The following is a 72,089-nucleotide window of genomic DNA, read 5'->3' as shown; positions in this document are numbered from 1 at the left end:
GCAAAGAAGAATGGGAGAAACTGCCCAAAAATAGGTGTGCCAAGCTTGTAGCATCATACTCAAAAAGACTTGAGGCTGTAATTGGTGCCAAAGGTGCTTCAACAAAGTATTGAGCAAAGGCTGTGAATACTTATGTACATGTGATTTTTTTTTTTTTTTTTTTGTTCTTTTCTTTTTGATAAATTTGCAAAGATTTCAAACAAACTTCTTTCACGTTGTCATTATGGGGTATTGTTTGTAGAATTGAGGAACATAATGAATTTAATCAATTTTGGAATAAGGCTGTAACATAACAAAATGTGCAAAAAGTGAAGCACTGTGAATACTTTCCAGATGCACTGTAATGTTGGACTCAAGATTTTTATCATAATAGAGGAGTATTCAAGTAATTGTTTTTTGTGAATTGTGTAATGTATAACTTCATGTCAATAAGTGGTGTAATGGTCTGGAGATTAATCAAATAAATAAAAATCTTATTAAAAGCTGCATTTTTTTAAAAAGAAATGTTGTCATAATTAGTTTACAATAATCTTTCATAATTATTTTTTTAAAAAAATACGCAGTGAAACAATTTTGTTTTTTAAATATTTTTAATATTTGAAAAAAATAAAAAAATAAAAATGAAGCATAGGTCTCTGCAGAACAATAATGGGCTTTTTTTTCCCCCAATCAGTGGGGTTTTTCAAACCAGAATGGGTGTTTTTCAACTATCCAATGAATGTAGGGAATCTCAGTGTAGTAGGCAAAAATGGTTGAAAAACGCCCATCTCGGTTTGAAAACGCCCACTGATTGGGAAACGCTCATTTTTGTTATGTAGAGACATAAGTCTCCAAAAAACTTGTGTCCACCAAATCAGAGTGAGGTGGTGAAACCAACATGCTGGTAGCCTCACGGAAAACAGAGAAGACCCCTTTAGACCTCATGACAGTGTGTGCTGTTTTTTAAAAACTTTTATTTAATCTTTCAAATCAGATATTTTGTCATATTTATGAAAAGACACAAATGGAGTTACCTTGAGAAAACTTCTTGATATTCGGGACTCAAATATTCACGATACTCATAATAATAAAAACTTAATTGAACTTAATTAAGTTGTGTAGAAACTCATGTGTATTCAAGGAGCAAGGAAAATATATTAATACCTTTTATTTGATGGTTACAACACTTGACAAGTCATTAATTTTTATTTATTTTATTGTAGAAAATGCTATAAATGTTTTTCAAAACTGTATGAAACCAATCTGGATACAAATATTGCATTTCTACAAACTTGATATAAGTGTATTTAAATAGATCTTTCTCATTTTTATAATTTCAGACAACCTTGCCAGCAGCGCATTTTGTTATTGATTTTATATTTTGATCTTTTGTTAGAGCATTATACATTTGTTTGATGTATAACAGGCATATAAATATAGCAGATGGTTGTTTCTTTATTTTAGGATTTCATTTCAAGTGTTGTTCAAAAGAGTACTGACTACTGGATTGGTCTCAAGAGAGATAAAATGGGGATGTGGATCTGGGTGAATGGAGACTATTATCATTCAACTTCACAGTAAGAGAACACTGCCAGTCATGTATTTTAACCTTGCAGTTTACAGTCTATGATTGTCCTTGAAAATGATTCAGAAACTCTAACAGCAATCTTGTTGTTGATGATAGATTAATGACAGAATTGAATTTTTTAGGTGAACTGTCCCTTTAAATTAATACTGACTTTTGCCATGTCACATTTTAATTGCAAGAGAATGGTAGTAGATCAATATCAGATGTAGTTCTAACAAGATCAGTATTTAATCTTCTGAATTTAGTGTGCTATGAGATGTTCAGTAACAATCACTTTTATTGTTCTTCAGTTTCTGGGACAAAGATCAACCAGTTCATGGTGGTGTGGAGTCCTGCGTCCACCTAAGAGTAACTGAGACTGTGCGGCAAAATCTCTGGCATGATGCTGACTGTTACAGTGAAAGGTATCATATTTGTGAACGCAAACTAGAGAAAGGTGTATGGTAGGAAACTTTGCCCTATTGATTGAATTAGCATGCCCTCTAAGAATCCTGCTTTGTTCACATACCTTGTCATTCTTTAGATGTTTGTGAAAGCAGATGTTCACTTCCTCTTTTTGTTTGTACTGTACTTGCCTGCACATGAGTCATGCGACTAAATCCATAATAGTGCCCAGCATAAAATCCAGTGAACTGGACACATCCAATTATTCCAAAACTCTCACAACAAAAGAAATGATCAAATTCAGTTTGTGCCTCAATCTTTTAATTAAAATCAACATGTTAAAATTTATAATAATAAACTTTTTTTATATTGCATATTTTAAAACAGAACATATTAAACATAAGCAGGCCACTTAAGAATTTTCTGTAAATTGTATTAGTACAATGACAAAGTGTACTTCAAGTGACAAGATCACATTTTCACTGGGAAATATTATTATGATTTGTTCCTTTTTTGATTCTCTACTTTGGGAGCAACATTTTCAGCTTACTTTGTGTTTGTCTTTACTATGTTTGTATTATGTTTTTATCTCATTTTTATTCCTTAATATTGTTTATTTTTATTGTTACACAGAAAAGCATATATTAACATATCTATGTAAAGTATCTGACTAAGACAGAGGATTAAGCTTAATGTGTAGAGATTTAATAAGCAATTCCAAAGTTAAAAATGGTTAATAAACCAGGCAAGAGTAGAATGTATTCAAGATACAATATTACCAAATGTGAAAATAACAAGGGTGCAAAATTGAGCTGATGTTGACCTCTGGTGGTTAGCTGAATGAACTGAAGATGTGGATATAGTAGTGGAAATTAGTGTTACCACACCCTTCAAATTCAGTGAATCAATAAGCCTTTGTATACTCAAAAAGAGTAATTAAATTAAAGCAATGTTCTGGGTTACTTATTGTAAAGCTATATCGGGATAATATTGGGATTATCACAGGGTTTCGTAGTCATGACAATGAAGTTGTAATTATAGTTATGACTTTACACATATAGGTTAATGAGCGATTTTATTACACTAAATTTATGTTAACAATGTTAACATTCTGTGGCTATTATTTTGAAACAATATGTATTTTAGCATTTACAGATTGGCCCTATTCACTTCCACTGTAAGTACCTTACTGTAATCAACATTATGCCACAAATGCTGTTAATTGAGCATAACTTGAATTGAACCCGGATCATTTCTTAAAAGAGACTGGATTCACAAAAATATTTCACAGAGTTCTAAACTATGGATGGTTACACTTCTGAAAGAACGTATGGAGATGGAGGTTCTGTGCATATAGTGTTGTATTATAGACCTCTTTATGCATCTTAAATAGGTGTACTGTGCATACACATATGTGTGTTGCTTATTTCAAAGTATGCATCCCAAAAATGCTTAATTTAAATGGTAATAAACAAATAAAATACAAATGTACCTACTCAAATAACTCCAACATTATTTGCACCTGTATGTGATTTTGCGACACCACTTAAGCAATAACTATCTAGACTCATGCATGCTACATGATACTTATCAAGTGAATGCTTTACATGAATGTCATGGTTGAGCTGTTTGTCCCTCAAATGTGAGAGCAGTTCTGACTGGAATTACCACTGACATTTTATCTATAGGTTATGATATTCCAGACAAGTATGAATGGTCAAAGAAACCAAATCTTTGCCAATAAAATGTACAATTTATTGAAAATTGTAGTGATAAATTTGAGTAATAAACTTTGATTCATTTGATCGAATGTAACACTTGCCATATCACAAGTGATATGTTAAAGGAGTTGTACAGGAGAAATTAAAAATGTCATGCAGCAGTGATAGCTTTAGGAGGGTGGACCCAGTTTTACTTAAGGGAGATAAAGTGAGTTTGAACATCCCTACTGCTTCACTTTGAAGGTGCCAATCAAGGTTTCTACAACATATGAACTATTCCTTTAACCTCTTAAACTCTGGTCCATTTTTGGGCTGCCGTCTGTAATTTTTCACATTCAAATTTAAGTTTACCATTCACACATACTGTGGACTAATTGCCAAAAATTTGTTACATTTTTCAGAGAGAGAAATTGAGTGAATGTAAAAGCGGTCCACCACAATGCAAAAAGCACTTACCAATTTACTTGAAGTGAAAAATCAGTCCCCCTTTCCTGATTAATAAATTAAGCAATCACACGGTCATGCAGAACATCTCGTGTTTTTAAATCCATAAGGATCTCTTTCTCAATGGAGACAGCGGCAGTGATGACATCAAAAAGCGTGATTGCGTCACTCAAGGCCAGCTAGAAGGCCTCGACCGGGATATATCCTAAAGATCACATCCACCAAGAACAAATAAATCAATCTGATTGGCTGATGAATCTGACAATCTGACTTTAGTTGCCCATTCATTTGCACTGTTGAGGGATTCAACAGTAAGCGACTTAGTCAAATTTGAACAAAACCATCAAAAATATCTAAAAAAAACTAACAAAAAAAAAAAACTTCTTCATATTCAAATTGTACCCATCCACCATGTACCTGTTTTTGTCCATTTTATGATATGGTCTCAGCCTACTAATCATCATCATTAGTTTTTGAAACCCAGTCAACTTGAATATTAGGGATGCTCCAATCAGGATTTTTACATCTGATACCGATCTCCAATTTTCTTTTCATCTAATTGTCAAATGCTGATCATTTAACTTTTTATCAGCAGCTCTGTCAAAACTCAATGTCACTGTCACTTTAAAACATGCCACAGTCCAAATCACTGAGATCACATTTTTTCCCCCATTCTGATGGTTGACATGAACATTAACTGAAGCTCCTGACCTGTATCTGCATGATTTTATGCACTGCACTGCAGCCACACGATTGGCTGATTAGATAATCGCATGAATTATTGTTGGTTCCAGACGGCCTGGTTTGAGTATTTCTGTAACTGCTGATCTCCTGGAATTTTCCACACACAACAGTCTCTAGAATTTACTAAGAATGGTAACAAAAACAAAAAAAACATCCAGTGAGCCGCAGTTCAGTGGACGGAAATGCCTTGTTGATGAGAGAGGTCAACAGAGAATGGCCAGACTGGTTCAAACTGACAAAGTCTACGGTAACTCAGATAACTGCTCTGCATAATTGTGGCGAGAAGAATAGCATCTCAGAATCACAATACAAGTAACTATTTTTTGGAATATCATTAGATATTGCATTTACTAAAAAATATACCGTATCAAACCAATTGTACATACAGTGATAGTGGATTAGACATTTACTCATAGCACACGTGAAGTGCTTTTACCTTGGGCTGCATGCAAAAACGTAGGCAGCTGACTTGCTACCTTGCTGCATGATCAGTTAATGGCTTAACTGACATCTGTTTTGAATGAATGGAACTCTTAAGGAAACTGGTCTCCAAACAGTTAGAAAAGCACCTTATTTTCATCATACCTCCTCCGTATACAGCCTCCGGAGGCAGCATTTTCCTGGTTTTGGACGCAGCCTTGAAGTTGCACTCACGCGCACGTGCAGATCCAGTGCGAGCAGCAGCAATCTCCTGAAAGTTTAAATAGCCTGGAATACTTGCATGCAGACATATAAGTTGTAGTGTAGGCTACTATAGGTTCGGTTTGAATCATTTAGATTTGCTTTTGTGTCTTTTCTATAATCTCCTGATTATTTAGTGTTGTACTGCACCCAGAGCAGCTCAGCATGAGCCACACGGCAAAAATAGGCTCAATGTTGAAACTATTCGCTTGCTGCCGCATCTAGGACGTGTGACCTCGTGACTCACTCTTGCAGCATAAATGGTGTCATCTGTTAATAGGCCTTTATCACAGTCTGCGTGTCGTCACATCCGGCTCCGAATAGTAGTAACCAAACATCCGCCCGTCGATCTGTCTATGGACGATCGCAGTTTTTCTAAATAAATGTAGCCAACTTGGATGCACTTGGCAGTAAACATCAGACGTTTAATTGTTTCTTTGGATTAACAGAGCACTTCACCATATGTGTCATCTAATATTTCAATGTGTAATAGTATCTGAGCGAGGCGATTATCAGCGCAAAGCTTTCCCAGTTAATGAGGAGCTGCGTGCGCTGTTCAGCTTACTTCCAGTGGATTATTGTGCTCAAGTCCGATGAGACAACGTTTAAGTGTTTTAATGTCGTTGTTTTCACTATTGTAAATATAATACAGTTGTAGACACTGGGACAGTTTCATCTCTATGTTTCATTTACATTGCATTCGGTCGTGCCTCATGCTTGGAGGGCACTATGGTGTTGAATGCTGAGCTGTAGTCTACGGCATTCTCACATATCAGGTTACATCTGCTACAGAGACGGAGAGTGAACTAACCTCTTTAACCTCTCGAGAGCTCTCTCCACGAGGGCGGTGTTATTTCCCTCGAAACAAGCATAAAAAGTATTTAGCTCATCCGGGAGAGAGACAGCGGTGTTCACGGCGGAGTTTTTATACCCTTTGTAGTCCGTGATGATATTAATTCCCTGCCACATGCTTCTAGAGTTGGTGGTGTTAAACTGTCCTTCAATCTTGTCCCTGTACTGGCATTTGGCTGCTCTGATAGTTTTGCAGAGTGCATAACTGGCTTGTTTATGCTCCTCTGCGTTCCCGGAATTAAAAGCGGAGGTCTGCGCATCAAGTGCCGTGCGAACATCGCTATTTATCCATGGTTTCTGGTTGGGGTAGATCCGTATTGTTTTGGTCGGAACAACATCCTCAACGCACTTTCTGAAACACGTTATGTTATCAGCGTAAACCTCGATGTCGTCATCAGAGGCGGACCGGAACATCTCCCAGTCCGCGTGATCAAAACAGTCTTGTAGCGTAGAATCTGATTGGTCCGACCAGCACTGGATCGTTCTGAGGGTGGGTGCCTCCTGTTTCAGTTTCTGCCTGTAAACGGGCAGAAGCAGAATGGAAGAGTGGTCCGATTTGCCAAATGGTGGGCAGGGGAGGGATTTGTAGCCATCCTGGAAGGGAGAGTAGCAATGGTCCAAAACCCAGTCCCCTCGTGTGTTGAAACTGATGTGTTGGTGGTATTTTGGTGCGACTGATTTGAAATTGGCTTTGTTAAAGTCCCCGGTCACAATGAACACGGCCTCAGGGTGCGCGGTTTCCTGCTCACTTATACTCCCATCCAGTACCTTGAGTGCCTGGTCTGTGTCGGCTTGTGGGAGGATGTACACAGCTGTGATAATGATCGCTGTGAATTCCCTCGGTAGCCAGAATGGTCGACACAGAAGCATGAGAAATTCCAGCAGAAAGACTAGATAGAATGTACATTCCTCTGATCACACCAGGATTTGTTGTTCATAAAACAAACACCACCACCTCTGCTTTTACCTGATAGTTCTTTCACTCTGTCCGTTTGGTGCATGGCGAACCCCGCGGGTTCGATGTCTGAATCTGGAATCTCAGCAGACATCCAAGTTTCCGTTAAGGCAGATAATGCTGCAGTCCCTCGTCTCTCGTTGGAAAGAGATCCGCGCTCTTAGCTCGCAGAGCTTGTTGTCCAGAGACTGAAAATTTGCCAGTAGAATACTGGGTAGCGGGGGTCGATTTGTGCAATGTCTTACTCTGATGAGAACGCCGGCTGACCTCCCCTTTTCCTTCTATGTTTCCACTGCCGGGCTGCCCAGACAAAGGGCTCCGCTGCCGTGTTTGTAAACAGCGGGTTGGCATTGAGGAATTTGAAGTCCGGTTTACGGTGTGCAATTGCAGAACCAATGTCCAAAAGTGTTTGTCTGTCGTAGACAATAAGGCAGACAACATCCTAGACAAAAAACATAAGAATTTAAACAAAACAAACAACCTTAACCGCTGAGCCACCACTGCCCCTAGTGATATATGGGTGATAGTGATCATGATATAAAAGCTTGTTTAAGGAACGTTAGCAGAGTAGCAGGTGTTCAAAACATGGTAAATTATACTCTCTTTTAATAATCGTACACCTGTAGCACAAATGCTAGTGTTGCAAATTGTTTATGAATTGGGTTGCTAGGAGACATCTCTGGTGACAGTCAAACACCTGCTAAGCTAACGGGAGCATTGCAGTTTTGTTTCCTTAAACGTCATCTTCCGAGCATCTGGCAATGGAATGCGTTTATGGTTGGAGATCGGAGATATCAAGTAGTAATATCCCTGTTAAAAGGTTCTATATATGTGGACAAGGAGGAAGCAGAAGATGGGAACTTCAACTCAAACGGTAAGTTTTATTTACACATTCATAAGATAAATAGCTTTTCCGCTTAACATAAGCACACGCAGTCAGCTTTGTGTGTCTCTCTCTCTCTCCTCGCTTCTGGCATGATTCCTCCTAATATTGTTCTCCTATGTACTTCCTGCCATCAGAAACAAGTATTAGACATTATTGCGCTCAGTTGTGTGAACCCATACCGCTTTCTCTCTCTCCGGACGAACGCTCGACAACGCCCCCGCCCCCGCCGCCACATAACCCCACCACCCAACTCAGGGGAGTCATCCGGTCAACAGGTTGTACTGGAGAGTGAGGACGGCCCACTTGATGGCAAGACACTCTTTTTCAATGGTGCTGTACTTGGTCTCCCTCAGTGAGAGCTTGCGACTAATGTTCAGCACCAGCCGTTCCTCCACCTCCACCATTTGCGATAGCACTGCCCCAGCCCCCGTCTCATGAAAGGAAGAGAGAAATTGGGTGAATGTAAAAGCGGTCCACCACAAAGTGCAGCTTTCACCTGCGTAAACGCTTGTTGACACTGCTCTGTCCACTGGACCGGGTCTGGAGCTACCTTTCTAGTGAGATCAGTCAGCAGGTTGGTGACTTCCAAATAATTAGGCACAAACCTTCTATAATAGCCAGCCAGCCCCAGAAACTGTCTCACCTCCTTTTTGGTCTTGGGTCTTGGGCAGGTTGCAATCGCTGCAGTCTTATAAATTTGGTGTAAATAAATAAATAAATAAATAAAAAAGCCATACATTTTAGGGAATTGTGTGCTTTCAACTTTGTTTCAATAGTTTGGGCAGGGCCCTTTACTGTTCCAGCATGACAATGCCCCTGTGGACAAAGTTAGGTCCATAAAGAAATTATTTACAGTACTTTGCCTGGTTTGGAAGAACTTGACTGGCCTGTGTAACCGGTCTTGCTCAACGCACTTCGAGTGAGATTCGAACTGGCGTTAGCAGGCATGTGAGACAAAGCCTAGATCTGAACTTGAATGAACAGTACAACCATACATGTTTGTTCTAGGGTTTTTAAAGTTTTTTTGTTTCAATGAATTGTAAATAAATATTCGCTTCATTCAGCGTTGTTTTTGTTCTCTGTCTTCTAAAGCATTCCATTACTGTTTTACTGCATAACTCATTACTCATTACTGATAAAGAGCTTCAAATGATTCAGCCCACACATTAGACAAATTCATTGAGAAGAACCCACTCAAAAGAGTGATTAATTCACGCATTGGGCATCACTTCGATTCACGAGCCCCGCACTCGTGAGACTATGGCCATGTACACAATGGCATACTATCCATACTACTCTCACTGTTTTTGCCAAACACAGGTATAACAGAAAGAGTAAGATTAGTATAGTAGTAAAGCATTTAGTACACGGTCTATTTGTTCCGTGGGGGGTGCCACAACACGTCATCGGAACACACAGGGCGCATTTTGTTCGACACAGATTGAACACAATTGCTGCGTCCGAAACCGAGTACTGCCACAGTATGTACTCTATTTGATGAAGGACGCACTTATCTGCCGGCATAACAGTATGTTCTGTTAAGTATGCATGCGAGAAGTATGAATAGATTTCGGACATACTTCATCCGGGTATGTGGGCATTGTCTCGTGACCCGAATATATGACATAAGAACAACAACCGCGAAAACTATCCACTCAGGTTTTGTTAAACAAGCACCATTTAAACACAGGGAACAATTATCTTGGTATATATAGCACTTACATTTGAAAAGAGCCGTCCGACTCGTGATTCACCGCCATTCTTTTAAATCCAGCGTTTTGAACATGACGTCGCCTCAGCTCCTGAGGGATTATGGGAACGTAAAGTGTCCAGTCGATCTGCACTTCAGCATCTCACTGGAAATAGTAGGTCATCTGGGTACTTCTCGCTTACTGCTTCATGAATACTGTGGATTCGGACATACTACTCCATTGGCATACTGTTTTGGGCATACTGTATAGTAGGGAAGTATGGATATTCGGCTTGGTAGATTGGTGCCCTCGAAGTGATGCCGCCCTAGGTGCTCGCCTATGTCGCCTAATGGGTTGACCGGCTCTGCAAGGACCCCCAAAAATGATTATCCCCTTGCAAGGGACCCCCTTCCTGCAATACACCATAAAGGCATTTATTGTCATGTATAAAGATCCACTTACAGTGTGTGAGAAAAATAGTGTGATATTGTAAAGACAATGCGAGTAAGGAGAGATGGCACTAAGAAATACATGTAAAACATTTTAGTCAGAAACTACATGCAGATTTATTTTTATTTCTTACTGAAAACAATGACATTCAAAAGAATAAAATAATCTAACCAAATTGTTAAATTTCCAACCAGTCAAATGTCAAATTTGGTAAATGTCAATATTTTAGCCTTTTAAGATTTATGCATTTCAATTTCATACCAAAATTCCATTAAATTGATTTGTGTAATTTTTAGATAAATTTAATTAATAAAACATAAAATATTTAGTTTTTTAAAAAAAATTTATATTAATTTTGTTAATAATTACTCAATTAAATTTGATGGAATTTTGTTTTAAAAAATTTAAATACGTAAATCTTAAAGGTTCACTCAGTAATTTTTTGAATATGCCATCTTGGCCTTATAAGAAAGCAGCTTGGATGCAGCATTATTCAAATGCAGTAGTTTTCAGTTATCGATACCATTGTAGAAATACACAATTCAAAGCCAGTCATGATTAATTTAATCACTGAGTGATAGGATCTAATAACAGGGCGGTCACTTAGATTAAGCAAGTAGTATTTGGCTAGTCATGTGATTCTAACATGGCTGCCCCCATGAGGGGACCCTCTCCATGTAGAATAAAACAGCTTTTATAAGGTTACTGATATCACTGGAGTCTTCATCTCGTGTGAGTGCTTACGATTTTATGCATATGTTTCAAAATATCAATTAATTTCTTTAGAAGTAAAACTTTTTAAAGAGGAAAAAATTACTGAGTGCACCTTTAAAATTATTGTTTTGAGAGTACTGAAGCATCTCTCAGGACTTGTGAGTCACTAACATGTGAGTTACATTTGTTAAATTGAACTTCAATGCAATCGTATTTTATCTAAATGTGAGTTTGTTTGTTTTTTATCTGAGGATCATATTGGGAAATCCTATTGAAAAAAGCATAGATTCATCTATCCAATCAGATTCTACGCTACAAGACTATATATTATAGATCATATAATGAGTATCATGCACAATGAGCAAAAAGAATGATCATGTTTTGTTTTTCAATCATCTACAAGAATGCGGATTATAATTTCATTATGTATTTTGGCCAAGCTATATTTCATTTTCATGTTGTTCCCTTGGTTTCCCTAACACAAATAAAGCAAATTAATTTCGAAACACTTTTAGATATTGAATCCTAATTGTCAGTGTTCATTTAAATCTCTATTTGAAAATGCACCCATGTTTCTGAAACCACATACGTACTTCGCTATAATTGTGACAGTCTGTGCCACCCATGGTGGAGTGGTGCCACATGCCAATCTGAATATTACCATTCAGGTAATAACATAATATTAAAATGTTCTGATATCTTATTCTCATATTAACTCATACTACCTTTGATGAGCATCTGTCGAATGATGCATGTCAGGCTGCTGTATATGAGTAAGACTGAGTTGCAGTTCAATGCTTTGCAGCAAACTATCACACTTACAATTCAGACTACAAACACCTTGACCCTACGGTGCACTGTTGGCTGAGAGCATGGCCCTTGCATAAACTCTAAATGAAGGCTTCAGCAAATTTGGAAATGCTTAAAATAGTGTTTTAGTACATGAAATGTTGCTGCAAATCAACATTTCAGTCTTTTTTGTCATTTGTGTCTGAATGTGTGTTCAGTCTTTTAGCAGAAACATTTAGCAAGGACTGTCTCGTGTGAAATTCTTCACCCATGCACCAAGTGGTTTCTCTGCCCTGTGATTTGGCTTTGCTTAAGATAACTCAGCCTTGTGGTGAAAGACATCACAGCCACACTTATATAATTTAGCTCAGGAAGGCATTGTCACCTGCTGGTATCACATCACACCAACAATTTTTAATGACCACTGCTTTACCAGCTCTTATCCATAACTTTGTAATGATAATATAAACTTACTGATTTCAGAAACCTAGTGAATTTGCAGGTAAGGAGATTTTTTTTGTTGCTGTTGAATTTTTTACAGTGTGAATGTTTCATGTAGTTAAATTATACACAAATAAAAGACAGCTCTGTAAGTGATGTCTGTAAGTGCATTTTATTAGTAAAATTGGACCATTCATTAACAGTTATTTTCTCTCACCGTTTTATATGCAGGAATCTTCAATAATCGATTAAGAACAAGCAAAAGCAAAATCCAGCCAAGGCACAATTATGACCAAAAATGCAGCTGTAGTATATTTTAGAAAGCCTAAAAATTAAAGCTTCATAAGAAGAAATTATATACTGTGTATATCAAATCATATTGTTGTACAAACTTTGAAGATATCATGATTCCATTTTACATTCCATTTTTACAACCTGCCTGACATTTGGACACACACACACACACACGCACACGCACGCACACACACACACACACACACACGTGCACACACACGCGCGCGCGAGTTTCAACATGTATGGTCCCTTCCCTTGATGGGTAACATTTTGCAGTACAAGACTGTATCAGACAGAAACCGGAGAGAATCGTTTTGGAGTTCACACAGGCCGATTGTGATCATACAGGCTTGTACAGCAGTGTGGTCACATACTTCTTTTTGTAGCGATGTGTTGCACTGAGGACCATCACGCCATCCTGTGAGGAGAGCAAATAGATGCACAGTAATGCAATAAACTGAAATACACTGGTAATCTCTATAGAATTCACTTCTTAAAGTTAAAAAAGCTACTGAACCTTAATGGACAGAGCGTACAGGTGGTTGAGCATCACATGGTTTGGTTCAGGCAGCAGAGTGGGATCACACTGTTAAAAACACACACATACACAAACACATTAGTGAAAGTCATTGCTCTCAATAGCCGTTCACACTCTTGAGTGACTTTGTCACTACATGTCGTCAGTTAATGTGGCGGTTGGTCACTTGTAAGTGTTCTTAATTCTGGATGCCCTAGTAAAAGATATGAATGTCAATACCATGTTGACAGTGAATCAGTGTTAAAGCTGATAAAAATGAATATTCTGGAGAGGAAATGTTTGCTTGCAAATGAGGTCCGCCGTATCCCTATTATGTCACTCTGCATTTGCATAAAGTTAAACTTTTCTCAACGTTTTTGTGCTGCTGGACACGCCCACATCAAGTTGCCAATGGCAGATATCACTTATTTCGCCCAAAGTCTCCAGCTCTCGTTGAAAATGAATGACATCAGGTCATGATGCTAGTGTTGTTGCTGCGAGCTGTTGGCAGTGTGAATGTGGCTTAAAGCTGAAAACAATAAATCATTTTCAACCACAAGCTTTTCTTATCTCTTTAAAAGCAAAATGGAACATTTAAATCTTATGACAACTGGTAACTGCAACACTATATTTAGGCTGTGATGAAGAATCCACCTCCGCTCAAATCACTGTTACACCCGCCTTGAAATCACTGTCAAATTTACAAATTCAGCTGGTGGCAAGTGCAAGGAGTTGCATGTGAAAGCGTTATTAGTGTTATGTTTTTTGGCACAGTAATGTTATGGTGGAAAATTCGATAAATTGAATGGGAGAGGTTGGGAACCATATGGACACTGGGTATAATTCTGCGGTAGTACTCCAAAAGTGGAATGAATCTTGTGGGAACAGGATGGGAAAGTCCTGTGCAGACCTATACTCTGTGTAAGAATGCCACAACAGTTAATCATATGTTCAGGAAAATAACTTTCAGAGGAGTACTTACAGAGATTCCAGTATCTTTGTTGAGGAGCACCTGCAGCAGGTGTGGTGGAAGGATGGGTGGAGAGCGCAGTTTGTCCTCTGATTTGATAGTGTAGGAATCCTGGTGGTATGGTCCAGGAGGTGAGCTGGACAAGTCTGACAGCGCCAAGTGTATAGGATCACAACCAATAGCTTATTTTCATTGCTTCACAGTGAAGAGCTTTATATACATTGATTATATATATATATATATATATATATATATATACATACATATATATTGACATTGATTACCTGACATATCTGCACATTTTTCCGAGTCGGTCTTCAGTGCGTCGAATACCTCGAAGTCAGTTTTCCTCACTTTAATTACATTATTCACGACACCTGACTTGTTGGTCACAACAGGCTGGAAAAGAATACCATATTGAAACTTAAGTCAGATTAAAGCTTTCAAATATATTGTTGTATAATACAGTGTGACCTTGGTAAAGTACAGAATTTTTTTCCCCCACACCTCCTTGGGATCTAATGTCCAGTATCCGTCTACGTAGTACTTATACTGGTGCTCTCCCTCTGGCAGGTCAATTATTGCCACAAAATTATTATGACTGGAAAAAGATACAGAGAGCAAAAAGTGAGGGAAAGCAAGACAGAAAAAGAGATTCGACAATCATAAAATTGATTCATTGAGATGACAAAGTTGACTGAGAACAACCACAATTCTGTCCTGGACATTGGTTCATAAAGTGAATTCTTGTAAAACAAATCTCTATAAATGAAAACTCATTTAATGGCTTTCTGGTTCAAAATAAGTTGGCCCACATAAAAAGTGCATTAATTTCAGCACAGCTGCACAAGAGATGCCATTCTTAGACTGTATTTACATGGCTCTGTACAAGTACATACATGACATAGCTTTTCCTACTCATGATAATAGCAGTGACAGATGGTCACAGAAAGCTGCTCTTTTGCAGTTTCCATGTGTATTGTGTATGGTGTGATGTCACCAGGATATCTATTGCTTTCCCTTTCGTCTAGTCAGTCATTTCCAGTAAAAGCACATTTTGATCTTATTATGTACATTTAGGCCACTTTTTTTTTTAAATCCCATTTTCTCCCCAATTTGGCATGCCCAATTCCCACTACTTACTAGGTCCTCATGGTGGCACGGTAACTCACCTCAATCCAGGTGGCGGAGGACAAGTCTCAGTTTTCTCCACTTCTGAAATAGTCAATCCACGCATCTTATCATGTGGCTCGCTGTGCATGACACCACGGAGACTCGCAGCACGTGAAGGCTCATGCTATTCTCCGCCATCCACGCACAACTTACCACGCGCCCCATTGAGAGCAAGAACCACTAATCGCGACCACGAGATGGTTACCCCGTGTGACTCTACCCTCCCTTGCAACCAGGCCAATTTGGTTGCTTAGGAGACCAGGCTGGAGTCACTCAGCACACCCTGGATTCGAACTCGTGACTCCAGGGGTGGTAGTCAGCGTCAATACTCGCTGAGCTACCCAGGCCCCCACTTAAGACTTTTTAAGTGTTACATATGGCTATATTATTTGTTCACATTAAATTGCACACATAGTATTGGATATGTAAACACATGGGAAGTAGCCTACTATCTTTAAAGGTGCATTCAGTAGTTTGGAGCCAATTTAAAATGTTTTACACAATAACGAATGAACTGTGTTTTTGTGAAGTTTGATCAGAATGGTGTATGAATGAATGAATGAACATTACATTTATATAGTGCTTTTCTGACACTACACTCAAAGCGCTTTACACAGTTAACAGGGGACTCTCCTCAACCACCAACAGTGTGCAACATCCACTTGGATGATGCGACAGCAGCCATAGTGCGCCAGTATGCTCACCACACACCAGCTATTGGTGAAGAGGAGATAGTAGAGTGACAGAGCCAATTAATGGTCTCATGACTCACATGAGATGAAGATTCTACTCATAATAGTTTTCTATAAAAAGTGTTTTATTCTACATGGTACGGGTCACCCCCTTCAATGTGTTTCGCCATGTTGAAATCACATGACCTGCGGTGTTTCACTAAACAATGAAGAAGAGAAACCTTGCGCTCGCTGACTGTGTAGATACTCTTGGTTATGCTTAGAAGATTGTTGTTTGGTGACGTGAAGAGCGAAAAGAATCAGAATGAGCTTTATTGCCAAGTATGCTTACACACACAAGGAATTTTCCATGGTGACAGAACACAATCTAACATACTTATTTATCGTGCTTTAGCAGCGGAGACAATGGGAGATCCAGTAGCTGTACTGCCGAAGAAGCAAAAAAAGGTCTGAAGCAACTTGCTTCAAGCAAGAAGACAGACCAGCAAAGGCAAAAAACTAGAGTAAACATTGGTAACGGTAAGGCATCTACGTCTTCATTCATTTAGTGCAAAGTAGCTTGGTACAGCGATTGTTGTGGAATTTGTGTAAACCATGACGTTGGTTGCTTGGAAATAAAAAGAGTTCTTCAAATACAGTATTCATGGACATGCTAAATTTGATCATCAAAAACAATACTAATCTTTCCTTTACCATAACATTCTGCATCGCTAGATAATTGAGATTTATTTTACACTAAGCAGTTCTCTAATAAATGTAATAACTGTCTTTAGAAATAACGTGAAACGTTGACAGTCTCCAAAGATTATTGATATGAGGGACAATAATAATCTATCCTTAACAGTAGAAGCATTTTCACTTGATTTCTGATGTTTGTTTTTAGGCAAAGCAATTATATTATAGGAGTAATAAATAACTTTAGAAATGACCTCAAACTCAAACTTTTCCAGATGCAAATGATATTTCCAAAGCTGTTGGGGGCAGCAGAGATGATCATGCTGATCCACGTCCAAAGATGGCAGTATAGCGTCTAACACCACTGTAACATTGGTACTTAAAGTACACGAAGAACAGCAATGCTAATGCTAGCTAGAGAACTACTGAATGCCCCTTCAAAAGGAATATTCCAGGTTCAGTACAAGTTGAGCTCAATCAACAGCATTTGTGGCATGATTTTGATTACCACTAAAATTAGTTTTGACTCATCCCTCATTAATAAAAAAATACAAAATAAATTACAATGGAAGCGAATGGAGCCAGTCCATTAATATACACACTGTTTCAAAAGTATAGACACAAAATGTAAACATGATATGTGTTACATGCCTGTGTAAAGTTATATGCAATATTACATCTTCATGATAATGTACCGCCAGTCACAAACACCATAACGCAGGTTAATCTCTGATTATATCAAAATGAAATCATGTTAAAATGTATCATTTGAATGTCTAATGACTAACATTTTGAAAGAGTATTTATTTTAAAGTTTACAGACTGGCTCCATTCACTTACATAGTAATTGCTTAGAGTAAATTTTAATGTGTTTTTTTGTATGTTTTTTTAATTAATGAGGAAGAGTCAATAATTTGTTGTGGTAACCAAAATTATGCCACAAATGCTGTTGATTGAGCTTAATTTGTATTGAACCCAGAGCATTCCTTTAATGAATTTCCAAGTTTTTTGCGTCCAAGAGAGCAGTATCAGATCTGCAGAGACTGATAATTCAACACTCTTGGTGTCAAATCACTTAAGGGCTTTTAACAATATGCTGAACCCCGATTTAAGTAACATTTCACACTTGTAATTTTGAAAGAAGGTCAGGATTACATTTACTCAGGGTTAGAATTACCCTGGATTAACATTTCTAACTGTGGAAAGCACTTAAGTGACCTTCAGTCCAGTCTCCTGCTGTATTTCTTGTATTAACACCACCTTCCATGTTATCCTAATGATCTACTGTCTGTCAGGACTCACCTCTTATTCAAGGGGATTTTGGCCCAGTTATTAAATGAGCCAGACAAGTAGATCTCTTTCCCTGGACCGTTATAGCGGAACACAGTGGGCCTTTCCTCTAGCGAAGTTTTACAATCTGATTCCTGATCTTGTTGCCAGGCTAGAAACTCCTGAAAGAAGATGGAGGAGGTGTGTACAGCTGTCAGAGGTGCAAGACATCATACCAATAAACACATTGCACAGTATGCAAAAGACAGAACAGACATTAGCTAGCAATAATTAGCTTGTGACCTGCTGACCTAATGGGCTGCTGAAATAGTAATTGATATTAAAACCCGTAAATTACACATCCTTACACATTAAATCCTTAAAAATATATATATTATTCAGCAGTAAACATGTCAAGAACAACTCTTTTAAATAACAAGCATCCTAACTTATTACTTTACTATGATGGAACATATAATATGAGACGAAAGTTTGGACACACATGACTGTTGTTTCTTAACACAACTAAAAAACAAAATTGTTGTATTATTGTTTTTTTAAATGGATGACTTGGACTAAAGAAGTCATAAGGCTGGTTGAGAAGCCCAGAGTGTGCAGAGCTGTAATCTAGGCAAAGGGTGACAACTTCAAGGAAGCTTAAATATAAGATTATTTTGATTTGTTTACATACTGCTGGTAAAAAAAATAAAAATAAAAATAAAAAAATAAAATTAAAAAAAAAAATTAAAAAAAACAGCGGCCAGGCTGGTCAGTTGGCTGGATTTAGAGGGGTTTTAAAGACTTTTTAGCTGGCCAGGCTGGAAGAACAACTGAGACCAGCCTGACTAAATAAAAAAGTATTCAAAACCCCTCTAAAACTAGCCAAATGGCTTAGGCTGGTTGAAGCTGGTCTTATCAGCAGGTCTGGTCTCTACATAATTCCCACACTTCCATTTGTGTTATTTAAAGGAATGTTCCAGGTTCATTACATTTCAAATCAATCCACAGCATTTGTAGAATTATTTTGATAACCACAAAAAATCTCATCCCTCATTTAAAAAAAAAGAAAAAAGAAAAAGAAAAAAAAACTCACATTTACAGTAAAGCATTTACAATGGAAGTGAATGGGGCCAGTCTATAAACATTAAAATACACACTGTTTCAAAAGTATAGCCACAAGATGTAAATATTATACGTGTTAATGTGATTTTAGTGTGATAAATTCACTGACTAACCTTGTAAAGTTATACCCAATATTTCAACTTTGTTGTCATTATGACACAAAACTTGTAAACCCTGTAACCTGGTAAATGCAGATTACATCACACCGGTAATGCGCAACAACACTAAAATCATATTAACATGAATACGGTTTACATCTTTTGGCTACTGTTTTGAAACAATGTGTATTTTAACGTTTATGGACTAGCCCCATTCACTTCCATTGTAAGACAATGCATTTCATTTGGCTTAACTTGTATTGAACTAGGAACATTAATTTTCCAAAATATTAATATATTCCAAAAATGTGAAATGTTTAGTAAAGAATAATGAGCAGGTATGTCCAAACTTTTCCATCACTTCCAAAACTTGTTTTACTTTCGTGCTTGTAACCACACCACCTGTACTGTAGTTCACCACCTTTGCATCATCTGCTTGAAATATGTCCCCGTCCTCCGCGCTGTCCATCAGTATTTTGGGTCGAGCTCCATCTTTAGCGCCGCGGCTCTCTCGCCTCTGCGCCTTCTCCCCTTGAGCCGCTCCGCTCCTCTCACTGCTCGTGTTCCCCATGCTGCTCCTTATTTACATGCATTTCAATGAGACTTACGATTCTAAACAACAGCTTTCTTTCATTAATCCTCTTATTAGAGATTGTGTCTTCAGCCGTTACTTGTAACACAACAACAATACTTGCAAACACAGCAGTACATATATACACGATGGAAGAAATGACCTTTCACCGGTTTTGACGATCATGTTTTGGCAACAGTCACAGTCATGTTTGTTTACGTCACCTAAACGATCTAGTTTTGATTCAGATTTATCAATTGTAAATAATATAGTGAACTCATAAAGACACAGGAAGTAAAAGGCTGTTTTGGACATATTTTGACATCTTCATTTTTCCGTGCGTGTTTAAGTCTCGCCCACATAAACAACTGCAGTGTATCTCCGTTTCATGTCGGACAGAGGTAATTTCCCTTATGATTAAATATCTTACCTCTGAAAACTTTATTTGCCCGTTGCTCGTGGTTCTTTCCGTTCATAACGCCATTTTCACATTGTATGGCAAAAAAGGTTAAATGTTAAGCACACCTCCTCTTCCGCCTGCTGTTCAATACGAGGGAAAACACATCCATCCATGCACAAGTCGATGCATGCAGTTTAAACAATGATACTGTTATATAATAACTGTCTATACATTTGATCTAGTTATTACTGGAACATTAAAAACAAGCATTTTGACATTATATAATATAATATCATAAATATACAATATCTGAAAAATAATGTGCACTGAAATGAAATTAGTATGTAAGTAAAACATGGATTCATATAGACCTGGAGCCTATTCATATCTGGATGAACACAAACAATGAAGCAATATTTACTAATAATATATAGTATTTTTTGTAATCTTTATAATAAAATGTTTAATATAATAATAATTATTATTATTATTATGATTATGAGTGTTATTATATTAATAATTATTATTATACAAATTATTATAATAGAATTATATTATATGTATAATTATATTAAAATATAATATTCATATAATATAGTTATTTTATTTTTTATATATAATAATTATTATATGAATAATAATAATAATCCTCATAATTATTATTAATAATATTATCATTATTTTAAATTATTATTATATTAATAATTATTATTATATTAATAATTATTTTATAATACAATTATTTTATTTTTATTATATACTAATAATTATAATAATTAATTTAAATTATGATTATGATTATTATTATGATTACTATATTTTTTTAGACAGTCTGGGGACAGGGTGTGTTCTGTGATGGAGTCAGCCAGCTGTGCTGAGTATACACATATGTGTCACTCAGAATCTTGCAACATTCTCACGGCTATCCAGGTTCCATTGTCATGACATGGCTGGCGACAAGGTACACTTCAATAAACACAGACATGGGTGTTAACAGCAGAGAGGTGGACCACAAGTGTGGTTCCTCCTGAAAAAAAAACAGTAGTTAGTAATTAAAGTGAGACTGATGGTAGTGACACAATGATTACTGTAAATATGAACCCTTATACTGATGTACACTGATAACCCTTACAGTAAAATACTCCCACTAGCATATCATTGCATATGTTCAGCAGGAGCCAGTAGCTGCTTGCTCTGATTGCCAAGTCTGGAGAATTATTTAGCTATATTTAACCTTAGCTCGATATAACATTACATATCAGAATACTGGATACTCCAAACGCTGCAGATTACATTGGGTGTAAAGGACGAGATGACATGGGTAGGGGAAGAGATTAAAAGACTAAGGAAGAGAGTAATATCTTTGAGCACTGGTGCCTGCTATAATGCATTATAAAACTGAGACAGACTCTTGTGTATGTAGTGTATTGAGTCATTCCAGACATTTTTATTTTTCTCTTTAAAAAAAATGCAGTCAAACTTATTTTTACATTCATACATACAAAATAGTTTTTTTTTTTTTTTTTTTGTTGTTGTTGTTTTTTAAAGCATCAGCTGGGAGAAAGCATTCTTTTAGTATGCTTCAGGACAAACATAATTTACACCTCTATACACATTTACAAGATGTGAGGTGACATTATATTCAACATGCAGGCTTGCAATCGTGCTGCCTGCAAAGCTAAATGACATCACTGAAATATTTTCGCGATGGTATGAATATTAAATGAGTTTCTGTATTTCAGACTCCTTTTGGCCATGCTTTTAGCAAATCGGACCCTTTTATACATTCCATTTCAAAATGTTGATTACTTATAAATCCAGGAGGGTTCAAGCACATGGCGCAACCCCAGTGAAACCACGTTCTGGGTTTAGCTCACAGTGTCCTCTTGTGTTCACTGGAACTGATCGCCACCAATTTACAGTGTAATTTTCCAGCTGTCATCTCTTCACGATCAGATTGCATTCTGTTGAGTTAATATAACAAAGAAGGTGATTAAAGATCTTTATATTTACATTTGTGTTCTTAGCAGATATTTTCTTTTCAAAGCAACTTACAATACAGTGCATGAATCATGTTACTTAAAAATAATAGGACATGTGGGAATATCATTTACAACTGATAATTTGACAAATCAACTTATATATATACTTGAGTCATGCTTATGAAAGTGTGCCTGTAACTTTGTGTGAATGAGTACCGTGGTGACGTGTACAATACAGTAGACCATAATGATCAGGAGGCCAATGACGAATGAAGCGATTCCCATGTGAAGAGCTTTTCTTCCCAGCCGCTGAGCTCCTTCATAGTCATCTGCATCATAACTGCTCTGAGACTAAAAAGGAGTGAGAGGGAAGGAGAGAGAGACTGAGAAAATACAATGGTATAATGACTTCACACAATTTGACAAAAATAAATAAATAAATGTCAAGATGAACAAACTCAAAATGTAGGTGCTGTAGAAGATTTTGAATTACATTTTTTTTTTTTTTTTTTTGCATATTTAGTTACAGCAGTGACAGGTCTCTAAGTGAAAACCTGACACCATGGCCCATAAAGCAAGCAGCAATGAGGAACATAGTGATGATGCCAGTCTCATTTCTGCCCTTTTAATAAGCTCAGACAGCAAACCGAGACTTGGACATAGATCACTGGCACTAAATCACATTTACTGAGATGACAACCATGATCTGGCCTCAGATGAATCAGATGTATTTCAGGTCGGGACAACATTTGAGCAAAAAATCAGGTGGTCTAAATTAAAGTGTAAGGAGAACTACACAGCAACAAATAATTTTCTTGATTAATTTTTTTGTCTTGTTTCCAGTAAAACATCTAATCATCCTTATAACAATATATATTTACTAGTTTTTTAAATAGTTTATTTTTTTATTACCCAGATTTTTATTTTATTTTATATTTTTGGAACAAAAATCATGCAAAATGTTGTGAGGTTTATGCTTAAACCAAAAAAAAAAAAAAACATTTGCCATTGAGGTAGGAAAAATGCACTTAATTCAGGATATATTCTCTGAAAACAAGTCTTATTTTCTTGCACACTTTATTTTGTCAAGTAAATATTATCTTATTTAAAGGATGTTTAGATATTTTTACTGGAAAACGACCAAACTATTAAGGAAATGATTGCAGTGTTGTTAAAAGTGAGACAAAGATACTATATACTCTGCACCTGTAAAGATGAACACTTTTTTTTATTGCCTTATCTGCTGTTGACAGTGATACAGCTCAAACAAAAAAACCCTGTGGCTCAGAGGGCAGTAAGTTGGGTTGCGTGATTTGTGATGCTCGTCTAGTTTCTCATAGCTTTCGTGGTGGCGGCTGAAGCTGCTGTAGTCAGTGAGCCCTGAAGCATTACTGTGTGGGAGACACCAGCGCCGGAGTCAACCTGAAACTAGAAGTGTTGCTCTTGACTGCAAACCTCTACACTTTTACCCATTGAGACCCCCTATCTCTGAACTGGTACTATCATTTGAAAAGCGCAGATTGATTTCTGAATGAGGGGGAAAATTATGACGGGAATGGGCAACTGGTGGCAATGATTCATCTTCATGTCCTGATGTGGATGAATCACAGTCTATTCCATGAATCACTCTACATTCTACCTTGCAAACTTGATATAGAAATGGACAATCTGCACTATATACTATATATCCAAAAGTATGTAGACACCCTCTACCAATTAACAGTTCTGGCTATTTCAGCCTCACTCATTATTTCTAACAGTTGCGTAAAGTTAAAGGAATAGTTCACCCAAAAATAAATTCTCCCATCATTTACTCATCCCAGATGTGTATGACTTTCTTTCTTTTGCTAAACACAAAAAAAGATTTTTAGAAGAAGATCTTTCTATAGGTCGATAAATTGCAAGTCGACAGGGTCTAAACCTTTGAAGCTCCAAAAAGCACATAAAGGCAGCATAAAAGTAATCCATACAACTCCATTGGTTTAATCCATGTCTTCAGTAGCGATATGATAGGTGTGTGTGAAACAGATCAATATGTAAGTCCTTTTTTACGATAAATTCTCCTCCCTGCCCAGTAGGTTGCGATATGCACGAAGAATGTGAATCACCAAAAAAGAGCTCTTCATAGGAGGGCTGTCATCTTTCATCTCAGTTGAGCAGCACAGACAGTTATTAATTTATTCGCTTTGGCACCGCCCTCAGATATAAGCACTTTATGTTATGCTTTCTCTGATTCAAAGCATTGTTTACCGCCCTTTCATTCAACACTACATTCATTCAAAGTCTCGCCCGCTACTACAAATGGCCAAGGTAAGCATGCAAACCAAAATGTGTAAGCCAATCAGAAACTCCTTCCTTCAGTCACGCTATCTGATAGGCTAGATTTTAGTTTTGTATCAACACGTTCAAGTTCACGTTACTAATGCATTATTAAGTGCTAAAAAGGATATCTGCATTGTAAGCATTGACGACCTATGTGGATTTGGCAAAGTTAATTTAAATTAAAAATCGAGAAAGAGAGGCTAGTGAAACTTCAACAAGCGGGCGACATTTACAACAAAGTGACGGAGATGTTCATTCGCAAGGAGAGACGCATGGATTTTGTGTTCAAGTAAAGGTAAATTAATGTATTTATTAAAAATCTGTGTAATTAATACTAGGTCATAGATACTAGGTCATTGTTTCTGGTTAGTCTGAGGCCATGAAGTGGTGATCTGGCAATCATTTCCTTCTTGTGTTATGTCTGTTTTATAGTTCTAACGTTAGGGCGCAGAGTCTGTTTAAAAAAAATCCCTGTACATTCAGGTTTAGATTGTTGTCTTTGGTGGTCAGATTAGTTAATAACCGCTGTCCATTCCAGTGTTTCTGAACTGTGGAAAGAATGACGTGTGAGGCCTATTATGTTGAAACTATTAACTGGCAATCTTTTCTTTTTCTTTTTGTTGTATGTCAAAACAAGCTCTTCTGGCACTATGGTTCATTATATAATTTAATGGACATAAACATGCTCGGCTCAATATATGACAGTCTTTAATTTGTGTGATAGCAATATTACTGTCCTGAATTTAAAATAATTTGGTCATGAGGTTAGCCACTGTGATAGTTGTTTCCACTGACTGGTGGGTTCTAAGGCAACAATTTATGTCTATAACATTTCCGCGACATTACACTCACCCGTATAATGTGTTTTGGGCACAGCGTTTAATAATGTGTATTGATGCTTGTCCAGTCTCAAAGCCACGGCACATACCTGACACCTATCATATCACTTCTGAAGACATGGATTAAACCACTGGAGTCTTATGGATAACTTTTATGCTGCCTTTAAATGCTTTTTGAGCTTCAAAGTTTTAAACCCTGTTGACCCTATGGACGTACAGAGCTGAGATATTCTTCTAAAAATCTTCATTTGTGTTCAGCAGAAGAAAGAAAGTCATACACAACTGTGATGGCATGACGGTAAGTAAATTATGAGAGAATTTTAATTTTTGGGAGAACAATTCCTTAAGCATGCAGCCATGCAGTTTCCTTAGACAAACATTTTCAGTGGAATGGGGTGGACCAAAGATCTCAGTGACATTAAAAATGGCACTGTCATAGGAGTCCAGCTAAGCCCTATCACCCAACATCAGCGTCTGACCTCACTGACACTCTTATGTCTGAATTGTAGCAAAGCCATGCACTCATGTTCTAACATCTAGTACAAAACTTTCCAAAAAGAGCCAAAGTTGTCATAGCAGTAAAGAAAGGAACTCTCTAAAAATGCCCATGGTTTGTTTGAAATGTTAAATAAGCACATATGGGTGTGGTGTTCGTCTGTCCACATGCTTTAGGCCATGTGTATACCCATTCTGTCAGCCCTCCTACCCCACCCCCTCTAGTGCTCTATGCATATCATTTCAATTAAATTCACAACCAAGACAACATGTAGAGCACTGACATTAAGGTGAAAGTTAGATGCTGGGAATACATGTCTCACATTTTGAGGTTAAGGTGTGAAAATTCAGGTAGCAAACTACTGAAAAAACTTTCCCCTACTTCATCTACTGTAAAAACTGTTGTTAAAAGAAACAGCCTAATTTTAAGAGAATAGTTCTTGCAACATTAACTCTCATCATAATCTCCACCTTTCACATGCCCCGTGCAAGTAAGCACATCTGCACTGAGTCTGTGGGAAAGGGTGTGTGTGAGATGTGTGTGAGAGTGTATGCAGTCTTGCATGCATGTGTTGGAACGCCACAAAGTTAACTGCACAGATACTTAAGGCCTGTCTATTTCAAACACTTATATGCCTATCTTAACCATGAGTAATTAGGTTTAGTCAGATTTCAAAGCCACAGGTATCATACACTCCCTGTTACAGGACCGTAAACCAGCAAGAACATAACACTTAAGAAAAACACTCTTGCACTACTCAATATTTTAGCCCTTCAGTGTGTTTTGCTGGCCGAGCTATCACTATTTACTTGTAAGGAAACCAAAAAATGTGCTTCATGCAGTAACATCCAAAATAACATATTATTGAAAACTTTCAACACCAATGAAAGTAATTTAAATGGTCAGATCATGTAGAAAGAGATTCTTAAGGTAACAACTGCTTTTATCCATTTTTCACAGTGTGTTGTCTGCTCATTTGTCCAGTTAGATACATACTAGAATCCTGATTTTTTTTCAATATTGAACAATTGTTTAATAATGTTATTTACAAAATTGAAAATGCAATGTTATTCAGTTGTTAACTATTTGAGTTTTCTACTCACCATCAAAGAAAAAACCAATGCCACAATGTTAATAGGCCATGCAGGGCAAAAGCAGGTGAAAATAGTCAGAAAAATGTAATTCTTCAGTGGCGGTGGCCCCTGTCCCTCAACGCCCCTTCCCAAACTGTGATCAACACTCCCATCTAAAGAGCGCTTTGCCTTTCCGTCCGACCGTTGAATGCCAGGACTCATGATGCAAAACAAACCAGGAGTATCAAGCGGTGTAAGTTAAGAAGGAGCAGGCTATGGTGAGATAGGACATTTACATGAGATGTGAGAAGAAGCCTAGGAAACTGAATGGAAGGCAGGAGGATGTCTTTGAAGGCAGGACACTCTTTGGGGATGTCAGATGATTGGATAGTGTGAGGGGCAATGGATGAGAAAGCTGAGTGAGTCAAAGATGGCTTATGACCAAATAATCATTGGGGCTGAACACTATCCCACTTCAGAGAGGAAAAAGTAGAGAGAGAGAGAGCGAGAGAGAGAGAGCGAGAGAGAGAATGTGTGCAAGACTTCGAAACGATGTAAGATGTAACAGGAGAGGCAAGCAGAAAAAAAGTCTGTCTGCTTGCCCATATTACCATTATCTGTCAAAGGGAGAAGTGAGTGTTAATGTTACAATTTATAAAGCCATATGGATAATGGCCCCAAAATCACATTACAAGGCTGCCAAGAAATGCACACTGGCAATTTTCCCATGGTTTTCGCATAGCAGGCTACTGTAGTGAGAAGAACGCAAACAGCGGAGCCCTGAGGATGAAAGCTGTATCACATGTTACAGATGCATGGGGGAACCTGTCAAGGAAATGTCCTGGTCATATTTAAACCCAAATTATGAAGGCCCATTTGCGCCACATGGAGTATCATCATCATTTTGAGATACAAAGTCATGATTACAAGATAAAAACTAATAATTATTAGATACTAAGTAATCATTTTGGGATGAAAAGAGTCATCATTTTTTTATATTGTGATATTGTGTAGACATAGGGGCAATAGTTATGAAGCTAAATTTGCCAACTAATGCAAATAATGTTTTTTTTTTTTTTTGTTTAAATGCTTTTTTAGTAACAAATTAAGATTATGCTTACTGAAAATAACGACTTCAGAAAGGGTTAACCATTTTCTGGTCATTTCAATCACATTTGGCATTTTATAACAACTCAAGTGTTCTATAAACAAATTAATTTCCAGTGTGATTGGTTCAGTCAATTTGAGCACACTTTGAACATTTTTCAGAACAAATCTACCCCACCCCTTCACTTACTAGACAGTTATTCATTTTTTATTTTATTACCTTGAACAACACTGAAAATGATAAATAAGAATTTGTCTCAAAATAAATGTGTTATTTTCAGGGATTCTGATTAGACATATTTATTTTTTCTGTTCCCATTGTTTTTGATCATTCTCATTACTGTAACACAGTACAGACGTTATTAAAGTAAAGAAAGATGCTGCTGTACAATGCATTTTAAAAATTAAAACCAGCCAAAATATATTGGGGGCAGTGGTAGCTCAGCAGTTAAGGCTCTGGGTTACTGATCAGAAGGTCAGGGGTTCAAGCCCCAGCACTGCCAAGATGCCACTGTTGGGCCCTTGAGCAAGGCCCTTGACCCTATCTGCTCCAGGGGCGCCATATCATGGCTGACCCTGCACTCTGACCCCAGCCTAGCTGGGATATGTGAAAAAGAAGAATTTCACTGTATATGTGCAAATGTATAATGTGTGATAAATAAAGAAAATTATTATTAAAAAATAAAAATTGGTCAAATTTTTCAATGAACCCCCCCAAATAAAATAAAAAAAGAATTATTCATAAATAATATTGTATGTGTTTATAATCTTATGATAAACAGAAAGTTTTTTTGTGTTATGTGAATGACTTTTATTATCAAATAAATATTTCTACCCCATTACCTCTCGGGGGGCGCTAATTTTCAATGCGAATGTTTTGAGGCCTTATTTTGTTATTTTAAAGGTTACCTGTGTAATTTCTGCGCTCCTAGTGGCACCAAACAGAATTACAAAAATAAATTACATTTTCAAACAATCTTTACCAACACCCCTTAGACTCATCTGATTCGCTATGAACAAATAGGCCATACTAAATTAAAGGTGATATATGTTTAACATCTTAATGAACAAGATCACTATAACATGTACACACCGGACAGAAAGCGAAAACATTGCTAGATTGATCGGCAGCTGGGTGTGTGGTGCGGGATATCCAGCACATGAGATAGGATTGTTCTTGGCCTATGTCACAAAGCAGGATTAAGCAGCTAGCTAGATAAGTTTAAATTTAGTTTAAGCGAACTCTGAATTTGCAGTACCAGTAGAGTGGATAGGCTTTTTATCGGGGTTCCTCGCCATGGTAACATACGCTAATCGGCTAACCAGCTCCGGGGCAGGTTATGTTCCCGATCAGAGATCTCATCCAGATACTGGACAAATCAGCTGTGAGCAAAGTGACAGTCACTCCCTCCAGTATCTCTCACTCCAATTTAAAGTGCACTTCAATGAGACAATTTTATACATTGACAAAATAAGCAATTTATGATCATTATTTATTGCAAGAAATTTATTTTTGTCTTGCATTTGTTTAAAAGACACTTTAATTTTTTCCCAATAATTTTCCCACACTTTCCATAAAATATTTATGAATAAATAAACAAAAATAATTATATAATTTCAAGTAAGATATTAACACTGTATCAATAATGATCGAATGACTCCACAATATACTGTAGATATATCATAAAAGTGTGAATGCCACCCAAACCCCTTCTTATAAGGATTTGCTGGCAGAGATGTCATGAACATACAGTATTTCACCTGAAGTTCAATAAAAGCACACAAGCACACCAAATATGTCTTTACTGTGTCTTATGCTGCTAGAAAGAAAGAACAAATAAGACTTTATTAGTGCATACCATTAGTGCATTTTTTCCAGTTGCTCACATTTGTATTATTTGATAGTGTATTAATGTGTAATATTTTAAAATGATATTAAGTTTGTAATTTAAATTAATACTAAAGATTTAAATTTTAATTTTTAAAATTTCAAATCAAGATATTAAACTTTTAAAATTACAAGCCTGAATGTTCTTGTTGTGGACCTATATAAAGTTAATTACACATCAATATATTATCTGTTTTAATATTTTATTTCAGATTTTTTTTCATGCTCTAGCAGCAGTTGAAGCAATGTTTCTTCTTGCTGTGTAAATGCCTTTAAATTCTTTATCATTTATTAGTGATCTTCTGTGCTGTTTTCATAGTGATTATTCCTATTCTGTAAATGTGATTTGATTGATCATATGTTTTAACGTCCTCTTGTGCTGTGTTATAACTGTGTGTAAATACTTATAAGTTATCATAATTTTCATAAACATCTTCAGCGGAGAAGTAAATCTCGCTGACTCTCTCCCGAGATGTGACTCACGCTGTCTCGCACACTATTGGCTGTTCGCTTCACTCATGTGAATGTGCACGTGAACTAATCATAACCTCGGGATCAAACTCTGAATTGATAAAGAAAGTTGGTAACAAGCGTCTTGATACCACTTAACACTAATGAAGCCTGATTGGATTTGGTGAGTTTTGTCAAACTAAAACCAATCCTGGAATCCAGAATTTGTTCAGCTTTTTTTGTGATATGTGGCACTGGTAACTAGTAAGCATAACAATATCACCATTATTGAGCATTTTGGAGCCCTAGTCAAGATCGCTGTTGTATTGCAGCGGTGTTTTAGCAACTTGCGTGGCGATCTCGTTATTGATGCTCCCGTTTGTCAGAGCAATCTCAGCATTTTTGGTGGTGTGTGTGTGTCCTCAACCTTGTAAATGTGACGCCAATGCTCACTCTGGTTTTACTTCATTCTCTCTGTCTCTGCAGGCGATGCAGATAGGTTGAGCTAGAATGGGAAGTGTGGAGCTGAGCAGGCCGCTCAAAATATAAATATCAATGTTTTGATAGTGCCTGGCTGGGAGGCTCAGTGTTCACACTTTTGGTGAAGGTAAACACACTTTACCTTTAAGTAACATAAATGCAGAAGTGATGGTTGTCTATGAAAAGTTCAGATTCTAAGCTTTCAAATTATACACCCTTTGGGCCCGCCATATATATAAATAATATATTTTTTTTTTCTTTTTTTTTTTCATGTTGAGAGTTTCATAAGCATCATCTTTTTTGTATTGCGGTGATGAGAATTGGGGGGTAAAAATGTATAGCTGTCATGAAAATAATGTCAAAATGTAAAAAGTCTTAATAGCCAAAAATAGACTTCATTTTCTACATGCAAAATGTAGTTTCTTACAGTATTTGTTTCTTTTGATTTTACAGAAAAATAGGACAAGGACATTTTCTTGACTGGTTTCGTGAGAATGAAACCAATGCATCACAAAGCGGATCAAAGGTTTATGTATAGTCTAACCTTTCTGAAAATGCTCAACGGATCCTACTGTATGCTCAATTAACTAAAAAGCTAAATCAACACTTCTGTAACCGCAACAGGAAATGTTCTATCAGACACAGAAGGTTACAAAGGTTACAAAATCTTTATAATATTAAAAAGGCGGAAAAACAATAAAAACTATAAAAAACTCAACCCAGGTGGCGTGTCTGTGGGTTTCACCAGAGCATGTGTGTCTGTGCAGATGAGGTGATATTTGGTTTCAACTGGCAGGATACATCACACACACAGGAAAAATGAAAAACACCTGCCTCTGCTAATGTGAAACATTAACATGCTGTCTCTGCAGTTGAGATAAAATGATACGCACCACATGTCCCTCTGCTCTCATTCTAATCTGTCTCTCAGGTAATGTTTTGTCCTTTTTTTCTCCATAGCACACTTATGTTTGTATGGAACAGTGGATGAGGTGGAGTACTAGTGCAGTAGTTGAATTGCATTACTCTTTTTGCTAGGCATTTTCTCTGGATTAGGCATATCTGTGTGGCAAACACCTGGGATAGTAAGAACAAAGGAGGGCGCAAATGAGAACATCACCTGTCACATTAAACCGGAGTCAAAAGCAGAACGAATAATGGTTTTGTGGTTGAAAGATAATCAAACTGAAGCAATATATCATTCTAGCTATCTATTCCCTACGTATGGATCTGTGTGTATTAACGTGACACTACACCTGCAGTCAATACATCTGAATCATAGTGGCATATATTACTGCAAAGCATGGACAGATTTACCTATACTTGGACCTGATGAATATGGAAATGGGACATATGTTTATGTGGGTAAGACTTGTTTTATAAGCATCATTTTCATTCTGATTTCTCATTCATATACAAATCTACAGTGCTCACAGATTGTTTTATGCAACTAGCAAAAAAAGCAACAAAGTGTTATTCTTTTGCTCCTTATAATTGCAAAGTGTAATATATCCTGATATTCAAAAACAATCATATTTAACAGGTTCTTCTTACATCGTATTATTTGTAGTGTCTACTTCAACACTTGGGACTACCCCAGCTCCAACAAACCCTAATGTGGACACAGTGATGTGGTCACTGCTGTCAGGGTTGTGTATTCTTCTGCTGATTATCTGCATTGCCTGTGTCAGTCAAATATATAACAAAGGCAAGTAAAATTGTGAAATTTCTTTTACACTTGGATAGCTATAGGTTTATCACAGTCCACATTTTTTAGATTTTAAGTACCTTATCAATATTAATAAAAATAAATAAATAAAAAAATAAATAAAGTGACTTCAAGGCTTATTAGGAAACGGCGTTTAGTTTAAACATTGTCAAGTAAAGTTTATAACATAAATGCTTTTTACTTTTACTAGGACACCACAGAAGTGAACACATATTGGCAAAAGACCTAGTGAGTTGATATTTATTTATTTATGTAAAGCTGTAAAGCAGCTGAATTAATGCTCTTTGAAAAAGTAATGCGCTTCTTTTCGAAAGAAGTAAATTATTTTTACACTTCCAGGCTGATGCTGCCAGTGGATCTCAGTGCCCTGTCACTGCTGAAACTGTTGTTGTTTATACTGCACTGAACTTTCCAAAAACTCGAGACAGTGTGAAAACAAGAAATGAGGTAAATGGTCTCTGTTATGAGCCTTGGGTATTCTGTATTCTTTAAGTGATTTAAACAATGTAAATTTGAATGGGCAAAGCATATGAACTAGTTAATTGCTACTTGTTATTCATGTAAAAAAAAAAAATTGTCAGGTAACCTACAAAATGTGCTTTATGTGGTAACATCTACATTAACTCATATCTTTAAGTCAAAAATGTTATTTAATAAACCTGACAAATTGGGCTAAACCAACAAAATAAATAATTGAGGCAATTGTATGTTACCACTTTTTTCAGTGCAGTATACTATTGCCAGTTGTTGCACTTGTACATTTATGTATCCATATGTGTGTGTGTGTGTGTGTGTGTGTATATATGCCTGTTTTTTTTTCTCCAGAATTATCCAGCACCCACCACAGTGACCTGCACTGAAGATTCAGTGACATACTCTAAAGTTAACATAAAGAGAGGACCAAAGGATGAAGGTTGATTTTTCTAGATTATTATTTGACTTGGCCTGTATTTTGCTCACAGTGTAGATTTATTAACCTTATATCTCTTGACATTGCATATTTATTGTTAGACATTCAATTACATTTTGAGCTCAGAGAAAAGCTTTGTGATCATTCTGGTTATTAAACTAAAAGCTTGAAACATAGTTTTGTGAAGATATTCCTGTAAAAAAAAAGTTAGTTTTTCTTTTTTAAATATTGAATCTTTAATTTCAAAGTGCACAAATCTCTTTTAAGCACTATAGCCACACTTATGACGCAGCAAAATTTGAGTTCTTCTTTTCTCATCAGTGTAGGACTGTGTAATTCGCCCACTCAGTCAAGAAATTACAAAGTGAGGAAGATAAAATAAACACAACAGTTTATAATAATAAACCTATAAAACAATGTGTATAATTACCTACATACAAGCTATGCAGGGAAGTGTGGAATTTTCCTGTAAATGGAACATGTTGCCTAGGCCTTATTAGGTTTAAACAGATTTATTAATTTTCTTTAAATATTTTCTCAAAGAAGACCAAAATCTTCAGGTTTCAAGGCAAAAATGTATTTCTTCAGTCTTCTGTGTGATCAGATTATGTTTGGTCTTTAGTGATGCATATGGAAAAACTTTATTGAATGCTTTAAAAAATATAATTTGAGAAAAAGCAGTGGAAACCCTATGGAACAGCTATAATCGTGTGTTTTATGCTAAAAAGTGGCAACATGCAATTGTTACCTTAAGGAGCTATTTCTACCTGACCTAACCCTTAAAATGGTTTTGCTCATGTAGCCTAATATAGTCCGGTTATTTCTGACATGTTAAATAATATTTTTGACTTGAATCAAACTAGTTAATTTAGATGTTACCACTAAGCACTTTTATTTCAGTTAATTTATTTTTAGATCAGTTCTTTGTTAAGCACCCTCAAAGCAATCTGCTTTAGAATTGGACTTAGATAGGAAATCATTGGACATAAGGAAGAGAGAAAGAGTCACATTTGGTCACCACAATTTACTAAATATGAACAAAATGCTATGAGAAATGTATAAAATGAATAAACAATTTATTGACAGAACAGACAAAATGTGTGGTATCGAAAAAGACTAGCATGTGCTATTTCCTACGCAACACCATTTGGAGACTTAATGCACAAGTCATATGATGTGCTTCAACAAGTTAATGCTGGTTCACCCTGATAGAAATATTTTGTTTCATTGTATTTTCTTTTAAACTTCCAATGCATTAGGAATAGAGATTTATATGTGGGGATGGTCAGTGCATGCTTTCAGAAAAGGGAATCAATGAAAGAGTGTGGGTGGTTTTGAGTATAGTCTCTTATGCGGTGCAGCCACAGGTGAGGTAAATAAAAAAGGCATTGCGTCTGGTGTGCTGTGACTTACTGTATACAACTTTAAGTCAAGTAGAATTTCCTAAATGTCACTGATATTTGATATATTTTTTTCTTCACAATTTCCAAGTTTACATTGTCATTTTTTTCAGAGAGGGTCAGGCTTCAAACAAGAACCAATAATACTTTTGATTATTAACAGTCATCCTGTTTACTTCATGAACAGTGTTGTTATATTAGTGTTATATTTACCAGTTGTGAATCTTTAATTAAAGGAAATTTATTATCCAATTATTACAAGACTTTAAACCTCCAAAAGAGTTGAACGGAACTGTGTTATGAATATAAACTTGGTAAAAGTAATGTAAAAGTATGGACATGAGGGACAGGGGGGTTAAAATTCACATTTTAAATCATCTTACTAAAGATAATACATTCAATCATGACAGCATGCACTCACTCTCTTGCAACCAGTTTTTAACCTGCGTACTTAACACACACACACACACACACACACACACACACACACGTTGGTGCGGTTATCCTTATGAGGACTCTCCATAGACATAATGATTTTTATACTGTACAAACTATAGATTCTATCCCCTAACCCTAACCCTACCCCTAAACCTAACCCTCACAAAAAACGTTCTGCATTTTTACATTTTCAAAAAACATTGTTTAGTATTTATAGCATAATACCCTTGTAATTACCAGTTTGTAACCTAAAAATGTCCTCATAAACCACCCAAACCCGCCCACACACACACACACACACTCACTCATTCAATAGTTGCATCATTCACATTGCCTTCTTTCAACAAAAACACAACGAACAAAATAAAACAAGTTCAAGTTCATCAAATCATGAAAAATACATAACTTTTTAAACACAACGACTATCAGGTGTTGTTGTTCTTGAGTGTAAAAAAAACTCATTCATAATCACACTGACAGATGTATCCCACAATGAAATACAGATCTCACCAAGATCAAAAAGACAGTATGTACAATATTTTACACAAAAAAACCAAAACAAAAACCCCCAAAACAAAACAAGGTTGAATCTAAGTCTGAGAAATATGTTCTTGTTAAAATTACTACTATTTTCATTATCAATGTAATAAGACCAGTTGCAAAGCTAACAAAATATACAATTGGACATCACTATATTCTTCAGTAAAAAATGTACCAAATGCATCCGAAACTGATTTAGTCTTAGTTCAATACACTACAAAGATCCATAGTTCAGACACAGATTATTGCTCTTATAAGAGTGGAAAGATTTTTCTACATTTACAAACCTACAACATGCCTGCAGGAGCATGTATATAAAGTAATCACAAAAAAGACAAAACCTCAAACAACTAAGAGAAAAAAAATATTCAGAAAGACGCAAAAAGAGAGGAGGTTAGTTGATGTGAGAATGATAAGACAGTTATTCGTAAAACAGTAAATATGTCACATCACATTAACAGTGTTACAGCCACCATCACATCAGTATGAGTCTGGCGTAGGGCTGATCCATCTGATAAAAAAACATTTAAAGACAGCTTGAGAATATAACAATAAAACCCTGCAGGACATAGAGTGCATCCATTATATCTGATTGAGACCAATCAGAACACACTTTAAAAATCTTTCCTTAAGATTTAGGGAAGACGTAGGAACAAAAAACCTTATTGTACCTATTACTCATATTACATTTCAGTGGTAGCCATTAGTAAATGCCGTAGCAATCAGAGGGCCCTGTAAAAGAAAAATGAAAAGGGAAATATGTTTAACAAAATTGCTCACAAGGTATAAAAAAGTGACTGGATTGTCTCTGACTGAATATCAGAAGACAAAATATGCTAGGAATCAACAAGCTAAATTTGAGTAAATTAAAAGGATAGTTCACCAAAAAAATTAATCATTATTTACTCACTCTCATGTTTTTCCAAACCTGAATGTCTTTCTTTTTTCAGTGGAACACTTTCATTGCATCTTTTTTTCTGATGAAAGTGAAGGTTACTGAGGCTGTCATTCTGCCTATCTCCTTTTCTGTTCCACAGAAGAAAGAAAGTCATACTGGTTTGGAACAACATGAAGGCCCCAATATGCTTCATATGAAATTAAAGTACGAACGGGTGTGACAACATTTAGAACAAAATCCAGCCAAAAAGACTGTGTTTTTGCGTTCGTTTTCGGTTGTTTGTAACATCACACCTGGGCGGACTTTTAGGAAGAATTCTTACCGGCTTCTAAACACCTTACTGCCATTGGGTCACGTCATCGGTAGGTGTGACCTGTAGCTCCACCTAACCTGAGGCCTACAGCTCATTTTTTTTACATTGTTCAGTCAGTTAAGATCAGTCAACATGAACACACACTGCAAATTTACCTACACCTGTAAGATCATTCGTTTAAGAGACATTTCCATGAACACTCCTTCCAATTTTTTTGTTAAATTAATCTACAAAAGGAATCAAATCAACTTAAATACTCTCATGTGCCCGTTTACTAAGATGCTATCTGCAGCAAAAGCCATTCACACATCTGCCCAAAGATATGCCTCTCTTATCATCATCCTTTTGTCTTTATTCTGCACATTAACACTTTCATACGCTCATCTCTGCAGTAGTATCAGTGTCATCACAAATTACAATAACAGTGTAACCGCCGCACATTATGGCTGCATATAGCATGTTAGTGTCATGAATTCAGAATGTAAATATTTTCTACTGCATATATATTTCTTTAAATCATCAACAAGTGGTTCAAAAAAGCTTCTTTTACTGACATAGTTTGAATTCTACTCATAGAATGAGGCATAACGTCATTGATAACACATTGTAATGTCACATTAGTTAAGGTTTTACTTAGCGTCCTCATATTTAAATGTACTTCTAAAGCCTCCCACAGCGGTGTGATGGGTGTCTGAATGTTCGCAAATAGTATACCGTTACTCGGCTGTTTAGAACTTCTTTTTACCCCTGAATGAAGAATGAAGCAGAACGTCTCTGGAAGTATATCAGGGCCTTGAGGGTGAGTAAATGATAAATTATATAATAACAGAATTTTATTTTTGGTGTGCACTATCCCTTTAAAAGCATTCTGTCAGATGTGCCCATATTTTGACTCACCCCAAGGCTGTGGCTAAATCCAGTGCTAGGTGCAGGACTTGCAGCGCTGATATAGCTGCTGACTGCTGAGTCCTGATTGGCCGTTCCATACAGGTCTGCCATTGGCCCAGGACTGCTGGTACCTAAAAACCCAGCTGAGCGAGGAGTGGAGCCTACAGAAAAAAAAATTATATATATATATATATATATATATATATATATATATATATATATATATATATATATATATATATTTTAAATTAGACATGAAATTTTACAATATCTACAGCAGTTTTGAAATCACTTTACAATAACAGAAAATCTTAATACGGAACAGCCAGAGAGTGAAAATGCACATTTGGGTGTGAGCACATTTACTGAGAAGTCATGTGTGGGATGTAAAAACAACAAAATTCTCGCACCTCTGACCACAGCTGCTGCTGCTACGGCGGCTGCCATGGGGTTGTATGCCGTTAGAGGAATGGCTATGAAAATGTACACACAGAACAAACAAACATAAAAGATCATTCAATGAGAACATCATGGCCTGAAAAAGGCAGGAATTAAAAAAGTATTCATTTATGATGACCACAGTTTAACATCATACAAAGGAAGACTGGTCTGATAATGTGCGGTAACAGCCGACAATGATTTGTTATGCAGGATTTCCTGGGTGGCGTTACAACCTGCTATAACTCACTGCAATCTTATTCCTAAAGTGATGTTGTACCACTTTGTGTTGCACATTATACTGTGTATTGGAATATGGTGACCAAGTAACATGTAGCTGCTTGTTAAACTCATAGAGGAACTAACCTGTGAGCTCAGGGGGGTGAGGTGATGTCAGGAGAGGGGTCCTCTCTAAGTGGAATTCTAGAATAGAGATAAACACAGAAAGCTGATTAAAAATACACACAAGAGCGCTGTTCAAACTACACACATGCCAAGCACTACAGGGTCTTTAATGCAACAAACATGAAAGGCACTAGCTACTGACAAGACAGTGCCTCAAGTGCACATAGAAAGACAGAGTTAGAACACCCCCCCACCCCCCCGAGATTTACAAGCAGCCTTGAAAATTGTGTTTGGGTGTGTACATATTTAAGAGTGATGACTTAAAATGACTTAAACATAGTTGTAATACTAAAAATACCTATGTAAAATACCTATATATATGTGTGTGTGTGTTTTATATATATATATATATATATATATATATATATATATATATATATATATATACAGTACTGTGCAAAAGTTTATGCACTTAAGTTGTTTCACAAAAGCATTTGTCTTAAGATGGTTATTTATATCTTCAGCTTTAGTGTCAATAGGAAAAATACATTTTAGACTCCCAAACATTACTTTTACAAATAGAAAAGATTAGAATAGGAGAACAGGGCGCTCTGCGGGAGATGGCATGGCCCCCACAAAGCCCCCCACTAAACATTGAGTCAGTCTGGGAAGCAACTGAGACAGCCTAAATAGATAGAAGAACTGTGGTGAATTCTCCAAGAAGCTTGGAACATCCTATCTGCCAACAACCAAGAAAAACTGTGCCCGGGTGTACCTAGGAGAATTGGTGCTATTTTAAAGGCAAAAGTGGCCACAACAAACATTGATTTAGCTTTTTTTGTTTACTGGACTTTGTATGATGTTAATTGATAATGAAAACTATTTATGGCATTATTTTTGAAGACATCCTCACTATGCAACATTTTTCACAAGTGCCTTTTGCACAGTACTGTATATATACACTACCATTCAAAAGTTTAGGGTCACTTACTCATTCTTTATTTTTAATTTTTTTCACATTTTAGAATAATAGTAAAGTCATCAAAACTATGGAATAACATAAATGGAACTATGGGAATTATGTTGTGACTAAACAAAATCCAAAATAAATCAAAACTATGTTATATTTTAGCATCTTCAAAGTAGTCACCCTTTGCCTAGAATTCGCAAACATGTACTCTTGACATTTTCTCAACCAGCTTCTTGAGGTATCACCCTGGGATGCTTTTTAAACAGTATTGAAGGAGTTCCCATCTATGTTGGGCACTTATTGGCTGCTTTTCTTTATTATTTGGTCCAAGTCATCCATTTCAAAAACAAATACAATTTTAGTTTTGTAATTAAATAAATTAATATGGTGGCACAATTATATTTTTGTCTACAAAACTAATTTCAAACATTTAAGCATACACCTTCAGATCAAAAGATTTTTAAGATCATGAGAAACTTTTCAGGCAAGTGACCCCAAACTTTTGAACGGTAGTGTGTATATAATATACAGTATAAAATATATTTTAGAAAATACTATTGGGCTTTTTTCACTCATTTTTTTCTGACCAGGAAATGTTCTGGAAATCATTTCATTTTAGAGACTGAACAATTACAAAGACTCTACTTTACCAATCCCAAGAATGAATTTGAATATCATGAAAAAAAAAGTCCAAGTGCATGTGCATGTGGGATGACAGCATATGTTTTACCAAGTCTTCTAGATAATATTCAGGAGCATATATAGTAACTATTTACTTATGTTGCCAAATGTTGGACCTTTTTGTTTGTCAACAAGCCATTGCATAATATGTACTATAAACTGTATGCTGTATATACTGAAACAAATATACTGAATCATTATATATTACACTATAAATAATCAGCTACAATTACTCAATATTTGATGATAATCCTAAGTGTCTGCACAGAGTTAATACTCATTAACTAATGTGTGAAAAGGTCTACAGAGACATTAACACAATATTATATACTGTATTGTCTAGGAATTTTATCCTTACCAGGAAACTGATATGTGTATCCTGGTGTAAGACTAGTATAGCTGCGACCGGCATACGTTGCTGCCTGGAACCCTGGATACCCTGTGAGGAAATAATATAATACAAATTAGTGGGACCCACTTTATATTAGGTGTCTTTCACTCCTATGTACTTAAGCATTTGATACAATATACTCTACTGTTGCATTGTACTTACATTTATAGTACCTGCATTTAATTACATGTGTAGTTACACTGTTAACCTTACCAACCCTTGGTTAACCCTTACCTTAAACCTTAACCCTAATCTAACCCCTAACCCTGCTCCTAAACCTACCTGTACCTCAACCTCAGTAGCACCAAATGTGAATCTTGTGATAATTTTGCAGAACAACATGTAGTTACACAATAAATTCATTGTATTATATGTATTTTAATGTTAGTACATGAGACCAATTAGTGTCTATTCATAAACTGTAGTGTGGCAAAACATTACATCAATGTGTTCTGGTTACTTCTAATTAATATTAATATTAAATTAATATTAGTTTACTGAATATTAGTTTAATTCAATTTTAGTTAAATATTGTAGATTAGAAGAACAGCAGAGGGCAGAAGAGTCTACATGATACTTGGGATTACTTGGATACTAGTCATCTCTGTAAATGGCTGTTAAGAGCCACACTCTTACCTAGCATTCCTATGCCAAGCATGAAGGCATCCATCCCGTAAGGCATGACACGAGCACGACCTCTTGAAGAGCCTGTGGGTGACATCACTTCCTTGGGTTGGGCCTTCTTACACTCCACCTATGAATGAAAAAAGAGGATGTAAGATAGTTATACAATCAAAACAGGAACTGATAATAAAGCTGTAACTGTAAAAATAGGTTACAATGTAGATGCAAACAAAACAGTGCATCAGAATAATGACTCTTCACCATCTTGCTGTTGATCTCGTGGAAGTGTATCTCACAGACTTTCTCCACTACATCTTCATTCTCAAAAGTCACAAATCCAAACCCTGAAGGCAAGAAAGAGACCAGACATTCAGAAACAGCAGACAGATCACAATTTACTTTTGGATTTACATTTCAGTCATCATTATAAACAATGTCTAAAATTCATATACCTTAAGAACTGCTACCTTAAAGGGATAGTTCACCCAAAAATGAAAATTCTCTCATCATTTACTCACCCTCATGCCATCCCAGATATTTATGACTTTCTTTCTTCTGCAGAATACAACTGAAGATTTTTAGAAGAATATTTCAGCTCTGTAGTTAAGTGAATGGTGACCAAAACATTGAAGCCCTAAAAAGCACATAAAGGTTTAATCCATGTCTTCTGAAGCAATGTAATCAATTTTGGGTGAGAACAGACCAAAATGTAACTCTTTTTTTCACTATTATTCTTGACAGCAGTCTCCTTGGCGATCATGATTTTAAGCTTGATTACACTTCCTATAGTGCCATCTAGTGCTCTGCGCATGCGTCAAGCACTAGGAAGTGTAATCGAGCTTGAAATGATAATCCTGCCTAGAGACTGCAATGGCAAAATATACAGTGAAAAAGGAGTTATATTTTAGTCTGTTCTCACCCCAAATTTACTAGATCACTTCAGAAGACATGGATTAAACAACTGGAGTCTTATGGATTACCTATGTTCCTTTATATATTTTTTGGAGCTTCAAAATTTTGGTCACCATTCACTTGCATTGTATGGACCTAAAGAGCTGAGAAATTCTTCTAAAAATCTTAGTTTCAATTATGCAGAAGAAAGAAAGTCATACACATCTGGGATGGCATGAGGGTGAGTAAATGATGAGAGAATTTTCATTTTTGGGTGAACTATCCCTTTCAGGATCTAGCTCTACCTTAAAATTAGTTATGTTGGTGTAACCTAATGTATTCAGGTTTATTCCATGATGTAAGTGATAAATATGAAATATGTTGTTTGCTCTTTCCCTAACCTCTCCACTTTGCAGCTGCATATTTGTGAAGCTGAGTGTCCCTCAGAAATTTCCCAATACTGTTATTATACAGGCTTCCTTTGAAATCTATTCTATTTAAAACCTCTAAAAAACACATATGTGTCAACTTTAACATCTTTATAAACAGACTTTGCTTCTCTCTTCCCATGTCTCCATCCCTCCATGTGTCTCCTCTCATCTACCTCTCTGCTGGTTTGAAAGGCTGCTGTGACAGGAGGGCAGGGCAGGGCGTTTAACAAAGTTTTAGCCTAAACCCCGATTAACAAACACACTAATTACACAATCTCTCTCCTCACCTACCACTTACCCTAAAGAGTACAGGATTGAGGGCCATGGAGAAGATATGGAGACAGATCGGACTAGGTTTAGGAAGGAAGCAGCTAATGGGAGAGTCTGAACGGCTGCCATTGACCTGCCATTGTTTGGTTATTTAACGAAATAAAGAAATATACCTCTGTGCCTGTTGGTTGTTTTGTCAAACATAAGCATTGCATCATCCACCTATAGGATAAAGAGAGTGAGAGAGAGATTCATACATTTATTATTTGTTATCTATCTAGCATTAGTCCAGACAACTAAAAGAAAAATGTTTTAGTCATATTCTTCCCAAAAATGTGCAGTCTCTGAATTCTCAAACTCAAACTGAGAAAAATGGCTTGAATTATTCTGATGTGGATTTTGTAGTTACTGCATATACAGACCATGTTTTATCTGAATCTCAACATACAGTATGAGCCAAACTTGTTTTTCACAGGACAGATCATAGTCTAAGAGACCTAATTTCAGTCATAACTAAATTTTGCGTTTTGCCTTTGTTGCGCAGTATAATTGCTAATTACTTTTCCATCTAACCAATGAATCCGAAAAGTCAAAGCGAAAGAATATTCTTTAACTTTAGAATATAATACAGTATATCATTACTTCTTTAAACAGTTACCATCTATGTTAAAATTTTCGGTTATTAATGTTATATGTTATCAATCTGCCAATAATATATTTCCTTCCACTATATCCCTGTATTCATCCATGAAATTATTTCTCTCAGCTCCATCCTTGCATTTTTGGGGACTCTGATTTGTCTTTGTATTTTGCTTTCTGTATTTTGGCTGTAATTCTAATTACTCTGAAAGTGTATTGCTGTAATTTATTTTTTAATAATGTAGGTAGTATATCAAGAATAATGATGTCGGGCCCACTTCAATCTAATGATTACATATAAGGTTTATCTGTTTAATTTCTGTGTTTCAATATATTTTTAAAATATATGTATAATGGGCTTTATGATCTTCACAATTAAGCCAAGAGCTCCTTTTCACAGAACTATTATACTGTAGGCTTATTTAAAGTGTATTGTTTTATATATATATATATATATATATATATATATATATATATATATATATATATATATATATAATAAGAATCTATGCATTTCATCTCCCAGCACAGCCTAACATAGTTGGCAAGAGACAGGCCTGCTTAGGCCCTGTTCACACTAATACATTTTCAGTTAAAAACACCTTGATTTTGCTACGTTTACGCCTCTCATTCACACTGGAAAGGTATTAACCGTAAAAAGTACTTTGGAAAAAAAATCAAAATTTAATAATTAAAATATGACAAGATCATAAAGATTGAAATACCATTGAGGTTATTCTAGAAGTAAGGAGTGTGAGTGAGTATTTGTCTTATGTTTGCGTGTGTGTATGTGTGAGCATGTGTGCAGCAAAGTATACTGACAGACATCTCCAAACAGCTTAAGCCTAAAGGTCAGAGGTGAAGGTCAAGCTTAGAGGTTTGTTTGTGTGTGAGAAAGGGAGAAACCTCAGTCCAGAATGGACAACCTGACCAATCAACACTTTATGTGTGTGCACATAACTAAAAGGAGAAGCCAAACTAAAAGTTAAACAGCACTCAATGCGCTCTCTCAATTTCCTTTTACTCAGTAGCCACTAACAAAAGAAATACAATAGCCAATATAATTTTACAGACATTTAGAATTGAATGCTTGACTGTCATTTTTGGCCAATATCATCTGTCTGTCTGTCTCTCTGTTTGTCTGCCTGTCTATGTTAATTCTATCTATCTATCTATCTATCTATCTATCTATCTATCTATCTATCTATCTATCTGTCTGTCTGTCTGTGATTAATCTATCTATCTGTGATTAATCTATCTATCTGTGATTAATCTATCTATCTATCTATCTATCTATCTATCTATCTATCTATCTATCTGTCTGTCTGTCTGATTAATCTATCTATCTATCTATCTATCTATCTATCTATCTATCTATCTATCTATCTGTCTGTCTGTGATTAATCTATCTATCTATCTATCTGTGATTAATCTATCTATCTATCTATCTATCTATCTATCTATCTGTCTGTCTGTGATTAATCTATCTATCTATCTATCTATCTATCTATCTGTCTGTCTGTCTGATTAATCTATCTATCTATCTATCTATCTGTCTGTCTGTGATTAATCTATCTATCTGTGATTAATCTATCTATCTATCTATCTATCTGTCTGTCTGTGATTAATTTGTCAATCTATCTATCTATCTATCTATCTGTCTGTCTGTGATTAATCTATCTATCTATCTATCTATCTATCTATCTATCTATCTGTCTGTCTGTCTGTCTGTCTGTGATTAATCTATCTATCTATCTATCTGTCTGTCTGTGATTAATCTATCTATCTGTGATTAATCTATCTATCTATCTATCTATCTATCTATCTATCTGTCTGTCTGTGATTAATCTATCTATCTATCTATCTATCTATCTATCTATCTGTCTGTCTGTGATTAATCTATCTATCTATCTATCTGTCTGTCTGTGATTAATTTGTCAATCTATCTATCTATCTATCTATCTATCTATCTATCTATCTGTCTGTCTGTGATTAATCTATCTATCTGTGATTAATCTATCTATCTATCTATCTATCTATCTATCTATCTATCTATCTATCTATCTATCTATCTGTCTGTCTGTGATTAATCTATCTATCTGTGATTAATCTATCTATCTATCTATCTATCTATCTATCTATCTATCTGTCTGTCTGTGATTAATCTATCTATCTATCTATCTATCTATCTATCTGTGATTAATCTATCTATCTATCTATCTATCTATCTATCTGTCTGTCTGTCTGTGATTAATCTATCTATCTGTGATTAATCTATCTATCTATCTATCTATCTATCTATCTATCTATCTGTCTGTCTGTGATTAATCTATCTATCTGTGATTAATCTATCTATCTATCTATCTATCTATCTATCTATCTGTCTGTCTGTGATTAATCTATCTATCTGTGATTAATCTATCTATCTATCTATCTATCTATCTATCTATCTATCTATCTATCTATCTATCTATCTATCTATCTGTCTGTCTGTGATTAATCTATCTATCTGTGATTAATCTATCTATCTATCTATCTATCTGTCTGTCTGTCTGTGATTAATTTGTCAATCTATCTATCTATCTATCTATCTATCTGTCTGTCTGTCTGTGATTATCTATCTGTGATTAATCTATCTATCTATCTATCTATCTGTCTGTCTGTCTGTGATTAATCTATCTATCTGTGATCTATCTATCTATCTATCTATCTATCTGTCTGTCTGTCTGTCTGTGATTAATTTGTCAATCTATCTATCTGTATGTCTCTCTGTCTGTCTGTGATCTATCTATCTATCTATCTATCTATCTGTCTGTCTGTCTGTCTGTGATTAATTTGTCAATCTATCTATCTATCTATCTATCTATCTGTCTGTCTGTCTGTGATTATCTATCTGTGATTAATCTATCTATCTATCTATCTATCTGTCTGTCTGTCTGTGATTAATCTATCTATCTGTGATCTATCTATCTATCTATCTATCTATCTATCTGTCTGTCTGTCTGTGATTAATCTATCTATCTGTGATCTATCTATCTATCTATCTATCTATCTATCTGTCTGTCTGTCTGTGATTAATCTATCTATCTATCTATCTGTCTGTCTGTGATTAATATATCTATCTATCTGTCTGTCTGTGATTAATATATCTATCTATCTGTCTGTCTGTCTGTCTGTGATTAATCTATCTATCTATCTATCTATCTATCTATCTATCTATCTATCTATCTGTCTGTCTGTCTGTCTGTGATTAATCTATCTATCTATCTATCTCTGTCTGTCTGTCGTTTGCAGTAGTAATACTTCAGTAACTTTTCTATTAATAAATAATAACCAGTATCTTTTATAACTGAGAATTTATAAATGAGTACAGCCATCCTAAAATTGTGCCTTTTTCTGTTAGCTTCTTCTCATGGTGTCTGTTTTTCTCTCTTCATCGCTCCCTCTCTCCATCCCTTGTCCAAACCAGGCCAACACACAAAGTGACCAGTGAGGCAAACTAATCTGCAACTTTCCCGGGTGGCTGCGACTATCATCCCTCTCTCGCTCCTTCTCTCTCTCTGCATTCCACACTCAAGTATTGCTCAAGAATGCTGAAATCTTTTCAACCAAAGTTTTACACCTAAATCACTGACAATCTGAAACCGTGATGCATATGTTTAAAAAAAAGATTAGAAGATTTCAGAAAAACACATACGTTTTGGGGGTGTTTATTCAGTTATGAACATTCATCCTCCCCCTAAACACACAGTCTCTCCCTCTTTTTCTCTCCAACACACACACAAAAACGCACACCCCAAACACAAAACCTTTTGCCCGCTAAATTACTTGGGGACAATGGATGGGTAGGGTCACCGTGGTAACAGGGTAGGAGGGGGATGAGGGCAGGAGCAGCTGTTCCATGAGATTAATTCAGATTCAAGTAATCTCTCCCACCTTCCCCAGCAAACAAAACTCACCCCTTCAAAAACTCTCAAACTCTAGCCCAACTCTTTCTCTCAGTCTCCCTGTGCCTTTCTCTCTTCCTCTTTCATGCTTCCCTACCAAACTGGCTCAGATTTCACTCTGTACACCTTCTGAATGAATTGTTTCTCTTGTTTTATCTAAACTGCTTCACTCAAAGACAGATTTTTATCATCCTGAAATGTCTTCAGTTGCTTCACACAAAGGCAGCTTACCTTTCCAAACTGGTCAAAGTACTGTTTTACATCTTCAATAGTTGTGTTCACTGACAGGCCTCCAACAAAGATTTTCTTTGTCCGAGTCACCAACTGAAAAAGGAGAGAGGGTGAAGATTAGTAAAAAATAACAAAAACTGTAAACTAATCATTATAAAACGGATAGTTCAGACTCTAAATTCTAGAAACAAATGCATTAAAAATACAAATACAACAAATTCATTAAAACAAATGCATATTACCATTTTTTATAATGCAGCCACTCATGGCTTATAGCTTTATAAGCCTCTAAGAAAGTCAGCCATACAGGACAGGCCACAATCATGGCCGTATCCACCATTGAGGTCACCGAGGTCCGGACCTCTGTATTTTTTTCCAAGGTGTATATTAAAAGTAATAAAATAATTGCCTAATAATAACTCTTTGGTGCCGCAAAGATAACCGACCTTCTCAGGTAACTGCTTGCTTGAGTTGACCAATGAAACAGACAATCTGACAAATAGCTCCTGTGCGCGGCCACGCTTCATTAAACAGTGGCCGTCCATCATGAGTGAATTAACTAGCTAGCTGCCAGCTAACATTATTTCCATCCATCCAATGACGGACAGATAATGATATGCTTTTCTTTCATATCGGTTTGTGTAGGGTTGAAATGAATGTTAAAATGATGAGGTACCACTATATATTTTTATTTTCATTGCAAGATTATGCTAGCAGAGGCCGGTAACATTTACAAATTAATATCAATTTACCCTGTGTTTATTTTCTTTACTGACACAGACGAAAATGAAAAAACTGCATCAATTAAAGCTCAGCTTTGGGAAGGGAAGCAACAGGGGACAAGATGAGACTAAGAAAAAGAGAAGATGATGGAGATGAGAGAGGAAGAGCAAGCACTGTGCCCAGAATATGATTAGCATTATGTTACTGTGCTGTTTAACACAAGCAAAAACTGACCTGATCTCATTCAAACAATGTAGGCCTAATTACCACAAAGATATATGTTCTTTGGTAATTACAGTGAAGCCTATATGTTCAATTTAATTTCATAAGTATAGTGTCATAATACAGTATAGTACTATTGTATAGATATCATTTTGTATAAAACAAATTTTTCCTACGTTTATGTACTGCTTGAGACACATTTTTATATTTCAAATCCAAAATGATGCAAACACAAAGATTAAATAAAGGTGTTTTTAATTTGACTAAATAATTTTTACTACACTTTGGCTGGAGACACAAGTGAGGAGTCACAAAGAAAGGGACAGGAAGTGAATACAGAGGGAGAGAGAGAGAAGAAAGAGTAGAAGAGGACGGAGAGAGAAATGAACAGAAAGATTGTAATGTTGAAGGCAGAGAGACAAGAAGAGATGGGAAACAGGGAGCAGGTTATGGAGAGCAGAGAGATACAGAAAAAGAGGCTGAGAGAAAGAGCACAGGAGACACAAAAGGAAAAGACTCAGAGAGACCACACAAGCAGAGCAATACTGGAGTAGACCAGGCTGAGATGAGAGGTGATAGAGCTGATGTCAGTCAAAGAGACACATTTCTACACAAATTTGATCCAGCCCAGTTTAAAAATAAGCCACTAACAGATGAAGACAAATACTGCCTTCTCAAGAATAAGTGGTTCAAACATAACTTTAATTACCCTAAAACAAAGTTTGGTGAATGTATTACTGATTGACAGATCATTTATGCTACTGCACACTGACATGGTTTTAAAGCTATTATTATCCAACGTCTTAAAATGCACATATGTCCCAACCCTGCTAGCAAACGTAGTTTTTTGACCTCTGTATTTTTTAAACCCTGCATAAAGCCATGGCCACAATAACACATGTGTAGAAGCTCATACCTTAGGCTGGGCTCGCCGTGGGAAGGCAACCTTCGGGTCAATCTAGAGGAGAGGTTGAGAAGAGAAGGTCTAGTTTAGAAACTCTGGAGAAAGGGGAACATTGACATCAACACACCCAGGACTGTAAATGAGAACATTAGTGAGAAGTACACTAAAACAGTGGTTCTCAACCAGGGGGCCGGGACCCACTAGGAGGCCTCAGCACACTTCCAAGGGGGCCCCAAGATGACTTAAAATTCATTTAAAATAAACAATATTAAAATATTACAACTTAATTAGAATGCTAAAAATACTTTAAGATGTATGCCCACAAATTATAAACAGACTCTTTCTGAAACTTCTAGAATCAAAAATGATCCATCATTAAGGATTTTAATCAGACACATCTAGTTCCGGGTGAGGGGGCCTTCAAATATGGTCTTGGACAGTGGGGGGGCCTTGGAGTCAAAAAAGTTGAGAACCACTGCACTAAAAGAATCCCAGCCTCTTCAGGCCTCTGTGTTTACATCCTCTGAGCTCTGGTTTAGTTGCTGTCTTGGCCCTTTCAGAAGCCTATGTGTTTTAAAGCCACTGACTGCACCCTATATTAACTTTGTACTGTCTGAGAATAACGGTACAGTCATACATGCAGTGAAAAGGACAAGAGTTATGTGAAATGAGACACAGTGCAGATTCACGTAAAGAGACAACAATAGTGACAGTGAGCTCTCTATGAAAACTACCATAAACTACTAAAAGAATTCAGTAGCTCACCCAAAAATGAAAATTCTGTCATCATTTACTCACCCTCATGTGTTCCAAACTCACCCTCAGTTTGTTCTTTTTTTCCACATGTAACACAAAAGGAGTTATTTATAGCAGAATGTGCAAGCTGCTCTTTCCCGTCCAATTAAAAAGAATGATGACAACGACTGTTAAGCAAGATTTTCAAGGCCAGAGTTTCAGTGAATTACAACTTCAAATAGTTCACCCAAAATGAAAATTCTGTCATCATTTACTCACCCTCATGCTGTCTCAAACTCGTATGACTTTCTTTTGTCTGCAGAACACAAACGAAGATATAGTATCTTAAAGCATGTATAAATTACTTTTTTGCTGCCTTTATTTCGTTTTTTGCAACTTTAAAATTTTGGACCACATTGACTTACATTGTATGGACAAAAACACATCATACATCCCAAAATATCTTTGTTTGTGTTCCGCAGAAGAAAGAAAGTCATAAGAGATTGAGATGGTATGAGGGTGAGTAAATGATGAAAGAATTATCATTTTTGGGTGAACTATTCCTTTAAATGTCAGTCTGTTCCTAATTTAAAATATACTGCATAAGTCGACTCCAACACTGAAGAAAACAAATGTAACCTAAAAAATTTGCTTCAAGTGGTAACATCTAAGTGTGTTTATTCAACTTAAAAATTATGATTTAATATGACTGAATCAACCTGATTCATTGAGTTGCACCAACAAAAGTCATTTTAATGGTTAGGTCAAGTAGAAATAGAACCTTATGGTAGGGCTGAGCGATATGGCCAAAATAAAAATAAAAATCATTCGATATCGATATTTATACGATATACATTTCATGCCATTAATGGGTGAGGAAATGCATTCCATATGTTTGTTGGACCTCAAGAATGAATGTAACCATAACTTGTTCGATTACAAGTAAACCCCAGAGGGTAAGCTAACTTTAAAATATACTCAGTTTAGGACCTCTTTTTGATGACATTTTGCCAGTTTAATCATCTTCAGCTGACATTTGACTGCACTGAAATATTTTCTTGTGACGCTCCACACTCCAGCTCAGTAGGTGGCGGTAATGCACCATAAGCTGGATTGCCAATCACCAATCATCACTAGAAGGAGAAGCACTTTCTTGCCTGTGACAGTTGCTATGGATCATGAAAAAATGTTTAACTAATTACAAAATAAATAAACAGCAATGGTGTTGATGTTGGAGTTGCTGTTGTGCTCAATCGAGAGCTGTATTGCATTGTCAGTGCTGTCTTGTTCGATACACAATGATATCATATTAGCCGGATAGCTAGCTAGTAGCTACTGAACCATAACAACGGCTATTAGCCAGCTAATACTTCCTAAAAGGCTGATTTTATGACTGTGATTCATTAAGCTAGTTGTGTGTATGACTTTGCCAAACTGCTTGCGTTTTTAACTAGACGTACCTGATGCAGCATGTACTGTACCTGATCCTATCATCTAGATGTAGAACATAGGCTAAATCTCGAAAATTACTTTTAAGTTTATCATTGATATCAAAAATGTATCGCCCAGCCGTACCTTATGGTAACAACTGCAGGTTACCACTTTTACACTGTATAAAATCCTTTTAAGTTGCTTTTTTGTCCATTTTGGAGCTTAACAATTTCTTGTGCCCTCCACTTTTATGAAAGAGAGCAGCTCTGACATTCTGCTAAACTTCTGCTTTGGTGTTCCACAGAAGAAAGAAAGTTATAAATGTTTGGAACAACATGAGAATAAGTAAACAATGACAGTATTTTCATTTTTGGGTGAACTAGCCCTTTAAGAGTAAAATGAGTAGAGAGTGTATCTGTGTTAGCGCTCATAAATAGTAGAGAAACGGGGTGAAAAGTTGACATGTTTCTATAAGAGACAAGAGGAAATGGAAGAACATGACTACACAGAAGAGGCTGTCATGGCCACCTGTGACTGTGTACAGGACAAGAGATGGGTCCGCTTTCCAGTAAACATCATCGGATGACATGAAAAACACTCAGAGAAACACGACAACTATGTTTCTTTGGAGGAAAAATGGTCAGAAAACAAAAGAAGGCACAGAAAACACAAGCAGCAGAGCATCCTTGACCCACACACTCTTTTGACAGCCAAACAAAAAAATATTTTGTTTGTTTGTGTTTGTTTGTTTTTGCATGTCTTCCTTTTTCTTTCTTTCTTTCTTTCTTTCTTTGATTGTGACTGTCATAAGCATGAAATCTGAAAATGTATGCACTTCACTAGGCATGATCCATAAAACACCACTCGTAATATCCAGCTCCTTGAAGACCTAGAAACTACATTTGTAATTCAGTGCATTAACATAATGTAGAGGTAGCTAAAAGTATTAGTACTAGATTTGTGCAATTTGAGAGAAAAAAAAAACTATTATATCTTTTTTTTTACATTTATAAACCATGTGCACAAAATCAAACCAACTGAAAATAGACATATATTACAGATACTCAAGACCTCTATATTAGTCTATACATTTCTAGTCCAGCTATTTACCAAACACTAGTCTACATCATGCTGTACTGAGGTTAAATTCTAAAAGACAGTGAAGGCAGTACAGCTCTTGCAGCAATAATGATTAGTCTGACCATGAGAGGGTTCGAATAGAGCTACACTAAAGAGCTAGCACCTCTGAAGTAAACTACAGCAGTTTACCAGAGTCACCTCATTATTTTCATACAAATTCAGACTATGAGTAACAGTGTTTCATTGTGAATCTAGAGAGTAAAATGAAGAGGCTAAGCTAATCTGAATAGAGATCTGATGCAGAAGCTACGGTTTATGTCTCTAGTTTCTAGACTACTCTGATAGTCACCTCCGGTCCACAACATTGCTGAGGCCCCACCACTCCTGTGCACAATCAAAAACAAACAAACAGACACACACACACAAACAAACAAAATCAACATACAGCCACCGACACACATGAGAGGAAAGCTGAGGATAAAATGTATGATCACACAAAACAGATCATTGTCATTAGAGTTTCTTTTGTTCAAAGAAAGAGACGAGAGACACTGAAAAGTAATGGAATCAGTATGAGCTTGTTTTAGACATTTTACCAGGACCTGTAACTGGAATAGACATTGAGTGGGACACATCCTCCCCAAAATTCAGATTTTACACTTGGTCTCCCCAAAATTTTTACACTTCACCCATGCATTTTATAGAGTGATTAGACAGTGATGTTGTGAAAATTCATGACTTTGGCAACATTTTTGCTAAATATACATGGCTCCTTAAACGTACTGCGGCAGTTCAGAGGTGAAATGTCCACTGAGTGGTGCTAAAAGCCAGCTATATTTTCTCCCAAACAGATTACGTCTTTAAGGTTAATGCTCAAATGCAAGTTTTAAATCAACAAAACTGACCTCCCTACCCTAAACCTGAAACCTAACCAATAGTGTCATAAAACAAAACACCATGATGGTGACAATCAACAGATAATATTTTTAATCATGAACGGGTAATTTGGAGTAGAGCTTTGAAAAGTTAAGTAAAATTTACTTATTTTATTTACCAGTGAAATGTACACAAATTAGCAAGTAAATATGACAAACTTTTCTCTTTAGGATTAATAAATGATGACACACTGTAAAAATAACAAATAATCATAAATAATATTTACTAATTCACCCCCATTTAATTTGTACATGTTTGAATGTAGAATTTACTTAACATTTTTAAGTTCACACTTAAAATAACTTATTATTAATGATTAATAATAAACTAATTATTAATTTATTAATTATCTCAGTGCATTTTACTTGTGATTTGTGTAAAAGTGAGTAAAAGTCATTGTTGTTGTAGCACCTCTAGTGTTCATTTTACCAGGAAACTACAGCGATATGTACAACGAGCCACGCAAACATCATTTTGAAAAAAATTACTAATGTGTTTCTATGAGATCAGGTAAGGTAATTCTATAAGAGAAGGTGATGTTATGATGATAATTTTTAAAAAAAAACATTTTATTACATGAATACAGATGTTCCATATAGAGATGCAATTTGGGCGTTTACTGTGAGGGTGATTTTAAGAAGTTGTCAATATTTCTCTGTGGCTCTGGGAATAAGAATCTTTTTTGATTCAACAGTTTTCCTTTTTGGGGAAAAATAAACAAATGCATACATACATACACTATTTTTTTCTCTACCATGTTAAACATTCCAAATATACTCACATAATAACTGAAATCTAACAGAAGGGTATTTCCAATATATTATAATAACATTTGGCCAAGATTTGTCCTTAAAAAGCAACAATTGCTGTCCCTGTCAAAACTATTTAAGTCAGTGGATTTAACAAACCAGGTCAATCCTTCAGGGTCAATCGCTGGATCCCTGTTAGCAGTGTGTATCAATCACATAACTACAAACGCACACACACAATATTACACAACGACTGCACTGTCCGCACAAATGTTTAACCGTGCGTCCCAAGACTGTTGACTAAAAATTCTGATTTTATGTGTTAAGCCGCACACATTTCTCTCTTTCTTTTCTGGCCTCCCCTCCTCCACCGACCCATTGCTGAGCTCGTTAAGCTAATCTCCAGTTTAAAGTCGGCCCAGGCGAGCAGCCATAAGGCACCTTCACAGGGGCACAGTCATAGAGGTAAAGCAGGACAAAGGCCTCCATGTTCCCCTGGCTCTGCCTGCCTCTCTCTCTCTAGGGGGGAGGCACTTAGAAAACAGCACAGCGGCCACGCTGTAGAAGACTGGAGGTGAGAAACACTGTAAATGTTCACTTTAGCTGTTATGTTGGTTTCATTTAAGAATCAGCTGGGTTATTCCAGTCAGCCTCTGCAAACTATTGGAATGAGTCACCAGAGTGCTCAGTAAAAACTACAATGACTCGATTTTTGTCTTAAAAGAAATAGTTCACCTACGAAATGAAACTTCTGTCATCATTTATTCACTCTCATGTCACTCCAAGCCTGTATGATATTTTGTTTTCTCCTTGGAACACAAAAGGAGATGTTAGAATGACAGAAAGTAATTTGGAACAACATGAGAATGTGAATGATGACACAGTTGATCACAGGCTGATCAGGGTGATTCCAAACCATTTACTTGGAGTGTCGAATATTTTTAGTACAGAAACACACAGTTTCACTGTGGTCTGCCAGGTACTACCTGTTGCCATAGTGCAAGGCAGTTTTTCAATTAAATGAGGAACTAGTTCAAACTTTCAGAAGAGGGAGACAGAGAGAGAGAGAGAGAGAGAGAGAGAGAGAGAGAGAGAGAGAGAGCAGACAGAGATGAGAAAGTTTTTTTTCTTCTCCTTCAGGCCTGACCCCCTGGGGGGGTGACTCCACGGTCACCATGGCAACCAACGGGCACCATTGTCCCAGGACCCGCCTGCTCTGAACAGTGACAAAGACTCTCACAAATAGATGCACCATAACACACAAAATCACTCATCAAAGCTTCCTATTTTTCCCATTTGAGTAACATGCTGACTGATAATGGTAATCAGTTTTGATGCAGAATATTGCTCATTTCATTAATTGGATCCATTGTCATTAATGTCATTATTCTAACTTGGCCCAGTTCTTAACAATACAAATGCAAGCTTTTTAACAAATACCTTTGACACATTTTAATACATAAAATTAGACGTAAAAGATCATAGGACAGAGTGATACGTTTAAATGAAAGAAACATCTGAATTCCACATGAGTCTAATGTGTTTGTCGAGCACTCTTGAGACAAGGCACCACAAAGGCTTCCCAGCAACTCCCAGCATACCCTGTTCGGGTCCCCTAGTTACCATAGCGATTGACACAGAATAGGAATGCTTCCCTGACAACCTCATTGAAGACAGGGAAGGCTGAGATGGGAAGTTTCTCTCTCCCTTTCTACGTTTTGTATCTTTCCAACTATTGGACCAAAACCCAAACTGAAAAGGCATGAAACCTCACAGCATCACTGAATGATTATTAATCACCATATCAAGGCTCTTCACTCTCAAAGAGCTTGTACTAATACTTGATAAATCAATAAGTAAACTAATAAAGTTGAAATACATTCTGTGTGTGTGTACCAACTGACAAAATAGACCAAAATCTGCAAGATCTGGCTATGATTATCAGGAGGCGGTTAGCATAGTGTACTTAACAAGGGTAAAACTCACAGTTTTTGAGTCCAGCTCATGTCTGTTCTGGGCCAAAACTTTGTCCACACCGGCTTGGTCAACAAATGTGACAAATCCAAAACCCCTAGGCAAAAGAGAGATCAAAATTACAACACCTCCACCCACTCTGTGTATACTGACAACACAGTCATTAATAAGATCCATTGTAGGGGCTTCGTATGTTTGCTGTGGCTTCCCAGGCAGGTTGCTTGTCCCCTTACCTCGAGCGCTTTGTAACTGGATCTCTCATCACCATGCTCTCTTTCACTTCACCAAACTTGCAGAAATAGTCTTTCAAACCCTCTGAAAAAGGACGAGAAGTAGATTTCTTTTATCACATTTAACATTCAGTTGGGCGAAAAGCTTACAAGTGGATTATTTGCTGATGACTTCAACGATGAAGGGATGACATCATCATAGGAGATGATCTAAGATGTCTGATGTAAAATGTATAAGGTGAGGTCATCATGCAGTGAAATATATAAGACTGAATCTGGATAACATTATAACTCACTGTCCTTACGAATGTATTATTCAGATACACACATCTAGAAATGTCATGTTTGAATTTCATTAGATGAAGGCTAACATATGAAAATAAATACACATTTGGGGCATACATATTATCCTAATTGCCATTTACGCAATGCGAGTGTTTATAGTGTCTGGCGAGATCATAAATGTAAATGCATCTATTAAAGGATGATAATAACTAGTAGAATCAGATGTCAGGAAGGCCATTAAGAGTTTTGTGCCTTGAACAATACCTCAATGTAATTCAAAACAACATGTCCTACATACTGAGCACAGCCTACAGCATGACAGCGGTTGGTGAAACTTTCTCCATTCACTCAGCTAAACCTGTTGTATGGCCTTTGTGTAAGGATCAAGCCAAATTACAGAGCAACCCATGGGATTTTTTTTTCTTCATCTAGGACTACTTGTTGTTTGCTTTTAAGAGGATTCTAAAGAATCAGCGCTTGATTTAGTGTTTAATAGATAGAAATGTTTGAATGACATGATAAATGGTTGTTTGATTCTAATTAGTCCTTAATAAGACATTTATTATTTTAACAAAACAAATTGGACTGTCCCCTGGGCTGACATGTTTAGAAACTATGAAAGTGTTACTGACCTTGCGTAGTCTGCCAACTCAGACCACCGATGAACATTTTGCTGTTTGAAAACAAGACAAACGGGCGATCAACAAGTGCTGTGCGTTTGCATGTAAATCAGAGACATTCAATGGACATTGAGGAGCGCCATCAAGATAATCAGACATTTAAATAACGGCAGTGATTCTCAGTGAATCTTATCTGAGTGGATGTGAGCTGCGCTGGACACCGCAAACACGCTTTCCCGCTTTGTTACAGTTACTTTGTAATTGATTTCCCTCTGGCGATCTTGTCTGCTAAGTTTTGATATCGGATGAAGAGAGTGCAATGATTTTACCAGGGGTCGTGGGGAGAGTCCGATGAGGACAGGTTACTCTGGCTGCCTTCCGACTCCATCGCGAGGCTGTGTGTCCCGTCCGAGTGTGGCGTGAGAAAGGAGGCAAAAAGTGTGGAGAGGGGGATTGGCATGGGGTGAGTTAGAGCTCAAAGCCCAAAGACTCCACCTATCTCTTGGTCCAGTCCCGGCGTGAGACACGGGAGCCCTCGAGAACTGACCGGGAGTCAGCGGATTACCTTGCTCCGTAATACGATGATCACATCAGATCTTCAAAGATTTGGGATTATGTTAACTGACCGCCTCTGTACCGGTAAAATAATTAGATATTATTTATCTATTTACATTTTTTTTTTTTAAACTTAATTAAATTGTCGAAATTTGCTCCACACAATGTAAATTAGTTTATTTGATATAAAATTAAATATTCTACTCAAATACTTTGTGTAGCGTAAACCTAAATGATTTGAGTTAACCTAACTTAAATTCGATCTGTTCAAATAACGCAATTGAACCTTGCAGCTTGTTGCTATCTAGCAACAAACACATTACCATATTACATTTATAACTTTTTGTACTGTATAACACGTATGATGCTGTTGTGAGTTTACAGTTCCCCATTCAAGCGTAATACTAATGATTCCTCAGTAGCCTACTTGCTTCATGAGAATAGCAATACACACTGATTTTTATTTAATAATGTACCCAACCTCGAACTAACCATTAGCTCCACTCTTCTCCACAATGGTAACCTCCATTACATTTACATTTATTAACAAACATTAACAAGTCTCCTAGGCTACTTGTTCCACTTTGCGTATAAATACATTAAAATAACTCTTAATTTTAAAATTTAGGGTGCGTCTCAATCCGCTTCCAAGTTCAGTAGTCTGGCAACGCATGCTGGGGACTGGAAATCCACTGCCTGGTTTCAGCAATACAATGATGCAACACATATTATTCACATAGTCCCAACACAATTGAATTAAGTGAACATAGATGGATTGTGCACAATTAAATTAAGTTGAAACCAAATGCTAAAGAATTGTGTTGCATTAGTTTATTTTAAATAAGTTAAATGAGCAAGCAGTAAAAATCACGTTGAGTGAACACCATCCGTTAGAAGTCTGAATCCATTTGAACATTAAAAAGCAGTGTGATCATATCAGTTTTTAAAGACTGTGTTCAAGTCCCAGCTGGGCCTTTCTGTGTGGAGTTTGCATGTTCTCCCTGTGTTCGTGTGGGTTTCCTCTGGGTACTCTGGTTTCCCCCACAGTCCAAAAGACATGCAGGTTAAGTTAATTGGAGACCCTAAATTGCCCGTAGGTGTGAATATGCATGTCTGTGTGTGTTGCCCTGTGATGGACTGGCCACCTGTCCAGGGTGTTTCTCTGCCTTCAGCCCGAGACAGCTTGGATAGGCTCCAGCACTACCCTACATAGGACAAGCAGCTATTGAAGATGGATGGATGGACGGTTTAATATTTTCAATACAGCTGCTTTCCCTTTTTTCAGTGAGCTTAGACCAGCCAACCAGTTTTTTTGGGTCAACAATTTGGTGCCATTTAAGTCCCCATTACTAGTTATGGTATTTATTATGTTTAATTTCAACCAATTAAAATTGTAATAAGTGTGTTAAAAATTATAATGCCTATTTATAATGTCACACCCTGCTAAAAAGTCCATCTTAACTAGCATGCAATTCCCATGTTGGTCTAGGCTGGTTTATGCTGGTTAGTGCTGGTTTGGTGCTGGTCTAGCTGGTAGACCAGCACAGCCATGCTTTTCAGTAGCAAAACCTAGCTTGCAAAGCTGGTTGACCAGCAAAGTGTTTCTGAAAAAGCTGGTTAAGCTAGCTGTCCATGTACCTTGTTTGTTGACGCAGTTGCACCAGACTCATCACCCAAATCTACATAAGCTTAAAAGCCTGGTGGGGACACCAGCACACAAGCATCCCTTTCTGGGGGACCAGCACCCAAAAGACAACATAAGCTGGTGACGAACAATACTGGTCCTTACACACACTGTTGTAAGCCTACATTACATTTACATTACATTTATTCATTTGGCAGACGCTTTTATCCAAAGCGACTTACAAAAGAGGAAAACATAAGCAAATCATCTTAAGGAGACAGTGGTATAAAAAGTGCCGTATTACAGAGTTTCACTAGCATCAGAATAGTATTCAAAACAGAATAAAGTGCAACAGGAATTATAATTTTTTTTTTTTTTAATGACTGGTTAAGCACTCATGGAAAAGATGTGTTTTTAGCCGTTTTTTGAAGACAGAGAGTGAGTCAGCTTCACGGATGGAGTTGGGAAGGTCGTTCCACCAACGTGGTATGATGAAGCTGAAAGTCTGGGAAAGTGTTTTGGTGCCTCTTTGTGTTGGTACAACAAGGCGCCGATCCTTAGCCGACTGCAGGCTTCTAGTGGGCACGTAGCTCTGCAAAATGATTTTAGGCATGCTGGAGCTGACCCAGTGACTGTTCTGTATGCCAGCATCAGAGCCTTGAATTTGATACGTGCGTCAACCGGCAGCCAGTGGAGAGAGACAAGGAGTGGTGTAACATGCGCTTTCTTTAGTTCATTAAAGACCAGACGTGCTGCTGCATTCTGGATCATTTGCAGGGGTCTAATTGCACATGCAGGGAGGCCTGCAATGAGAGCGTTACAGTAGTCCAGTCTAGTTATGACAAGTGATTGAACAAGAAGTTGTGTGGCATGTTCAGAGAAGAAGGGTCTTATCTTCCTGATATTGTAGAGTGTAAATCTACATGATCTTGCGGTCTTTGAGATGCAGTCTGTGAAATTTAGTCTGTTGGCGATGGTTACCCCTAGATTTCTGACCGATTTGGAAGGCGTTAGTCACATTTTATGTAATTAAAATCATTTTAGTTTATTGTAACTATGTCATGTCCTCATATCCCCAAAGCATCATATTATTCAAACATCTTTTGCCAGGTTAGTCATATGTGATCAACCGCTTTGTTATGGGAAGATAGGGAAAATTTATGTCATTTTAAAGTATCATATCATATATTTAGATATCATTCACAGACTATGTAGTGGCTAATTTTTTTTCCACTGAATGTCTAGCCTGTTACTATCCACCCTGACACTGTCCATTCAACAGAAAGGACATCTGAATTTTTTTAATTAATTTAGCTTGACCTGTATATGACTTATAACATATTTAACATGTTCCTTTAATGATGAAACATAAAGAAACATAAAAGTATGTTTAATTTTTCAAAAGTTTTAAAGCAGAAAAGGCACTGAATTGCAGGAAAGACCCATTTGCCTTGTTCTTTTTTCTCTGACACCTGTTGATGAAACAGCTCTGGTAGAAACAGTTAAATTCTGACATACTCTCTAGGGGCTGTTCATATCAGGGCAGTATATCAGCATCACTATAACAACAATTTCAGAAAGAGGGATACAGCTATAAATGATTGTTACAAGCTTAATAGACATTATTTCTACTTGTATTATAGGAAACCAGAAAATTGTTTATCAGAGCACTTGCTTAGTTCAGTTTGTTCCCCCCTGTGGGTTTAGTTCTCCATATAAGAGACATTAGTACACTAATCTTTTAAAATGCTCCATATTCTAATATTCTTAAGTGAGAAAGGCATCAATGCTGACTTAGAGTGCCGTTTGAACAGGTGGTATTGGGAGGCACTTTAAAATCAATAGATTTATTTTCCTGTATGGCCTAATTTTACATGTATGAGAGGTGGTAAAAGGCCACTGCACATTGCCAAGTGGTGCTCTACAACTAGCCAGGTCTTCTGGAGATTTATATGTCATAATAGGATTGTGGGTAAGCGGTGCTTGGCTTCCTGAATTTATGTGCCTGATTTGTCTGCCCCCTCATCTAATTCACACACTTAGGGACCTACAATAGACAAATGTAATTAGAGAGGAACATAAACATATGGTACCAACATTGTGAATTTAATCCTCACTGCTTACATATTGATCAATTCTGTGCACAAATGTCAATGCATGTCATTGTAATGTTCTTCCGCAATATACTTTGTATACATTTACATATTTTTGGAGTGGGGTTTACTTAAAAAAAAAACCTAGGAAACAATTTCCACACAGAAATTGGTGGTAATTTTAACAGACCATATTTATGTATAATAGACTATGTAGTCTATTAGACAACATCACCTTGCTTTGATGGTGATAGAAGCAAGATACAGAGCTGCGCATGCAGCCCTCAACACTTGGTGCACCAAACATGAAGACGGTAAAAATAAACAGATATATATATATATATATATTTTAATAATAAACAGGTCATTTTGAGTAGAAAATGATCTTCAGACTTAATAAAGCAAGAAGTTCCTAAATGTAACAACAAAATCAACAATAAAAATGGTGTAAATAAACTTGCAAACAGTAACACTATGCAAGTTCATTAAAGGTTCAAGCACGCTGGGAAGACCAGCTTCGAAAAGTTAAGTAAAATTTACAATTACATGTAACATTTACTCAAATTAGCCAATAAAAATGACAAGGTTTTCTACTTTAGGATCGGTACATGATTATGCACTGTAGGGATAGCAAACAGTTATAAAATAATATTTACTTATAAGCTAAAGCATACATTTTTTCATGTTTGAATTGAGTGCAAATGCAGAATTTACTTAATATTTTCAAGTTCATGCTTAAACTAATTTATTCAATGTAGAAAGTACTTAATCTTTTCTGCTATATTTACTTCACCACAAAATATTTTTTTCTTGTATTTTATCTTAAATGCAAATATAAACTAACAATTCAAGGCAAATGATCATGCCTGAATTATCCCTTTTAAAGGCACATACACAGAATTTAATTTGAGCAAGAATTTTATTGGAATGAATGCGTAAGAAACCATTAAACTAAATTCCATTTTGGTTTTGTTAGTGTAAACATTACGTTGCATTTAGTGCACATTTATATATAAATGATCATTATGCAGCATGCACCTTCAATAACACTTAAATTTCAGCCTAGTTCAGCTGGTTTCTGGAAGCTCCCACAGTAACACCCTCTTTGAAAAGTACAGTAGTTTCCTGTAAGCTACTTTTACCCCTACCCTATTCAACAATAAACATTTCCACAAACTGAAATGTTTTTCTGTTTAAAACTACTGCAAAATTTGAGATAAGAAAATAACAAGTAGTTTCTCACAGTGACTACAACACCTGAAAGGAATAAGGAAATACTGTACATTTTAGGAATTATTCTCCCACCCACATAGATTTGGATAACATAAAATGAAACAATTTATTTATTTAGCTTGGGATCTGATTTTCAAAGTCTTTGAGCTGCTATTTTATTTTTCACGAAGTCTCAAAGTGTTGCTGAGGTTTCAGTCAGCATGTTCACTACTTATGGCTAAGTCTTAAGTATTTAATTAGTGCCAGCCATTGTTAATCTCTCCCTGTCCCCCATTCAGTACACACTCGCACACACAACTACACACCTCAACATGTGACCCTATCACTACAGGATTACTCAACCTCCCCAGAATACTTAATCATACGGTAGTGTACAGAGGAGGAGTTGTATGTGCTGCAATAACTGCACAGTTTTGTGACAAATTTCCAGTATGACAACTAGCCTGGTGTTCTCTAGTGTAGAAGTGTACCCTGTACTGTTTATAAGTAAATAAATGAGAATAAGTGCAAAATAAATGAACAAATCATAAGATTAAGAAACATTGTTGAAATCTCAACAGTTTCTAATGCGCACACACTCAAGAGAGTGTGCAACATGCGTGGACATGATCATTTAACATACAAATCACAATGATGGCGAAAACTAAAGACAACATACTGCATTAAGTATAAAATGAGCTCTGAATAAACACAAAAAGACAAACAACTGAAAGTTACAACAAATAAAATAACAGCAGTGTATCTGAAATTGGCAAGAAGTAAAGCTAAGCTGAACACACTAATCTGCATAATTTATTCACAACGCAAAACTTTGCTGGGAACTGGAGCGCAGCTTCTTATAACAGTATTATTAGACACAGTTTGCACCTTGCTGACTAACGGGCACACCTGACAGAAACGCAGAAAATAAGTTATGAAAAATATTGCTTTGTGGCTATTTAAGACTTTGAGGCTTCTTTTGTATAAAGGATAGCAGAAACAGCGCTTGTCAAATCTTTAGAGCTTTTTATGTTTTCTCAAGATTAATCTGCTGGGGAAGGAATTCAGTCACTGTCAATATAAAGATGCAAAAAACTCACATAGAGTGAACATATGAGCAATTAATCTGGAAAATAACCAAACCATCCTATCTGCAAAGATCTCTGCTCTCTAAGAGGTATGTGTTTATTCTTTACAATTGTTTACAAATATATATTTCGAGGTGTTGTGTTTATAGGCCCTATTTAAAATCTGTCATTTTATTGCTGTAGTTACCTGATTTTCCCTGACGTTTTAACTTCTATTCACTTCTGCACACATTCTGGCTGACTTTTTGTTTTCATTGATTTTGTTGCTCTAAATAAACATTTACACATTGTTATGTGGGTAGTTGAAATAGAATTTCAAGCATTGTCAGCCGTGTCCTATGCTATTAAAACTATCTAAAACTATTTTAAACAGCATTTTCATATTTTGTGTTACTTTAATGGTTGTATTTGTTAACATTAGTTAACTGCATTAGTTAACATGAACTAACAATGAACAATACTAAATAATCTTGGTTAATGTTAATTACTCATTTTAAAGTTAACATCAGTTAATACAATATGAACTAATATGAGCAAACAATCAACAATTGTATTTTTATAAATTGACATTAGCCAAGATTAATAAATGCTGGAAAATTGTAGTATATATTGTTAATGATACCTAATGAAAACCTTATTAAAATGTTACCCAGTAATTATCATACTTGCATTTTCCATGAACTCATATTATTTGAGACATTGGTTTATTTGTACTTCTAGAAAAAGATTGACAGGTGGTCAAAATAAGGCGATAAAATGGTGACTTGTCACAGCACCTAAAATACACTATTCCCTTATGCATGCATGTAGATTTTAACCTGACATCTTCATGTTTGGAACAAAAGCTATTGATATTTGTCATCTACCAAGCTATACAATATAGTGCTTCTTTTTTTAGTGCTTTCTATTAAAAAAATATGCTCATCATGTTTGCAGTGGTTCTATGGATGTTTGAAAGTTATGAACATTTTCACACCGGGGGCCCATTTTCATCATTTCACCTAGGGCCCCACAAACCCACAGGCCAGAATGGTTTATTCATTAAAATATTTGTTTGCCAAAACAGTGGTTTGATATTTTTGAACATTACCTTTTACATTTAGCTATTTCATTAATTGTTTTAGGTTTCATAATTGTTTTACCGTTCAAATTTAGCTGAAATTTAAATTTAAATTTAGCTGTTTAATGGCAGGCTTCATTGCGACATGTCTCAACGTACTGTATATACAAAATCTCTACCACTAGAGGACACCCTTAACTTTAAGTTAATGTGCAACAAGTGACGCTGTTGTTGAAGTTCATACAAGCATTCATGCCTGCAAACCAAACACTCGTGCTTGCTCGTAATGTTCATCAAAAGCCACACATATACATTATTGTATGTAATACATTGAAATGGTTTGTTCTGTTAGTTGCCCAAAATGACACAAGGAGAGAGCAAGAAAAATAGAAAGATAAAGTGTTGTGTGAGAGAGTAATCAAGGGACAGAGGGAGAGAGAGAGAGTGAATGGCCCTTTTGAAACTTGGTTCACATAGCAATACTATAGACTTCTATTTGTTCGCCTATATAAGTATTTAGGCCTATTAATGTGGATAGATTATTAAAAGTGTTCTCTCACTCTAGAGGAAGAAACACCTCAAATTAAAATAACTCAATTTTTCCCCTTATAAGAAACAAATGGAAATGCAAAAATAAGACTTAATTTTCAAAAATATTAATAAATACCACAACTAACTAACTAACTAGCAAGCCAGCCAGCCAGCCAGCCAGCCAACCAACCGAAAATCCAACCAATCAACTAACAAAGTTAATAAATACATTATACATATTTATTATAAATTATTGAATAAATAAATAAATGATTTTTTTTTTTTTATCCTGGCCACTCTTTTTCCAAGTAATGCCAGTGAATGAGGACTGAGAGTGTCAAGCTAAAAAATTACATAAATGGAACATAACATTATCATGAAAGTCCATACGACTCGTGAACTATATTCCAATGCTGTATCTGAAATTGCTCACTCGTTCACACAAAATTTTATATTTTGTATAGTGAATGCCAGTGAGTACACTACAGTATATGACCGAATTTGGATGCTGATGTAAACACTGTGCGTTGGTACTTTTATCTTACATACAGTGCATTCAAAAAGAATTCAGACCCCTTAATTTTTTCACATTTTGTTATGTTGCAGCCTTATGCTAAAATGCTTTAAATTATATATTTTTTTCACATCAGTCTACACTCCATAACCCATAATGACAAAGCAAGAACCAGATTTTTGATAAATTAGCAAATTTATTAAAAAGAAAAAATGGAAATATCACATTGACATAAGTATTCAGACCCTTAACTCAGTACTTAGTTGAAGAACCTTTGGCAGAGATTATAGCCTCAAGTCTTTTTGGATATGATGCGAGAAGCTATGCACACCTGGTTTTGGGGATTTTCTTGCCATTCTTCTCTGCAGATCCTCTCAAGCTCTGTCAGGTTGGATGGGGACTGTAGGTGGACAGTCATTTTCAGATCTCTCCAGAGATGTTGGGTTTGATTGGGTTCAAGTCTGGGCTCTGGATGGGCCACTCAAGGACATTCACTGAGCTGTCCCTAAGCCACTCTTGCGTTGTCTTGGCTGTGTGCTTAGGGTTACTGTCCTGTTGGAAGGTGACCTCCGGACCAGTCTGAGGTCCTGAGTGCTCTGGACCAGGTTTTCATTAAGGATATCTCTGTATTTTGCTGCGTTCAGCTTTCCTTCAACCCTGACCAGTCCCCCAGTCCCAGCCACTGAAAAACACCCCCACAGCATGATGCTACCACCACCATGCTTCACCGTTGGGATGGTATTGCGCAGGTGATGAGCGGTGCCTGGCTTCCTCCAGACATGATGCTTGGAATTGAGGCCAGACAGTTAAATCTTCATTTCATCAGACCAGAGAATCTTGTTTCTCACTGTCTGAGAGTCCTTTAGGTGCTTTTTTGTATGTCTTGCACTGAGGAGAGGCTTCCGTCTGGCCACTCTGCCATAAAGCCCAAATCGGTGGAGTGTTGCAGTAATGGTTGTCCTTCTGCACCTTCTCACCCTGTTGCTCAGTTTGGCCAGGCGGCCAGCTCTAGGAAGTGTCCTGGTTGCTCCAAACTTCTTCCATTTAAGAATTATGGAGGCCACTGTGCTCTTGGGAACCTTCAATGCAGCTGAGTTTTTTTTGTAGCCTTCCCCAGATCTGTGCCTCGACACAATCCTGTCTCTGAGCTCTGCAGGCAGTCCCTTTGTCCTCATGGCTTGGTTTTTGCTCTGATATGCATTTTCAGCTGTGAGATCTTAGATAGATAGGTGTGTGCCTTTCCAAATAATGTCCAATCAATTGAATTCGCCACAGGTGGACTCCAATCAAAGTGTAGAATCATCTCTAAGATGATCCAGAGAAATGGGATGCACCTGAGCTAAATTTCAAGTGTCATACAAAGGGTATGAATACTTACGTCAATGTGATTTTTCAGTTTTTCTTTTTAATAAATTTGCAAAGTTATCAAAAATATGGTTCTAGCTTTGTCATTATGGGTTATGGTGTGCAGATTGATGTGAAAAATATCTAAAAGCATTTTAGCATAAGGCTGCAACATAAAATGTGAAAAAATTAAAGTGTCTGAATAATATCTGAATGCACTGTATACCTTACTTTGGAAAATTATAGACTAATAATTATTTTATTTTTGTAACTTTATATGCATTTGTGCCAGCATTGTGGTTGAATTGACTGTATATTATACAATAAATCTTCATTCTGTTTATTATCATGTTCATAATGATTATATGTTCGGTCATGTGCAGACTTTTTGGCTGTAAATGATTTTCTTCTTTTTTTTCTGGAATATTGTGAATAAAATGTCCCTACTACATGACTGATATCACATATAAAAAATTCATGTCTTTGAGGAAGCACACCTCTGTGACAGAATTAGGATTTTCTCAAATGCAAAAGGCACTTTCCACAAATAATGTACAAAATAGGGACTAAAGCTGTAACGTTGGTGTCAAGAGTGGAAGAGGAAGAGAGGAGACACAGGAGTAGATTCTTATCATCTTTTAATAATAATCGCTGGAGTGGAAACTAACGATCAAGGTCAACATGCTAACATAACACAACAATAAATCTTAACATCTAAACTTAACTCAACATAACACTTCATAAACACAAAGTAGCACTTCATTAACTCAATGTAACACTTCAAGGACTGACAAGTGAATGGGCAAAACAAGAGGATATTTATACAAAAGGAACTAATGAGGGAATGGAATACAGGTGAGGATAATAAGAAACAGATGGAAGTGATGAGGGCAGTGAAACATGGGAGATGTATTCCAGAGGGAAACTTCAAAATAAGAGTCCTTGAAGAAATGAGGGAGACAGACTGTGACATTACCCCCCCCTTTTAAAGGGCGACTCCTGGTGCCCAAAGACGGATGAAGAGTGTAGGATGATGCAGAAGGTGAAGGATCCAGGGAGGACGATCCGGGGGCCTGAGGGGCAACTTCAGGGCTGGGAATGGATCCGGTGGCCTGGGGGGCGGCTTCAGGGCTGGGAATGGATCCGGAGGCCTGGGGGGCAGCCACAGGGCAGGGACTGGGTCAGGAGGCCTGGGAGGCAGCCACAGGGCAGGGACTGGGTCAGGAGGCCTGGGAGGCGGCCACAGGGCAGGACTGAGTCAAGAGGAGGAGACTCTGGGGAAGTGGGCAGAGCCATGGAAGACTCTGAGGGCAGAGCTAGGAGAGGCTCGAGAAAGGCAGGTGGAGCAGTGGAAGGCAGAGCCATGGAAGGCTCGAGGGGCGGAGCCATGGAAGGTGGAGCCGCGGGAGGCTCGAGGGGCAGAGCCAGGAGAGGCTCGACAAAGGCAGGCAGAGCCATGGAAGGTGGAGCTGTGAGGGGCTTGAAGGGTGGAGCCATTGAAGGCTGAGCCGTGAGGGGCTCGAAGGGTGGAGCCATTGAAGGCTGAGCCATGAGAGACCCAAGGGACAGAGCCAGGGAACTTGGTGCCCGGAGCATAGCCGAAGGCTCGAAGGACCATCTTGGAGCCGGGGGCTCAGAGGACCGAGGCAGCACTGAAGGCTCGGAGGTCCGAGGCAGAGCTGGGGGAATCGGAGGACTGAGGTCAGAGCCAGCGGGACTGAGGACCAAGGTGGAGCTGGAGGGACGAGGGACCCTGATGACGCCGATAGGCTGACGGCCCACGGTGGAGACGAGGGGACATTGAGCCGAGGTGTTGATGAGTGATCGGAGGGCCAAGGCGGAGTCCAGGGCTCAGAGGGACAAGGCGGAGTCGGAGGGTCAACAGATCCCTTGCCTGTGGTTTCGTAGGGAGCGAAGGTCGAGCCGGTGACATGGGAGGAGCCGGCTAACCAGGAGGAGGAGGAGGAGGAGGAAGTGTCCTGAGTGGAGCCAGCAGAGGAGGAAGGGCCAGGGTACTGGACGGAACCAGAGTGTCCATTAAGCTGGCTAGAACCAGCTGAGGATGAAGGGTAGTTAGGGTGGGAACTAGGGCAGGGAGCAAGTCCAGGTCTATTAGCTTGGTGACAGCTGGCTCAGGGGCAGTCAAGGCAACAGGTATTGTCACTGGGATGGTCAAGGCTACAGGCACTGGCTCTGGGACAGCTAAGGGCACTGGCTCTGGGACGGCTACGGGCCCTGGCTCTGGGACGGTCGAGGCTATGGGTGCTGGCTCTGGGACGGTCGAGGCTACGGGCACTGGCTCATTGTCCGTGCCAGGCGTGGGCGCTGGCTCGTTGACCGTGGCAGGCGTGGGCGCTGGCTCATTGACCGTGGCAGGAGTCGTCGTGGACAGTTTGGAAGGAGGGTCTTCCTTGTGGGTCGTTAGTGGTGAGAGGAGATGTAGGGACAGCGTGGCTCAGACAAATTCTAAAGAGGGAAGATTTTCCACTTGCGGAAGGGCTGTGGGATGAAGTTTAGGCCCATTCCATAAATGGCACAGAGGTAGGGGTCTGAGACAGTGGAGGAAGTGACGAGTTGACAGAATCTGGCAGTGTAATCCAGGAGAGGAAGGTCTTATTTAAATAATTCCATTAAAGAACCAGTCAGCTCCATGACTAAATGTATTGTGCTCGTCGGGGTCTGGCTTTCTGGGAGAGGAGGATAAGTGGGAACGCTGGAGTAGAGGAGGACGTTTGGAAGAGCAGGTGATTGAATACGTATTCTTTGTAGGTCAGTCCTTCTTTAACGCTGGTTTCAGGAGTGGAAGAGGAAGAGAGGAGATGCAGGAGTAGACTCTTATAATCTTTTAATAATAATCGCTGGAGTGGAAACAAATGCTAGAGTGAAAACAAATGATCAAGCTCAACATGCTAACGTAACACAACAATAAATGAGGAGGGAAACTTCAAAATAAGAGTCAGTGAAGAAATGAGGGAGACAGTCTGTGACAAAAACACCTTAAGTCATTTTTTAAAGTAAAAGTAGGTGAGTAGCCTTCAGAAAATGTTGATCATAAACTATATAACCTAAATAACTAAATATTTTACAGTATGAGAGTTTTTATTATTATTTGATTTTTAAGTTTACCATTTTTGCAACCCTTTTAAAAATATTGGGGACTTGCCTAAATCCAGTTTAAAATCCTGATTTGTGAGATTTTTATTTTCTAACAATAAACATCAAAAAACAAGTTTATAAATTGTAACAGGATTTGAAGCAACTGAATTGCAGAAAGAAATTTGTATGGTCTATATTTCAGCCAGTTAGATTTTGATAAGATTTCAATGTTAAAGGTGCACTCAGTAATTTTTTCCTCATGAAAAAAATTTAACTCCTAAAGACATTAATTGTAATTTTGTAATATATGTAGGAAATCATAACCACTCACATTAAAATGAAGACTCAAGTCATATCAGTAACTTTATAAATAGGGTGACCAGATTCCTGCTTGTGGAAAACGGGACTGCCCCCTCCCAGCAAAAATGAAATTGATGTATCCTTACCTAGGTGCAGATCAATGCGAAGTAGAGGATGCATCCGTATCTGTAACTGTTGTCACCTTGTACTTTTTGCTGGCAGCAATTTTTCTCAATGTGCGCTTGTCTTTCTAGAGTTTATCGTAAAATGCAGAGCAGTCCAGTCCAAAATTAAGACGTACGAAAAGCATTGCTTTCATGACTGTTACACTGAGTTGAGATTTATCTCCATGCTGCATTCATTAATGAGCACACACATTCCACAGATGCAGATGTCCCAGGCAGGCATAACATAAACTCCACGACCTAGGCTAAGACTCCGAAGTTGATGGTCTTGCTCTACAGCTCATGAAAAATGTTTGTCCATCTCTCAGACATGGCCGTCTTGTTCATGTTCCACTCAGTAATGCGATGAATGACAATGTTTTTCACGCATGCCCACTCATCAAAGAGCGTGGTTTCATCAATCAAACTGAGAGCGGAGATTCTAGAGTAGAAGTGTTCGAAGCTGCTCTGAATGTCTTTCCACTCTGGGATGTCCCTCAGTAGGGCCCACTCAAGGTTTTCTGTGTTCTCCAATGAGCGACTCCAATTTTGGAGGTAATCCACCGATGCTGAATAAAAGTTTCTCACTGCACAAAAGAAATCATCCACTCGCATGTCACCAGCTTCAACCAGGGCATCCAACTGCTTTTTAAAGTCAGAGGGTATGATTGATTCCTCCAGCCTGACCTGCAAGACTTTTCTCAGGTCATGAATGTGCAAAGATATGGCCATGTACAACAGAATGATAAGCAAAAAGTCCTTCACTTATGTGCACCTTGTCAGATTCGTAACTTTGCTTCACAAAAAGAATCGCTAACACTTGGTGTGGCACACTTATTTTTAGCAGCATCCACATGCTTTTTTGTATGAACATGCTGCGTGATGTCGGTGCGGCCTCCATGAGTGAT

At 37.0% G+C, this 72,089-nt stretch overlaps 5 protein-coding genes across 9 annotated transcripts in view; 2 read left to right on the top strand and 3 right to left on the bottom strand.

Annotated features, from left to right (window-relative positions):
* si:ch211-170d8.8 (C-type lectin domain family 4 member E) overlaps positions 1 to 3,766 on the top strand; it is a 7,340-nt gene extending 3,574 nt beyond the window's left edge. For both annotated transcript variants that reach the window (XM_051653080.1, XM_051653079.1), the window contains exons 6-7: positions 1,444 to 1,556; positions 1,858 to 3,766. In XM_051653080.1, coding sequence (XP_051509040.1) covers positions 1,444 to 1,556; positions 1,858 to 2,014 — 270 coding nt within the window. In that variant the 3' untranslated portion in view covers positions 2,015 to 3,766. The remainder of the gene's footprint in view (positions 1 to 1,443; positions 1,557 to 1,857) is intronic.
* An 8,706-nt stretch (positions 3,767 to 12,472) lies between these two features.
* Positions 12,473 to 20,274, bottom strand: LOC127414777 (5'-AMP-activated protein kinase subunit beta-1-like). 2 transcript variants are annotated; one of them, XM_051653069.1, is made up of 8 exons: positions 20,131 to 20,274; positions 19,533 to 19,707; positions 17,943 to 18,091; positions 14,608 to 14,701; positions 14,385 to 14,499; positions 14,113 to 14,246; positions 13,131 to 13,199; positions 12,473 to 13,031 (listed from the first exon to the last, which is right to left on the bottom strand). In XM_051653069.1, the coding sequence occupies exons 2-8, from the start codon at positions 19,698 to 19,700 to the stop codon at positions 12,954 to 12,956; spliced, it is 807 nt and encodes a 268-aa protein (XP_051509029.1). In that variant the 5' UTR covers positions 19,701 to 19,707; positions 20,131 to 20,274; the 3' UTR covers positions 12,473 to 12,953. The 2 variants fall into 2 exon arrangements, with proteins under 2 accessions (XP_051509029.1, XP_051509030.1); XM_051653070.1 differs by having other exon boundaries at positions 19,551 to 19,707.
* A 1,256-nt stretch (positions 20,275 to 21,530) lies between these two features.
* On the bottom strand, positions 21,531 to 27,107 carry LOC127414785 (transmembrane protein 233). Its single transcript, XM_051653086.1, has 3 exons — positions 26,843 to 27,107; positions 22,299 to 22,433; positions 21,531 to 22,064 (listed from the first exon to the last, which is right to left on the bottom strand). The coding sequence occupies exons 1-3, from the start codon at positions 27,032 to 27,034 to the stop codon at positions 22,053 to 22,055; spliced, it is 339 nt and encodes a 112-aa protein (XP_051509046.1). The 5' UTR covers positions 27,035 to 27,107; the 3' UTR covers positions 21,531 to 22,052.
* Positions 27,108 to 31,522: 4,415 nt separating this feature from the next.
* On the top strand, positions 31,523 to 34,300 carry LOC127414778 (uncharacterized). Of its 2 annotated transcripts, none has more exons than XM_051653072.1 (6): positions 31,523 to 31,668; positions 31,776 to 32,102; positions 32,308 to 32,445; positions 32,657 to 32,694; positions 32,806 to 32,913; positions 33,292 to 34,300. In XM_051653072.1, exons 1-6 carry the CDS (start codon positions 31,620 to 31,622, stop codon positions 33,382 to 33,384), a joined length of 753 nt encoding a protein of 250 aa, XP_051509032.1. In that variant the 5' UTR covers positions 31,523 to 31,619; the 3' UTR covers positions 33,385 to 34,300. The 2 variants fall into 2 exon arrangements, with proteins under 2 accessions (XP_051509032.1, XP_051509031.1); XM_051653071.1 differs by having other exon boundaries at positions 32,281 to 32,445.
* A 135-nt stretch (positions 34,301 to 34,435) lies between these two features.
* Positions 34,436 to 58,033, bottom strand: msi1b (musashi RNA binding protein 1b). Of its 2 annotated transcripts, XM_051653054.1 has the most exons (15): positions 57,930 to 58,033; positions 57,613 to 57,653; positions 56,699 to 56,780; positions 56,478 to 56,562; positions 49,573 to 49,614; positions 47,712 to 47,804; positions 43,068 to 43,116; positions 41,564 to 41,646; positions 41,315 to 41,432; positions 40,646 to 40,726; positions 38,658 to 38,714; positions 38,264 to 38,326; positions 37,863 to 38,014; positions 36,426 to 36,486; positions 34,436 to 36,265 (listed from the first exon to the last, which is right to left on the bottom strand). In XM_051653054.1, exons 1-14 carry the CDS (start codon positions 57,986 to 57,988, stop codon positions 36,445 to 36,447), a joined length of 1,047 nt encoding a protein of 348 aa, XP_051509014.1. In that variant the 5' UTR covers positions 57,989 to 58,033; the 3' UTR covers positions 34,436 to 36,265; positions 36,426 to 36,444. The 2 variants fall into 2 exon arrangements, with proteins under 2 accessions (XP_051509014.1, XP_051509012.1); XM_051653052.1 differs by having other exon boundaries at positions 34,436 to 36,486.
* Positions 58,034 to 72,089: the final 14,056 nt, after the last annotated feature.

Source organism: Myxocyprinus asiaticus, chromosome 24 (genome assembly GCF_019703515.2).
Source record: "Myxocyprinus asiaticus isolate MX2 ecotype Aquarium Trade chromosome 24, UBuf_Myxa_2, whole genome shotgun sequence".
Taxonomy (NCBI): Eukaryota; Metazoa; Chordata; class Actinopteri; order Cypriniformes; family Catostomidae; genus Myxocyprinus; species Myxocyprinus asiaticus.
Note: the sequence above shows the minus strand (reverse complement) of the source record. Positions and strands in the feature narration are given on the sequence as shown.

Coding starts and splice junctions, on each gene's coding strand:
- msi1b (XM_051653052.1), bottom strand. CDS start 57,988: ATGGAGTCGGAAGGCAGCCAGAGTAACCTGTCCTCATCGGACTCTCCC. Junction 57,654..57,929: donor GACTCTCCCCACGACCCCTG/GTAAAATCATTG, acceptor GTTTTCAAACAG/CAAAATGTTCATCGGTGGTC. Junction 38,327..38,657: donor TCACCCCCCTGAGCTCACAG/GTTAGTTCCTCT, acceptor ACATTTTCATAG/CCATTCCTCTAACGGCATAC.
- LOC127414778 (XM_051653071.1), top strand. CDS start 31,620: ATGATACGCACCACATGTCCCTCTGCTCTCATTCTAATCTGTCTCTCA. Junction 32,695..32,805: donor ACATATTGGCAAAAGACCTA/GTGAGTTGATAT, acceptor TTACACTTCCAG/GCTGATGCTGCCAGTGGATC. Junction 32,914..33,291: donor GTGTGAAAACAAGAAATGAG/GTAAATGGTCTC, acceptor TTTTTTCTCCAG/AATTATCCAGCACCCACCAC.
- LOC127414785 (XM_051653086.1), bottom strand. CDS start 27,034: ATGAGTCCTGGCATTCAACGGTCGGACGGAAAGGCAAAGCGCTCTTTA. Junction 22,434..26,842: donor CATTGGTTTTTTCTTTGATG/GTGAGTAGAAAA, acceptor ACTCCTTTTTAG/TCTCAGAGCAGTTATGATGC.
- LOC127414777 (XM_051653069.1), bottom strand. CDS start 19,700: ATGGGGAACACGAGCAGTGAGAGGAGCGGAGCGGCTCAAGGGGAGAAG. Junction 18,092..19,532: donor AGGTGGTGAACTACAGTACA/GGTGGTGTGGTT, acceptor ATCTTCTTTCAG/GAGTTTCTAGCCTGGCAACA. Junction 14,500..14,607: donor GGACATTAGATCCCAAGGAG/GTGTGGGGGAAA, acceptor ATTCTTTTCCAG/CCTGTTGTGACCAACAAGTC.